Source organism: Amia ocellicauda, chromosome 12, assembly GCF_036373705.1.
Source record: "Amia ocellicauda isolate fAmiCal2 chromosome 12, fAmiCal2.hap1, whole genome shotgun sequence".
Classification (NCBI taxonomy): domain Eukaryota; kingdom Metazoa; phylum Chordata; class Actinopteri; order Amiiformes; family Amiidae; genus Amia; species Amia ocellicauda.
In genome coordinates, this window is record NC_089861.1 from 3,734,402 (window position 1) to 3,790,273 (window position 55,872).

Here is a 55,872-nt window from a genome sequence, read left to right on the forward strand (position 1 = left end):
GTATTTCAGTTATTGATACATCTTGCAGGTATATGTCAATGTAATTGTTGAAGCAGAGAGCATGTGAAGCTTTTCAGGAAACAACTCACACATACAAACAAGACTTGAATGGCCTGACAGAGAGGCCTACATGTTCCTAACTGATCTCCCAAATTAATGGAGAGAGTTTTAAAATTCAGCATATTTTTAACACGGGAACCATAATGACATGTTCAAGTTTCTGTGACTTTGCCTCACATCCATTAAATTTGACCTAAAACTGTAAGTGCCTGTTGAGTTATTTAATAACTGTGCATTTGACAGAAGGTGAAGACTTTGTTCAGCACTTTTTTGCAAAAAATAAGTAAATGATTTGCGTCAAAGAGGGTTACATATAAAATTACTGGTGTATTCTGCCTTATAGTTCTCTATAGATATTTAAATTTAACATTTAATGAAGGAAATGTTATGTCTTTGTATGTGTTATTTTTGTATGCAGTAGTGTTAAATAAATCAATTGTGCTTTTAAAGTGTGGGAAATAGCTTATGAAGATATAATACAATATTTTGTGACCTGTGGAACACAACTGATTATATGTAATACAGGTTTATTTAAAATGTAGAGCTGCCACCAGGGGAGTGAGAGGGGGTGATAGGCCTCATGTTAAAAAAAAAGCAGTGCTGCTTCCAGAAAAGGACTGGTGCATCATTTAGAAAACATCTGACAGAATTAAAAATGTTGTGCCAGAAAATACTGGGTTTGCTGTCAAATCCATGCTGTTTTGATAAGGTAGCTTCACTCATACATAAAGTCTATTAATTGTTCGTATATATGCAAATACAGGCACAATAAGCAAAAAACAAAGTTCAGTAGGACAGTTGTCACGGGCTGTCATGGCTGTAGAGCTCGGGTGCACAGTGTAGCAGAGGACCCAGGTGTGGGGTGAGGAGAAGAGCTCAGAAACAGACTGGGGTGAATGTACTGGCAACACAGGGCAAACGAAGATAAGGCAAAAGGCGTGGTCGAGGTACATGGGCAAAGGTTCAGAATATCAGGCAGATAGGTGTTTCAAAGGCAAATCCAGCAGTCGAGGTAACAAAGAACAAAAGGAGGTTGTAGGAACAGGAGATCATAAACAAGGAAACTCCTCAGAGTTGTTGCTAACAGCAAAACAAAACTTTGCAAATAGTAAGGGCCAGGGAGTGGTTTAAATAGGGAAGCAGAGGAACTGGATAATGGGAATAACTGGATAGTGCATGGTAAGTAAACTGGGTGATTGCTGTAATGATTGAATGCTTGTATGTGGGGAACTGGGAGAGGAGACTTGCAAGGAAGAGGCAATGGCGACCTCTGGTTGGAAACAGTGAAGGTGCTAGACAGAGACCGTAACAACAGTCAGGAAAACATTCAGAAATTCTGTTTAATCTTAGGATATGAACAGCACAGATATAGACAAGGTGGCAGTCCAGAGCGTACACATCCCCCGTCGTAACTGAGTCTAGTCCACTGCAATCTTTACTGTGTCTCCAGGCAGAATCAGTGTTCAATAAACTCAGAGCATCGTCAATAAAAGTTTTTATTAAATGGATGAATGTTAAGTCAGATGAAGGGTGAGGATACTTTTGCCCACAATTGTCTTCATTCCCAAATACATCTATTGTGTTTCAGTGCTTATGTGATTCCAACTTCCTATGTTGGCGTTGTCTTTAGTGCCACCCAGTGACAGAAATCTGCTCAACCAGTTTAAAGGACAGTTTTTGTTGCTTTAAGCTGTTGGAAACTCATTTTACAATGCCAGGTGCATCCTGTTTAGCAGAGAACATGCACATTCAAATATGTTAATTGAACTGGTGTATTTCTGTCCAGGAGATGGATGAGAATGTGCTGAATTGATTGATGTTTTCCCTTACATATGTCCTATATGAGCAGTTCATTTTGAATGTGTTTGACATTAAATTAAAGAAAATTAGTCAGTTGCCTTCAACCATGCTTTTCAAACACATTTTATTAAACAATGCATCATACACTGAAACAATCCTGTAAATCCTGTAAAACTGGCACAGGATCTGCAGTCAACAGCCTGTTCACACGATCCCGCATGTGAGCAACAGGAGAGTTTCTACTTTGAAATGGTAAAAGCAAAACAGTACAAAAGTACATTGAAATAGTTTCATATTTTCTTTGTGTTTTTGATCACATTAAAGAAAGCTAAACAGATATAAATTAATGCATCCCTATGCTGTTAAAATATATTGTACAAAGTAATAATAATAATAATAATAATACTAATAATAATAATAATAATAATAATTTTATTATACTAAGTAATCTATTCTGTTTGTGTACTTTTACTTTACATGTTAATTTAGGGTTTAATACACTATCTGGTGATACCTTTGACCTATATTGTTTTGCTCAATACTTGATAAAACCAGCCGGGCCAACACACTTTCATAATTCTCCAATGAACACCTGCATGTTGAGCAGTGCAGGGTAACTGAGTGAAAAGGGGTCTTTCGCTGTCATGGAGAGTGTGTCTGTTGAGGAGTGACACCACAGGTCATCATCCAGACGCAAACTGCTGAAGATGTTCACAGCGTCGGGCTCTTAGATAAAATCCCCCCTCAGGGACACTGCAGGTCCCCGTGGTGTTGCGGCTCTGGGCTGCACTGAACCTGTGTGGGGGCCGCTTTGCGTCGTCGAGCCCTGGTTTTCAGGGACGTGAAGCTTGTTTTTGAAGCCTTCTGGGATGGCTTGAACTGTGGCAGCTGGCTCTTCAAAGATGGCCGTATCTGTGGGTGAAGCAATCCTGCTGTATTCAGTTGGGTTGGCTCCTTCCCCGGCACACGGCACATACCCAGTACCACTCCCTGCCTGTGTCTGTGTCTGTGTCTGTGTCTGCTGCTGGACCCCAGCTGGAGCAGAGCTTGCTGGGTAACCGCTTTCAGGGACTGGGCTGTTTCCTCCATGGATAACAGCCCCTTCCACTGGGTGACTGGTCCCTTGGGGAGCCGGATCTCCGCCCAGGGGAGCCGTGACGTCCGGAAATGTGGGTGTCCCTGGGTTGGGTAGAATTCCCCTGGGATTGAGAAGTTCAACACCCCCGTTAAAACTCTGTGTGACGGCCGTCCTCTCTGCTGCAGGGATTACTGACAATAAGTAGAGAATCTGCATTGGAGGATAGATACATGGGGTTATTGTATGCTAATATTGATATTATTTCTTTCTGTGTGTTTAGTCTGCACTGTAATCCACTATGTCAAACCACCGAATAAAACTACAGATCTTTCCAGTATTACAGTCTCATGAATATTTGACATTTCGAGGACATGGTGTAAGTGTCTTGCTTATTTTATGGTAACTGACTGAATGAACCCCCTCTTCAGTTTTCATTGGCATTACTTACAGACTGCTGCTGAGGTTCCTCTGAGCTGACTGACCCAGCCTAGAAAAGAGACTCAAGGTGAGATTACACCCCAGAAACATAAACCAAGAAGCATCCGAAACCAAATAATTTTTTAGGTTTTGTTAGATACATTTGAGAAACCATGGCAAATCATAATGTTTGTTGATTTTGATTACTGAGAAAATCTATTGTCCTTAACGACCTCTGTATAGGATTTTGTTCATGGAATTCAAACTTGATTAGATTTAGCACATAAAACTGATAGACAAATCCTGTACAAGACTGCCAATTGTAGTCACCTCAAAACTTAGACCCAGCTGCCTATTGCAAATTAAATTCAGCAGTGGACAGCAGTGGACCCTAGTGGACAACCTGGTTGTTTTAGGTATCCAGGAGGACTCTCCATCAACACAATCCTGTCATTGATTTTTGGAATTGGAATTTGAGGGTGTCAATGTTTTCATGTGGTCTGGGCATAAGGAATATGCTGTACTGCTCATTTTAGGTTGCTGTTGCCTCTGAAACTGCCTGACTCAGTTTTTTTCTGAGAACAGCATAAATACATGGAAGTAGTTCATTTTGGGGAGTGAATATTTACAGGTGACAAAGTGATAATTAAGGAGGACAATAAAATCAGACAAAAGCACTCACCATTACTGGTTGTTGAATAATGACTGTATAGATCTGTGCAAGGAAAAAGTAAGTTATTTGATTTGTAATTTTAAATAGAGAATTATTTTAATAATATCACATGCAACAGACCAGCCCCACACATTCCACTTCTATATAATAATTGTACTAACAAAAAACTAAAAAAGTGAACTGACAATTAATAATAATATATATGCCTATACACACCCTGCGTATGCATATGCCCTGCACACCACTCAGTTTGTACTGTTCTGGAAGCCAGTTATAATCATCAATAATAATCTACAGGATTTACACAGTACAGTAAAGCATTCACGAGGTATAAGACTAGTACAGGACTACAGACGATTGTGCGCCAGTCATAATGAGTCTTACTTGTGGCTGAAAGTCAGTGTCGGCGAGAGGACTTATGAGTTGTGTTGCTGGGAGGTAGGTGGGTCCTCCAGACTGTTATTGTAAAAGGAGAAAAACATCAGTGGTATTGGCAACCTTTTTGTCAGCAGTGTCAGTGCGGTATGATACAGACTGATCAATTCACAATCAGACATCGATAAATCGAGGGATTATAGTTAATGACACAAGGCATGGTGACCTGTAATGACAGTGTAGTGCAGAGCCTGCCATTTGTTCGGTTGTCAACTATGAACTGTTAAAAGCATAACAAGTAACATACCAGGCCTGGTTGTTGCTGGAAAGGCGGATAGTTCAATCCTGGGAAAATCTAATATTAAATAATATATAAAAAAAAAAAGATAAGATTAACAACGCTGAAACAGTGCAGTTTTTCACTTCAGTGTAGATCACAGTAGTGGACAAACCTGTTGCTGGAGAGCTCAATTTCTGCAGGTATTAGAAGTCAGTCACACTTTACAAACAATGGGCACCAATTCTTAATGAATTGATGTATGAATACCAGTTCTGCTGTTAATCACATGTATTACAAGATGAGGGTCGGGGTTAGGGCTAGGGTGACAGACCAGGTTTGAGGGTTATAGGCTTATAGGCTTATACATGTGATCAACATCAGAACTCAGTGGAAGTGCATGAGATTTGATTGCCCTGGGAATTAATTAATTCATTGAGAATCAGTATTGTAAAGTGTTACCTATAAGTCTCTCTAAATCATCATTCATTGAATACCTTTCACATGTGCCTTTTTTTTTTTTTTTTTTTTTTTACTAATTGAGCCCAGTAATTGAACCAGTTAAGTAGTTAAAATTTGGATAATTCTAAAACTACAAGATACGGTGGCTGTCCAGGACCAAGGTTGGCCAAGCCTGCTCCATGTGGAACCTTGATGAAAAATACAGGAAGGCAAGGAAAGGAGGAAAGAAACAGAAATTCTGTAATCGATCTCTGCTCTGATCCTACCTGAGGCTGCTGACCTGACACTGTTGGGAGTTCTGTTTCCTGTGGCATCAGTGGGACATTTCCATAGGTAAGATCAACATTGAAAAACTGGAAAGGTTGTAAAGGAAAGAATGAATTAAACAGTTTCACCCTTTTACAGATGAGTGCAATGACTACAATATACAGATTGGAATAGAATTGACAAAGAAGCTGCTAAAAGCTGGTTCATTGTGCAACCATCCTTCCAAGAAATATGAAGCCCTCTGACTGAAGACTTACTGGTGGCTGGGGTATGGGAGGTGAAAATGTCTGGGGCATCTGCTCTTGAAATCCCTTTGGCGGAACTACAGAGGGACCTGCTACCATGTCTAGGGCTTTCACACTCCTCATCTACAGAAAGAGCGGAAACAGGCAAAATTACACATGGAGGTCATTAGAAAATACAGGACATGTTTTGGTTAGGCAAAGTGTTACTCCTGCGGTGATCATACATACATTTATTAGGGATCTGCAGCCAGTATTTTAACATGTGACCCCCTTTTTTTGCTTTGACTGACAGTTTTTTTTCAGGTTTAACAAATTACTGTAACTACATATAGGATCTCTCTCTCCGTTATACACATTGCTAATACATTATTTACCTGAAATAGAACTCTAAAATACAGTTGCTGATATTCATAAGACCGTGATTTACCTGCTTTATCTGAGGTGTGTTCATTACGTTGTTGTAGCCATACTGAGAGGTTAACACAAACAAACATACAGATTACATGGGGAACTCAGAAAAGTAGAGAAAAATAGAGAGCTCAAAGTAATTCACTCCTCATGGAGAAACAGAATACAAATCCTTTCTACAATACTATACTTTATAGTATTATTGTGTTCTGTTGAATTGTAGCAGCTACACATGTACACCTTGTGTCATAAAAAGACCTCCGGCTTTGATAAATACAGTACAAACCCCTACCTCTGCTGTAACTGTACAATTCCAACATACAATATATGAATATTTTAATAGTAAGTAAATGTATTATGCCGCTGAGGGTGACAATAATGTCTCCTATCATACTTCCATTGAGCATCAACTTTTAGAGGAAATACAATTTGACATGTTGTCTACATTAATTTACATGTAATTTTTGTATGTGTGCATTGCAAATGTTACATTGTTATTGTATGAGAGAATTAAGCAGTGTACTTACAGGTCTTCCGACAGAGCTTCCCACAAGACACAGTAAGACAAACACAGCTTTCATGGTTTATTCTGAAGTCTGTAACAAAAATTGTTGAATATTTCAAACTTAAAAAATAATTCAGATGAAAGTAACAACACACAATCCAAAGAATACTGCAGTGGGCTCAGGGATGTCTGAGTGTGCTTAAATGTTTCCAGCTTTCTAGGGGAATTTAAACTATGCTTCTGCTGAAAAGTAACCAATCAGGCCAAAGTAAAAGAAAATTGTGTCACGTCTTGGGAATCTCTCACAGTTTCATTATCCAGTATATATTGACATGTGTTATTACATTGCCTAGACGCAAGCATATATCATTACAGCTCCACAACACATCATTACGTCAAGCTTTTCAGACTGGGCTGTTCATACTACACATGTAAAATAATGGCCCTGGGAAATCATCGGATTTCATTGGGAAGGATACTTTTATCATCATGAATAAGAACAATGCCTTATTTCCTATTCTTGAACCTGTTTTAAGCATTGCCAAGGCTTTGAGAGCAGATCTGAAAAGACTGCAGTGTGCCTTCTACTGGGCGGAGAGAAGTTGAATCATTTTTATACACTGGAATCTAAAAACACAAGCAAACTGTTACCTCTTGATGATTTAATATTAGATTAACAATGCAGATAAAGTAACTATCTTTCACCCCACTTATATCTTATCATGGATGTTATTGGTGCAGTTGGATATTTTTTAAGAAAACTCAGACACTGTGTCTGATGTGCTTAATCCTGTGTGAACAACATGCTTAAAGCAAATCATTATGCTGTCTAGTGGAGAACCATGAGGAACCAGACAGTGCTTTTTCTGCATAAAATATGCAATATCAGTGTTCTGCAGCGAGGGAGACATGTTGTCTTCTTATGAAACTCTATTCCAGACACAACACCCACTAATAGAGGATACGCCCACCAGAGATATGCCACTGCATGACTCCATGAGTCCTTTATCCCCCAGTGATTAGTGGATTTAACTTTTATAGTGAATTCATCATTGTTAGTAATCTGTAATACAAAGACAAAAATCTATATCTTAAATGACATTGTAAAATGGAAACATACATTGAAAAATGTACAGAAATGTACAGGTTTTAAACTCACATGTAGGTCACCCAAAAAATATAGGTACTTTATACGTTTATTTTCCAGACAAAACATCTTAAAAGAAAACCAAAAACAAAACTATGCCTTTAAGTCTATTTTCCAGTTACTTAAAATCCATAAACAAATTACAGGACAGATTACATGCTCTAGTTTTATTGTTTCTGTAGAGTACCAGCATATCAGAAGATTGATATCATATCAGAGTTTATGTATATGCAATGTTACATAAGGGCTATCTTCATTAACATTGGATTAATATTAACAATGAATGGATCTTGTGCAGTAGTATATGGCCCAATATAATAAAAATCAATCAAAGCCTCATTCATGCTAGATATTCTGTTTTAGTGCACTTGGTTTAATTTGATGAGTCTTTTCTTAATCAGATTAAGCCTTCACCTCTTTTCATTTTCTACAAGGTCAACCATGTAGTCAGATTAGTTGACTGTGCAGGAATCAAAACCAAAGACATTGCCAAACCATGTCACACAAACCTTAATGCCCGAATTGATACATGCAGGCCATCCAGTGTCTGTCAGCTCTGGTCATCTGAATAAACAGGTGTCTAATGCTCGTATGGACAATAATAGATAGACTGACACTTTCTGCCTTTCATTTAACAAGCTAGGCTCAGCTGCTCTTTGGTGGATCTTTTGGTTGCACATTGCAAGGAACCAATCACGTTTCAATCAATCAATCTATCAATTAATTTGAATTTAATATAGCACCCTTCGCAGGGTAGCCACAGAGTGCTTTACATGATGAAAACAAATAAATACATAAATAAATAAACCACAAACAACAAATACAATTAAAATACAAGCATATGACAAGCATTTCAAAAATCAGAAAGTGACAGTGGGATTGTAATGTGTCGGACACTACCGGGGTGGATTCAAGTGCGTACTCAACCAGAGGGAAGGCAAAAGCAAAAGTACAAAGGAGAGATCCAAAAATCATAGTCAAGGACAGTCCAGAGAAAGATCGATTGGGCAGATCAACAAGGAGATCAAAAGGGGAGGTCATGAGAAGAAAGCAAAAGGTCAGGAACACTAATAGACAGGCAATATGGGAATGCTTAGAAGTGACACTGAGAAGAAGACAAGACTTAGCAGTGACTGAAGGACAAATAGGGGTTTGTGCAGGGCAGAGTAGAGTGAGTGGGGCTGGTAGGGAGAGGGAGAACCAAAGCGTGCAGAGGGTTATTGGGACAAACGCACATGGTGATGTGGAATGTTAATTGGATGATTGCTAATTTGGAGAGGGAGACTGGCAAGTATTCAGATGATGAGGATGACCTCAAGTGGTGGATGGGGGAAGTGCAGAGAGCAGGGATTTACATGCTGTAGAAAGTGCACTACTTTAATACCATCCATACTGATTCCCCCTCTCTCACACACTCACTTACTTACTTAGTAACATCACTTAAATTGACCAGCTATAAAACTGTTAACAATTGCCACCCATGTGTAACTCAGACATCAGCCTCTGTCTCCATTGCTATACTGGTTGTATGGGTGAACATGAGATGGCAATAAATGGAAAAAAGTAGTAACTGCTACATGTCACGTTCACTGACCGAAGGCTGAAGTTTCTACAGATATTAAAGACTTCACTTTTTAGTAAAATTAGACTCTAATAATTACAGTCATTTTAAGATATGTACAGCTCAGTCTCTCAAACCGACTGCAAAAGGTCACCATAAATGAACTTAATTTGAAGAAAATGTAGAAATCCAAATCATCTGAATTCAGGCTGCTGGTCTTTATCCTGAGTAAATTGTTCACCAGCTTTGGAAAACCAGGCCCTGGGTGTTAGACATTTCAGATCACAGCCAAACAAAAATGCAAAACAAGGAGGAGACCTCCACCTGGAGGCACCTCGTTTGCAGTACAGTTCATGTAGTTTGGCCACAACTGGCATGATTTCCCCACATTCAGGCATCTATGGCAAGCCATTGTGGGATTTAAACCATAATTACTGATAATTATGGATTTGATGTCACAACAGCCAGCCTTGTCAGCTCAACACAAACAACATTGAATCAAGTATCAAAATTACGTTCATTTCAGTGGCAAAACTTTATAATGTATGTATAATACATTATGATACAAAATATTGTATAGTATTTATGTCTAAATGTTTTTCTTATATTACGTTGGAGTAGTTTTATTATTATTTAATTAGTTTCAGTCGCGCAATTCACTATTATGTTTGTGTGTAAACTGCAATGGAATTTGCTGTTTTCGGGTGATTTATGCGTGGGATGGCAATTTATTTAAATTAGATTTTATATATATTGGTCCATTTTACCTGTTGTTGTTTCTACTATGTAACCTAGTTTGAAATGTTTCTAGTGTTAAACCACCCCTGCACAAGTTATAGACATACATTTCTGAATGAAAAGACAAACAAAAAACTACTAACTAAATGTATGCTGTAAAAATAAATGATATTCTAGGTTAGCAATGGCGAACCTATGCCAGCCCGCCCCTCAGTAAAGAAGTTTAAAACCAGTGCTTTAGGTCGCGATGTTGTAGCGCAGATTCCCGCAGTTCTGCGCAGACAGTAGAATCCCAGCGATCCCATTGGTGGAGCCGCGCAGACCCGCATTGCTGCGCAAATCTGCGCTACATGAGGGACACCTTCATGTTACGATTGTTGGATGCATCTGTGCTGCACTGTGGGACCGGGATGCAGATGACAAACGCAGGAAGTCTGTCCTATTGGGAATAATTGTGGTCAGTAATGCACGTCTCTTGAAAACGCAGCAAAGAAGCATTTTGATGTATTTTCCAATCTGTCCTGTATTAAACGTAGAATGGCCACAATCATCCATATGTAACACTACGATACGATTTAAAAACTTCATGCAAAAGTGTGCAAAAAAACCCCAAAAGTACATTTGTGCATACTCATTTATTTCACGGTAGTTTGATGGGCTACTTATTTTATTTAAAAAGTGCCATACAAAGTATATTAATCTACTACCAGTTATGGTTATATTATATTATATAAGGTTATACAAATAAGCGGTAGATATATTTAAGTAAATACAAGTTGATAAAACGAAGGTACACTGGTAATGGTTGAGTGCAGGTGCGAACAAAAAACAATAAGGAAGCTATACTAATGCAGGCAAATGAACAAACGTCTACTTATTGTATTGTAACGGGAGGGCAATATTGGGGATTTCATTGCGAATGTATTGCAGTAAATTTGAATCTACAGTCCAGAGCAAATCTCCAAATCCGCTTCTGTGACGTCAGGGTCCATCTCCTCTTGGGGGGGTAGTGGGAGTTGTAGGAGTGGTGACTGGAGGAGGAGAAGGCGCTGTTGGGGGAGGAGGTATGTGCAAAAATTGCCAAAAGGGAAAATTTAACAGCTTGAGGAAAAAGTTGTGCTGCAAGAGAAAAAAAGACATCACAAAAGTAACATCTTAACATCTTATTATATCAACACATGTATTGAATGTATATAGTGAAAAGCTTTCACCCTCCCTTGTCTCCACTTCATTTAACCCTTAATTTTACAAACAAGTTATTTGGTGATTTGTTTAGTTTGATAAGTATTGTTTTTGAACTAGACATCAGTGATGTCTTTTCAGTGTTCGATAAACACTGCTTCAGTCTATAAACTGAAAAAAATAGTGGAGACAAGGGAGGGTGAAAGATTTTCACTGCAATACCAATCATATATATATATATATATATATATATATATATATATATATATATATGTGGGAGAGAGAGAAAGAGAGATTACTGAAGTGTCTACGGGAGATTGACTTACTTCAGCACTTTCTGAACTGCTGCTGCTGCTGCCCATCTGGATATCAGAGAGAGATACAAGATGTTGTTTGCGTTGGTATTTTTGTGAATCTCCAGAGGTCAGATAATAAAAATGACATATGACCCCACCTCTTTAAAACGTTTTGCCTTGTTGAAACCAAAAAAGTAGTAGGTGACCTGCCCCTACAGTAGTGTTAACATGTAGACTACACCTCAATATTTGCCCTTTCCTGGGTTTTTAAACATGTGCAAGTCATTTATGTACAAGATGGACTAAAACACTAAATTATGTATCAAAATACATACAGTACAATCTAATTTATTGAGCTGCAATTTCTGGCATGCCCCTACGTTTTGTCATTTTGTAGCTCTGGATTGCTTTTCTCCTAATGTTTTAATTTAACTTAATGAACTTCAATACAAGAAGATCTATACCTTTTTCCAGGGCTTTAATTTACATTGGGTTGATTGAACATGTACAACAGAATAGAACTGAACAACCTAGGCTACTCTATAGTATTGTAGAAATGTGTAGAAGTTATACTCACAGCTCCAGGAAAAATCGCGGAAAGAAATAATACAGTCAAGGCAGCACTCATTGTGCATCTGCTGAATAATCTGCAACACCTAAAAAACAACACAGTGTAAAATCTGAGTGACAGAGAACATTAGCCTATGAGTTCTACTCTAAAGACCAGCACAGCTTTTTGTTTTATAGGTTATAGAGATAACAGCTGCAACTTCACATGCATTTCTGCGGCGAGAACATTGTTGCTTGAGTTTCCGTTTCAGTGCTGTCGTGCTTCATTTAAACATTTCACGACCAATAGCAACCCACAAGTGAAGAGGAAGGATTAAGTATACCATAAAAACAGTTTCAGCTGATACTGGTGATAAAAAGAACAAAAATATTAATTAATTGTACAGGACAGAAATGATCAAGCCTCTTGCACAATTGTGCCCCGGTGGCTCATAATCCAGCTCTGTAGATATTGAGCAATGGCGATTGCAATGTGTGTGGGTAGTTTCTGCAGAGGTGCACTACATTGTACTGAATGTTATAACTTGCTGTCTATATAAGAAGTCTATGTATGCATATTTATATATAAATACATGTATACACACATATCTAGTCCTTCAGGGCCACTGACCTGCATGATTTATAGTTTTACAAACATGTCTTTATTTTTTATTTAGGTAGCAACTTGCTTAATCTTTCAATTAGTGTTTCGAGGTGGACCTCAGAGACCAGGCTCCCATGCATGAACAGACAGGCTTGTGAAATCCCAGCATCCCGCAAGTTGTTACAAAACAGTGGGGAAGAATGACTCGTCTCTTGTCACCGTTCTGTTTTCAAACAACGCGGTAAAAACATGACTTCAGGCCAGCCACTGACCATATTGCAAACACAACAATATAAGAATTGCAATACATTATATTTGTCAACATAATTAATTCAGTTAGTGCCTACAGACAGTTTTGTGGCAGACTCTAAATGGGGAACAGGAAATGTTCTGTTGTACTGTGCGATTGATGGGGGGGTCATAATTTTGATTAATCCTTGACAAGAGCACAGGTACAGTAGGGGGTGTATTATATGAGTACCTGTGTATTTCTTTACCTATGATTCACCACATTCAGAAACTGAGTTGGGAGCTGTTCCATCCAATTTCAAGAGGGTGTCTTGTGTGTACAATGTCAGGCATTTCACATGAATGTAGTTAGTTTAGTTATCTTTGTTCTGTCCTGTTTGGATATTTTCCCTGATTGGATATATTTTGTTTGTAATTCCATTTATTTTGCTGTGTGCATTTCCGATTTATATTTTGCATGTTAGCAAGAAGGAGCCTTCCTTGAACCTTTTTTTTTTTTTTAAATAAAATACATAATCTCTGTGTGCCAACATTGTGTTTTTAAATGGATGTATTAACCACTGGGGCTTCATCTGTGAGGCCTGACAAACAAGGATGGTGCACAGGCATGAAAGTTAATTGTGTTTTTTTTTTTCTTTACACAATTAGTCTCTCAACCACTGAGTGTGAGGCACATACTAATCTGCTCTGTTTTTATTATTGTGAGAGTTGGTCTTGCACCATTAATCAGATGTGATGTGTTTGCTTGTTTTGCAATGTATTTACAAACAAGAAAGCTCCCCATATTAGAGAGATCTCTGAAAATGATGCCAGCGCGTGTGTGTGGCAACACTACTAATCTGTTTTCTAGGAGTGCAATAGTTCACTTTCAGTGCTCCTGGTAGATATACGCTATTCAAATGTGAAGGAGCCAGAAGTCAGATACTGCAGGTTTGATTTTAAATAAAGATACAATTATTTTCTACAGAATCTGCTTTGCCTATGAAGCTGGGATGCAATACCTGTTTGCAGTACAACAGGTATCATATAAAGGAGATCCGCATGGTATCTTGCCTGCCTGGTGCTCAGGTTGCAGATCTCCCTAAACTAGTAGACGGGCTACTGGCCAAAGCTGGGGGGGGAATCCACTAGTCATGGTCCACATTGGAACCAATGACATAGGAAAGGGTAGGCAAGAGGATCTGCAAGACAAATTTAAAGAGTTAGGTAAGAAACTAATGAGCAGAATCTCCACTGTAATTTTCTCTGAAATACTACCAGTACCACGTGTCAGTCCTATGTCTGAAGCTTCCTGCAGCATATCTTCGACTATTTCGTGGTTGCTGGTACAGTGTGTATGCATGTATGTATGTATTGCCATTCTCTCACAACAAAAAAAGCCTGTTAGGAACTTGTTCTGGTGCAGCAAACATACAACCATTGTTGACTGTGTGCTGTAATTTCTCTGTCCAGAAGCTGTCCCCTGAATTAGTGTTGTGCTCGGAGTTAACGCCATGCTTTTCAATGTGTTATTTTGCGCGTCGCGAACCAGTTTTCTGCTCGGTGCAGCTACGAATATAGCAGGAATCATGCATAATTTCAGCCACTACTCCCATTTTGCGCCTTGCATACAATTAAAGGGTGAACAGTGCAGAATGGATTGTGCCACGCAAAACAGTGCATGCACGCTCTCTGGTTGAGGAGGAGGTACTAAAGGGATTAGCAGAATTAAAAACAAACAAATCACCTGGGCCAGATGGTATAGTTCTAACAGTACTTAAAGAAATGAGGGAAATTATTTATAGGTCGCTAACTCAATTATTCCAAAAGACACTTAGAACAGGGGATGTGCCCACTGACTGGAAGACAGCAAATGTCATACCAATCCACAAGAAAGAGGACAAAACTGAGCCAGGAAATTACAGACCAATCAGTCTCACCAAAATTACTTATATAATGTTGAAAAAAATGATTAGACAGAAAATAGAGGAGCATCTTAATGAAAACCATATTCTTGGAGATAGTCAACATGGAAACTGCCGCTGTAGATCATGTGAAAGCATATGATATGATATACTGCGATTTTCAAAAAGCTTTTGATAAGGTTCCACACCAAATACTGATCCTCAAATTGGAAACTGTAGGTATTCAGGGTATTATTATTATTATTATTATTATTATTATTATTATTATTATTATTATTAATTTATTAGCAGGTGCCCTTATCCAGGGTGACTTACAGAATATAAGAGCATTACAAGAATGCAATACAGTGTAAAATTACAGATCAAAACATAATACAATTTCACGTTCAACAATACATAAGTGCATGAGAAAATATACAGTTAATATAAGTTGAAGGATTATGGTTGAACTGGTTGATGTACAGGAAACAGAGGGTGTCGATTAGAGGAGTTGCCTCTAACTGGAGTGAGGTTGTTAGTGGAGTTCCACAGGGATCAGTACTAGGGCCTTTGCTTTTTCTAATCTATATTAATGATCTGGAATCTGGGATAGTTGGCAAACTTGTCAAATTTGCAGATGATACTAAAATAGGTGACTCAGCAGATACAATCTCAGCAGCACAGGCTATTCAAAGGGACTTAGATAATATTCAGTTGTGGGCAACACCTGGCAGATGAAATTCAATGTGGACAAGTGCAAGGTAATACATGCAGGGAACAAAAATGTCCACTATAATTACACTATGGGAGGAATAGAACTAGATGAAGTAACGCATGAGAAAGACCTAGGAGTCTATGTGGACTCCTCACTTTCTCCATCCAAACAATGTGGGGAAGCAATAAATAAGGCAAACAGGATGTTAGGGTATATTATCAAAAGTGTAGAATTGAGAACAAGGACAGTAATGTTCAGACTGTACAATGCACTAGTTAGAGCTCATCTGTGTACTGAAGAAAGATATCGCTGCTCTAGAGGCAGTTCAGAGGAGAGCAACCAGACTTATTCCAGGTCTGAAGGGAATGTCCTACTGAGAGACTGAGGAACTGAACCTTTTCACCCTGGAACAGAGGAGACTACGTGGGGACTTGATCCAGGTCTTCAAAATCATGAAAGGCATCGATCACATCAAACCAGAGGAGCTTTTCCAGATCAGCAGGGACACACGCACCCGGGACACAAATGGAAATTGGGCTTCAAGGCATTCAAGACAGAAAACAGGAGACACTTCTTCACACAGAGAGGCGTCACAATCTGAACAAACTCCCCAGCGATGTGGCTGAAGAGACAATTTGGGAACATTCAAAAACAGACTGGATAGGATCCTTGGATCACTTAGTTACTTAGTTAGATCACGAGTATTAGATAGATCTCTCTCTTCTAATATTATCCACCTTGCTTTTCCCTGTCCTTTCTTGGTAGTTATATGTTGTCCATTTACATTATTTACAAACCTATATACTGAAAATCCTTAAGGTGAATTAATGCAGATCAATTTCAGTGCTAATCTGAGTTTGTATTAGTAAAGTTGTAATGATAAATTAAAGGCAGTATTTCCATTGCAACTTTTTTGCTGCATCATAGCATCAGCATCCTTCGCTCATCCTTTTGAAAAATTGACTTTATTTGTACAGCTATTGAAATTACAGCATACCCTTTCTGGGTACATTCTGTTGTTCACATTCAACTTCAAGAGATGTTAAAAAGCATATACTGTTATAGCTGATTACAAGGTCTGCTATATTTGTGTGTGTGTGTGTGTGTGTGAATGCCAGCAGATTTTTATTTTGCTTGTTGTGCCATTGAGGTCTTAACATATTTCTTCATGTGTTATTGTGTCACTGTACATTGCGATACAATATTGCACAGGTGAAACTTCTTCGCTGGTCCTGAAGTGGGTGTTAATAATCCATGCTGCTCTCCCATAGTCACGGAAAGCCTACATTTCAAACATTTGTTTAGAAATATGTCCTCACACAAAACAACAATATTTACATTATTTAGTTAATGCGATACGATTGGCCATTGGCTTTCTGAAATTCCTTTAAATAGGACCATGTTAGAATATGTTTAAACCAGCCTGACACAGGGAATCATTCGACTCGAACTATTTCTCCTCCTGCATTGAACACGTAACGTTATAACTTTACTGAATTACTTTTTTGGAAATTAATCTTCGATAATCAGAAAATTATGTGCACAGGATTTGTTTCATGTTATTAAATAATTGTTAATAATAAGATGTTACAGTTCTTTTAAAATGGTCATAAAATATGTATGCATTCTATATGTGATTAAAGTGTGATTTTGAACGGCTTATGGCATTGACATTTTATTCATTCCATGCCTTTCTGCAGCGTCCAAGACAATCATGAAGACTGTGTTTCTCGTCCTGTGCCTCATAGCACTGAGCATTGCTCTCCCGGTAAGTGTTCATATCAGTTTGAAGATACAGATCCAGGGATTGGATACATAAATGTTCCGAAAGATGTTGGATGTAAATATGTGATTGTTTTAAGTTTCAGACCCATAATTGCTTTTAATTCTGCCAAAGCAAAATATTAAAAACCTCTCTTTGCCCTCTGCTTGACATGACTATCACTTGTTCAGTTGTAACATCATTGTCTTCAATGAAATATGAGGAAGGTTCATTCTACTTTAAACAGACTTTTGTGCATCAGATCATTTGATGTTATTTTCCCAGAGAACTTTGCCACTTGGCATCAATGAATATATTTCTGTACAATTATCAGTCCTTGAAATGATGTTAATCTTGGTGATGTGTGTCTTTTCAGGTTGATGAAGAACTGGAGCGTGTGGCACGGTCCTCTGAAGTATGTTCCTGAACTTTTATTACTGTAATGACAAAAAACCCTCAATGTCTTGTATCTGGCAGATACTTGAAAATTATGTTGTCCTTCAAATGATCAAACTTTAAATTAGGATATTTATTTTGACCTCAATTTGATTACATGGGTTAACATCTTATAACTTTTCTAAATGTTTAGTGTCTTTGTATGACATATCTATTATTCTATATGGATCCATACACACCACACCCACATTTCCAGAATAACTACTATTCCATATACATATCCATTAACTTCGTAGTAATATTAGTAATTAAAATTGTGTATGAGGAATAAGTGAATGTCATGTTTTTAAGAGTTCTTGAATAACGTTTTAGTAATGGCTCTAGGTTCCGTGAGAATTTACACTCCTGTTTGGATGAACCTGAATTCAAATATTAAAGTGTTTTTCTCACTCTTTAGAAGACGGCTGCAACCTCTCCTGTGGCTGGATTGGACATCCAGATGGTTTTGAATCTTATTAAACAACTTATGCCAGTACTAGGATTGGGAAAATAAAATGGTCAGTATATTTTCCTAATAAATATCCTTAAGCTTCTCTTCTACTACTGCTTATTCCTCTTTTTCTTCTGTGCTTTCCTGTTCTTGTGAGCCCTTCCATCCACATCCATGAAATAGGGAGATTTATTTCAGTTAGATTTTTTCCAACCACTGTCAACTAACAGTTCTTCACAATATGAAGACGCCCTACTGGCTTACTGTATTCTGCCTGCTTTTAGAGGAGGACTTGTTTAGGAGAAGTGTTTAGGAGTTACCCAAGGAGGAATTGAAAAGGGTAGAACAAATTTGAAGTATCTTAGAAAACAAACAAGAAGTGGCAGATGTTCTAAATTAGTATTTTACAGTGGTGTTTACTAAAGAAAAAACAGATAACATGCCACAGATCAGGATAAATGAGTAGGAGGTACTAAAAGGATTTGCAGAATTAAAAACAAACAAATCACCTGGACCATATGGTATTTTTCCAACAGTGCTTAAAGAAATGAGGAACATTATTTAGACATTGAAGAACATTGTTAACTAAACGATTCCAAATGACACTTAGAACAGGGGATGTGCCAACTGACTGGAAAACTGCTAATGTCATACCAATCCACAAGAAAGGGAACAAAACTTTGGAAAACATTTTGGAAAAACATATTAGACAAAAATAGAGGAGCATCTTAATGAAAACCATATTCTTGGAGATAGTCAAATTGGGTTTAGACGAGGCAGATCATGTTTTACTAATTCATTAGAATTTTTTGAACAAGCAACTGCAGCTGTAGATCACGTGAAAGCATATGATATGATATACTTAGATTTTCAAAAAGCTTTTGATAAGGTTCCACACCAAAGACTGATCCTCAGATTGGAAGCTGTAGACATTCAAGGTAATGTAAGTACAGTGGAGACCGCTTATAGTGGTCACGTCCGTCCGGGTCAAATTGATCACTTTAAGCGGATGATCGTTATAACCATTTAAAAAAAATATATATATTTCTCATGCAGATTACCATTTAATTAACATTTATATATTTGTTACATGAATATAATGTAATGAAACGGACAGCTTCACTATTACCTGAATTTTATTGACTTTCAAAATACGTCGGTAGTGCAAATAGGTAGGCTATAAGCCACAGCTTGCCGGTGGTTTCAGTGCATTTCAAATAAAATAAATAAACTGTAGACTATCAATGCCGAATGCCAATGGTAGCAGAGTTTGAAAACAAACGTAATCATAAAATATTCTGATCTTAGTCAAAAAATAAAAACTGCATCACAATAACTAGCCTACAAAAAAATGAGGCTACCTCTGTTTTGTGTGTCGGCTCTGTGCTGCCTGGACAAGTCATTTCACAAACTTGTCCATTGATGCCTGGATCATGGGTTTGTCCAAAACCAAGTTAACTGTTTACTAACTTGCATGAGATTAGTTGAGCTATCAAATTAAGACTAATCTGTGTTTAGACTTTTTTAGTACATTGGAGACCGCTTATAGCGATCACGTCAGTCATTTTATTTATTTGTTGAAATGTATGAAAAGACCCAAAATGAACACTATAAGCGGACTACTTGATCACTATAAGCTAATTATTTAAACAGCATTTGTATAGGAACGATTCCGTCCCAAGCTTTTTGATCCATATAAGTGGTTGATCGCTATAAACGTGATTGCTATAAGCGGTCTCCACTGTAGATGGATTATGAACTGGTTGATGTATAGGAAACAGAGGGTGTCGATTAGAGGAGTCGCTTCTAACTGGAGTGAGGTTGTTAGTGGAGTTCCACAGGGATCAGTACTAGGGCCTGTGCTTTTTCTAATATATATTAATGATCTGGACTCTGGGATAGTTAGCAAATTTAGCAGCACAGGTTAGTCAAACATGCAAGTAACAAAAATGTCCACTATAATTACACTATGGGAGGAATAGAACTAGATGAAGTAACGCATGAGAAAGACCTAGGAGTCTATGTGGACTCCTCACTTTCTCCATCCAAACAATGTGGGGAAGCAATAAAAAAGGCAAACAGAGTGTTAGGGTATATTGTCAAAAGTGTAGAATTGAGAACAAGGGCAGTGATGTTCAGACGGTACAATGCACTAGTTAGAGCTCATCTGGATACTGTGGGCAGTTCTGGTCTCCACAATTCACGAAAGATATCGCTGCTCTAGAGGCAGTTCAGAGGAGAGCAACCAGACTTATTCCAGGTCTGAAGGGAAAGTCCTACTGAGAGACTGAGGACCTGAACCTTTTCACCCTGGAACAGAGGAGACTACGTGGGGACTTGATCCAAGTCTTCAAAATCATGAAAGGCATCGACCACATCAAACCAGAGGAGCTTTTCCAGATCAGCAGGGACACACGCACCCGGGGACACAAATGGAAATTGGGCTTCAAGGCATTCAAGACAGAAAACAGGAGACACTTCTTCACACAGAGAGGCGTCACAATCTGAACAAACTCCCCAGCGATGTGGCTGAAGAGACAATTTGGGAACATTCAAAAACAGACTGGATAGGATCCTTGGATCACTTAGTTATTAATGGACACCAAACGAGCATGATGGGTCGAATGGCCTCTCGATTGTAAACTTTGTTATGTTCTTTTTATGAAATATAAATTAGCCAATATCAAGCATATGTTTTGATTGGAAAAGATGCACTGAATACAGTCCTTCTTAAATATCTTCAGCAGAGATATGGTGTTAAAATTCTCTTTTATCTCCTGCAGGAAAAACATGTGACTTCAGGATTTCTAACACAATCTCCAAACCTGCTCAATCTCCTGCAGCATGTTCCCCACACCCACAGAACATCTTTTCATCTTTCTCTAGGCTGTATGATTTAATCTCAGCTTTAAACACAACATGTACTATTTTAAAGGGCTACATTTTAAATTAAATCTTTGTTCTCTTTCCTGTTTATGTTACAACACAGTAGACTGACTGCTTTCAATGTAGACATCTAATAAACTTGTTAAAGCAAACCTCATATTTACGTTTCATTACTTTACTTTGAGTTTATTTGTACCCTTTTATTCTGTATTTCTATACCACAACTATAGAATGGCACTATGATGTGCAAGTGTGTGTGTGTGTGTGTGTGTATATATCTCCCTCTCCATCTCCTGTCTTTAGTCAGCTCGCGATGACAGACGCAGTGTAGAGTGTAGAGTGTAAATGTGTGTGTCAGTGATTGTGTGTGTGTATATTTCCTTCTCCCTCTCTGCTCTCAACTCTTTTATCTGCACTTGACAACACACAGTCCTGTCCTCTTGCAGGATTATTTATTCATATTATTGTGATCCTGGCGGGTGTCTGTGGGTAGGCTGTGTGTATGTGTGTGCCAGTAGAGCAGTCTAAGGGATGTAAAAGTGTATATGGACGGTGGGCAGGTCAGTTCAGGGACCCTGTCTGTGTGTGTGTGTGTGACTGTGAGTGAGTATTCAATTTCATATGTGTGTGTGCACAAAAAGTTTCAATGATGTCCTAAACGGCCCCTCCTACACAATACTGTCCATAGGCATTTTTATTAGTGTAATCGTATAGTTTGAAAACACATTTTTTAAGTGTAATCTGGTCCAATGCCTGCTGACATTACTTTTTATGACCTCATCAATGAGGTGCAGAAACAACTCGTCATATTTATTCTTAGTGCAGACGCAGGTCTCAGGGGCTGAACACCCTGTATCCCCCATCCCTACACTCCTCACCCCGAAAATAAAATCAATGTGATCGTCACGTGACGAACCTTTGAAGGTCTGGAGACCGAACGAACCTTCAAAGACAGCCCTCACTTCAAATGTCAAGGCCCTGTACCAAGATCAATAAATCCACCTCCACCCCCAGGAGCACAAAGTCTAAGTGCTCCAGAATTATTCTCCTGCGGTGTTCATATGAGGGGATTGTATTCAGAATGGACTTGATTCGGATTGTTAACGGAGTATCACAGACATTATAATATGCATCTGGCCATCCCTGGAAGTTAGTCTTCCGCTTTCACCGATACTCAGGACTCCTGAAATGGAGGGGATGTGGTGAGGATTCATATTGTGCATCTTCATATCACTTGAATTGGTTTATGGTGCACCTTGACAATGCACTCAAGAAAGGCAGGACAGGAGATGTTTTTGCTCTGAATTGGGCTTTTTCTGGATTCTTCTGTCGGTCCTATATCATCCTTATTACTGTAACACTGTCAAACTACGTCACCCTGTTGAGTTGATTAAAGGGTCAGGGTCCCCTAAATTCACTTCTGTAATACCATCCCCAGGATGCTATCAGTGAAGTGGGCACAGAAATGTAAGATGTAAGTCCTGATTTTCACATAAAACAATATATTTAAAAGAGGCAGATGTTCCCAATTCCACATTGCAGATAGAAATGAACTGTATATGGATATCAAAATTTTAAAATCTCTGTTCAGAGGAACTGCATTTTTTTGTACTGCATTTGCTGTGCTTTTTCATTTCCCTGTGCAGACTGTGCACTGTTTATAATAAAGACTTTCAGCGCACTTGATCTACTGAGCTTCTGAACTGCTTCTATTCATCCACCTTGACCCCAGATCACACAACCCTTTCTTGTCACAAACACAACATTTAATCATGTGTGGGAAGTGATAATGCAACTTTTGTGTTTACAGCAATTATAATGCAATCTCTATATTCAGAACATTGTACACAATGTGGAAGTGTTGGTATATGTGGTCTACACATCAATACAGTAGAAAAATATATATTACTAGTGAGCTGCAGTCCTAATTGAGTGTAAGAGACCACAAACACAATGTCATTGTATTATATGTAGCTCAGTCCAGTGTGGATGAAAAATAAATCCTTCTCTGCCTCTGTGACCCTGGGATTCTCTAACAGTGACTTTTAATGGCCGGCGTTCTTTCTGTTCAACTTGTGTTCCTTGTCAATGACTTTCTCTTTGCTATCAGTGTAGGAGCCATTCGTCTTGTGTGTATGTATATTGAGTGTGTCTGTGTATGTGTGTGTTTTGTTCCGCCTCTATGCCTATGTCAATATGTAGATATGTCGATATGTCTATGCCTATGTCGATCAGTGCGCTGAGCGGCCGTTCCCTCTCTGCAGTGGATATTATCAGCGTCATTAACCCTCCAGTGACTGTTCGAGTCTCTGTGTCTTCCTCACTGACATCCTCTCGACATCCTACTGCTGGAGAGCTAAAGACGGTGATAATATCCACTGCAGAGAGTGAGCGGCCGCTCAGCGCACTGATCCACACCCTGACAGATCTCAGAAACTCGTTGTTGATGGAAAACACATCCAAGTTTGTAGAAACTGTCTGTCCCCGACATTTCACACGGGACAGCGATCTCAATCTCGGCCGGGAAAATTGTCGGCAACTTGAGACTGAGAAGCAAATCAGCCGTTAAGGCCGGCCAGAAACCCGTCTGGGACCCGCTGGCATGATTTAAAGTGAGAGCAATGATGAGAACACAATATTGCGTGCTGTTTTACAGTTATACGAAGTTAAAATATGAAATGACGAGCGCTCTTCATTCTCAGAGGGAACTGGGTTGTTGGACCCCCTCAGCAGCTCGCTGCCCCCTCCAGTGCGATGCCCTGGTCCAACAGTGACCCCTCCCCGGGGCAGCGCTTCCCACTGGAAACACAGTGACAGGTTGTGGACGCAGTCCCGGTCACCTGAGAGAGGAAGCTCTGCTCAGGGGTCACAAGGTCACACCGGGGTCCGGTCTCCCGACAAACAGGAAGTCCCTGTGTGTGTCACATTATATACAAACAGGAAACAGGAAGGGGCTGTTTGAGTGACACACACAGGGGCCTATAGGCAGCTTGGAGAGAAAGAGGTTTCCATGAGGCTGCTATGGTAGCGAGCTAAACCCCTTCTTAGACAGAGCTGGACAGATCACCTCGTGTGACTCCTCTCCCACACCGGTGAAGCGGACTGAATAGTTCTGCCACCAGCGGCAGCAGAGTCGGATGCCTGCAAGACAGAAACAAACCACCGCAGGTTACAGACCACATATCATTGTATACCACCTTCTCTGCAATGTGATTGAACAGTATGTTACATGTAATCAGTGACTTTAACAGCAGATAACACATGAGCTTATTCTGGGCCGTTCAGACACCAGTCTGGGGTGAAGAAAGTCTCTGCTATATCAGACAGTCTTCTGAATCGATTCTTTCAGCAAAGGGAGCCGCGTATTCAAAGGAAATCCAGCCTAAAGCACAGTCACCTCATCGATGGTCGGGAGGCGCCCCCGTGTCCCCAGTGCCAGGCCTCAGCGCTGGGGGAAGTCGGCCTGGACTTCGGCTGCCTTCCTCCGGACCCGTGGATCACAATCCTTCAGGAGGGCGGAGAGACCTTGGAGGAGAGAAACACGGATAAATGAGAGGGTCTCCAATCAGAAACTTCTCACAGCAGGGTCACCAGGGCATATCTGGCTTCATTGGGGACTATTTCATTATTTTATTGGCCCATCGTTTCATCACACAACTGGGCCGACAGCAGGAGACACAGATGATTGTCACACAGTTCCTCATTGTCATTCTTTCACATTATGTAAGCGTGGAAACTTCTGGCATCACAGCAAGCAAGAGCGCGGCCCTCGAAGCCATGGGCGTTCTGGTACCTGTTTTGAGTTTCCTCGAGGCGCAGAAGCTCCAGATGGTCTTCTCCATGTTCTCGAGAAGGTCCCCTGACATGGAAAAACAACACGTGTGAAGCCGTGCGAGATGCAGCAGGACAGCGGCACAGAACACATTTAATCTCGCCAATGAAAACAGCAGCATTGAGGACCAAGCCATCTGGCTCTCTTACCAATGAACACAGCAGCGCCGACGCGAAGCTGAGGGAAGCTGCTCTTGGAGAGGTGCAGGGCACAGCGCCGATACACGGCCGTCGCGCCGGGGAGCCATGCTCGCTGCGGGGACAATAACTGGGTTCAGCAGGAGATACCAGAGGCAGTGTACAGACAGCGAGGTAGGAATGCTTCGGCACGCACAAGGAGCGAAACCAAACCAGGAATCCACAGTGACTCACCAGCGCAGCGGCCACGTCCCTCACGAAGGACGGGAAGTCCAATGTCTCCTGGCTCAGGTGCCCCTCGATCAGCTCGGTGAGAGTCAGGCAACCCAGCGCAGGAGCGCACTGCCGCAGGGTCCGCTGGCATGCCTGGGGATGACACCACACCACAACGTTCATTCAGGCCAGGGAAAGGGTTAGCACTTTGAGGAATACCACTTTGAGTTGGGTTTCCTTCGTTCTGAGCTCGTCAGTCGGCATGTTCCGTCTTCATATTCAATCTCCACACGGTGCCGTCCACAGAGAAAGCACTCGTCACCGTTCTGAGATCAAGTTGCCCATCTTTTCACAGTTTACGCAGCAGAGATGAAGACCCTTTCCTTACGCTTTCTTTCACTCCACACAGTTACGTTTGTGAACCTGTCAAGCTGATGACCCCACGGTTTGCCCGGGAGCACGATTTTGAAGAATGATTAGCTACCAAAGCTTCCACAGAGGTAAAGACACATCGTGGCTCTCCGCGGCCCGGTGTACTTACCTGGGAGATGGCCGGGCGCGGGTCCTGCAGGTGCAGCAGCAGCATGGCCAGTGAGCCGTAGCACTGCTTCTGGAGAGCTCTGTTCACAGAAGCCGCCTTCACCAGCTGCCCCAGCAGCAGCAAGGTGGCCCCGCGGATCTCCGAGTCCGGCTGCAACACAAGCACAGACCTGTCAATCTCGACGGCAGAAAGCTTGGGATTCGATTCGCTCCAGTGATGGAAACGCTGTATAACATCCTCTTCTTTAATTGAGGATGCCGCATGAGTATATATTATAAATAGGAACGTCTTTCACATGGGACAGGACTGCAGTGTTCAATCCTGGAAATATTCCATTCTGTTTCACAAAGCTTGAGCTATTAACAAATATATGTGTTAGATAAACACAATTGAATGAGTGAATTCATTTATTTGACAGTTGTTTTTACAAAAACACAATAAAACATATATATCCTCAAAGATAAAACTATATTGTACATATATATTCAAACTATTGTCCAGGATTAAAACAAAGTCAAAGGATTTATTTCCATTCTGCTCCTCAAGAAAGCAGCTGACACACATGGCTGCTAAACTGCTGAATCAGCACAAGTGAGTGACTGCAGACTCAACGCAGGCAGATCACAACCAGTGTTTCTGAGACAGAGGATCTTCTGCACTAATGGAACCGAGGAAACGAAGGACAGCGAATCAGTCCAACACTTACATGCTCCAGGCACTCCTTGGCCGTGTGGTACAGCTTGGGAATGATCCTCTGGGCCGTGCTGTCCTCACAGAAGCGCAGGATGGTGCCCAGACTGGAGACGGCCCTCAGGATGACCGGCTTCCCTTCCACGACCCACTGGGACAGGGCGCCGCTCAGCAGCTTCAGCTGCTCCGTGGCGTATCTGTGCATCTGAGCAGAGACAATGTAAGAGCACGGTGAAAGAGTGCATTAACAGCATCGATGTAAACACAGCACTGAGGCGGGAAGGCCACACACCCAGACAAAACCACATGGACACCAACAGGACAAGAATGAGCCTAGAAGCACGTCGAGAGGATGAACGTCTTGCAGCTTCACCTCCTCTTGCACACAGATATGATCCCCAGAGAGAGGAGCCATTGCTGGGCCTTTTCTCTTTACCTCCGTGGCCTCGGCCTTCAGCCCCTGTATGGCCAGAAGGCGGACGTCCTGCAGGGGCTCCTCGCACATCTGCAACGTCAGGTTCCTGACTGCGGTCAGCAGTCAGCGGTTGGTCAGGTGCGGCGGCCACAGAAGCTGTGAAAGGGGCAGAAGAGAGAAAGGTGAGTCTGGAGACACTCTGGAGACGACGGGATATTCACTGGACACACGCATGACAGGATCACATGATGGTTCCGGGCGTGACACTCACTGCGGCGAAGAAGGCAGCGATGCAGATCTTCTGGCCTCGGTCTGCGCTGCCGTATCGCTGCCAGAGAGGCCGCACCACCTCCGGCAGGACGGGGGCAGCAAATGTCTTCAGAGCCCTGTGGATCAACAGCACGAGGATCAGGATCAGTCATTGATTTTGCACAGTTTTTTTCTCTAAAGATCAATGTCTCGGTGCAGGGGGTTGATTATAATGGTGTCTATGCACAGTTATACTCCGTATTAATCTCGCATTAATGAACGCCTGTGAAGAAGGTTGTGGATCTGCTCTGGGCCTGACGCTCGGGCCCGGCTCGTCTTACCTGGTCAGCCGGAAGATGAGCTCGGGCTGCTGGCCTGGTTCCCGGATCAGGACCCAGTCCTGAGCCGCCTCGCCCAGCTGTGCTCTGGACAGCAGGACCTTCAGCGACTCCACGACGAAGCTGGAGAGAGGGGGGAACAGCGTCAGCGGAGATAAAGGGAGACACGTTACACGGGGAGCGGTTCTGTTCTGGTGCAATGCTCAGGGCAACCCCTGGCTCCCCACACACGCTCTTACCCCTGGACAGCGAAGCCTCCATCTGAATCCTTGGCACCCAGGAGAGGCAGCAGGGCAGCGAAGACCTCGAAAAACGTGACCGCCTCCAGTCTGAGCACGGCCACCACGTCCTGTACAGCACAGGCCTGACGATGGCAAAGACAAGCAGATTGAGTCGAAGTCTGGAGGGAGAGCGCTGTGCGTGTCCTCGTTATGAGCGGTTTTCTGGACACTTACCACCAAGGCCTGACTTGTGGTCGCCGACTGAAGCTTCTTCACCAGCGCCCTGAACGTCCAGGGGCCCAGACTGCTGCCCCCGATGGCCCCCCACAGCTCCCAGCACCACTGCTGGTACCGAATGGTGCTGGAAAACACAAGCAGACACTCAGTGTGCGCCGACCCGCACCGCGACTGACCGCCTCTCACTCTCAAGAGGCCGACACTCGATAGAATCGTGGACATTGTGTGGACACGTGTGGATATCGGACACATACTGAAGGCACGATCAAACTCCAAACATGTCTGCTCCCTTAGAGAATCATATCCCTGCTCTTCACAGGACGGTTAGGATGATGTTTTAAATGCTCACTGGTCAGCGGGGCACGGGTGGCTGACGAGGGACTCGATGGCTGCGGCTCTGTCGTGGAACACCAGCTGGAGGACGCCGTCCTTCGCGATCTGCCGCACACTGTCCTCTGCACCGTACAGCTCCAGAAATGCGTGCAGCACCTGAGGGACCTGGAGACACGCACACAGAACACTAAATACAGAACACACGCTTTTCTCTGGGTAACAGACTGACATCTAACACTGGGCATCGATTGGTTTACATTATGAATCATACAGATCTCTTCTTCCCCAACAGGGAGGCCGGAGCTGAGCTTCCTGTCCAGAAGCCCGAACACTTGCTATAGAGCCGCTCAGAGCCGCAACAGATGCTCTAACTCACCAGTCCGGTGAGCTCATCGGGGTGAGAGCTCAAGAGCTGGCACAGGAGTGCACAGCATGCCTGGGCAGAGATGGGCTGGGGGTCCTGCAGTCCGATAAGCAGACCCTGAACCACAGTCTGCTTCTGACAGGGACAGAGACAGTTGCTGACGATCTGAAACACAGAGATACAGTTAGCCCTCGGCCATCGACACGGCTCCTCTGCTCTCCCTCTCCATGGATCAGGTGCGGGAGAGGGAAAGCAAGACTAAAGGATTCAATATGGCCTGGGGTTGGGCAACAATACGAGTATGACACCGACGCCCCTCAGCGTGTGACTCCGGGCTCTGTGGGAGGAAGACCGTGGTCCCGCTGTGGAGACGACAGGGGACAATTGAGCCATTAATGCAATTATCTAACCAACCAATCACATGGCAGTTGCTTCAATGCATTTAGGGGTGTGGTCCTGGTCAAGACAATCTCCTGAACTCCAAACTGAATGTCTGAATGGGAAAGAAAGGTGATTTAAGCAATTTTGAGCGTGGCATGGTTGTTGGTGCCAGATGGGCCGGTCTGAGTATTTCACAATCTGCTCAGTTACTGGGATTTTCACGCACAACCATTTCTAGGGTTTACAAAGAATGGTGTGAAAAGGGAAAAACATCCAGTATGCGGCAGTCCTGTGGGCGAAAATGCCTTGTTGATGCTAGAGGTCAGAGGAGAATGGGCCGACTGATTCAAGCTGATAGAAGAGCAACTTTGACTGAAATAAGCATTCGTTACAACCGAGGTATGCAGCAAAACATTTGTGAAGCCACAACACGTACAACCTTGAGGCGGATGGGCTACAACAGCAGAAGACCCCACCGGGTACCACTCATCTCCACTACAAATAGGAAAAAGAGGCTACCATTTGCACAAGCTCACCAAAATTGGACAGTTGAAGACTGGAAAAATGTTGCCTGGTCTGTTGAGTCTCGATTTCTGTTGAGACATTCAGATGGTAGAGTCAGAATTTGGCGTAAACAGAATGAGAACATAGATCCATCATGCCTTGTTACCACTGTGCAGGCTGGTGGTGGTGGTGTAATGGTGTGGGGGATGTTTTCTTGGCACACTTTAGGCCCCTTAGTGCCAATTGGGCATCGTTTAAATGCCACGGCCTACCTGAGCATTGTTTCTGACCATGTCCATCCCTTTATGACCACCATGTACCCATCCTCTGATGGCTACTTCCAGCAGGATAATGCACCATGTCACAAAGGTCCAATCATTTCAAATTGGTTTCTTGAACATGACAATGAGTTCACTGTACTAAACTGGCCCCCACAGTCACCAGATCTCAACCCAATAGAGCATCTTTGGGATGTGGTGGAACGGGAGCTTCGTGCCCTGGATGTGCATCCCACAAATCTCCATCGACTGCAAGATGCTATCCTATCAATATGGGCCAACATTTCTAAAGAATGCTTTCAGCACCTTGTTGAATCAATGCCACATAGAATTAAGGCAGTTCTGAAGGCGAAAGGGGGTCAAACACAGTATTAGTATGGTGTTCCTAATAATCCTTTAGGTGAGTGTATATGGAGTTGCGTTGGAAAGGCCATGATTGACAAAATGGTCAATATCTGTGGCACAAATGTAATCTGAAACAGTAGCTCTTTGTATTCCCTTTTGAGCTATTCCACCTCCACACATCTGATCCCCTCTTCCTTTATGGGCAGGTCTACCTCTCCTTTGTCCTTGCCCTTGTGCATGTCCTTGTCCTTGCCCTCACCCTCGCCCTCAGCCTCTTACTTGGTCCATCCTTGCAAACATTTCAAATGTGAGCTGTTTTATGCATGAATAGGGACTGCTTGCAGAAACAATTGTGCAAAGAAGTTTTGCACACGTGCAGAAGAGGTTCACATTCATGGCAGTAATTTATAGTAGATGTGACCAAATGTTTTAATTTTGTTTGACATGATTTACTCAACTGAATTTTCTGTCTTTTGTAGAGAGTTGTGTTTACAGTTTTGTAAAACTATGCTTAACATTTGCATTACGTGTGAAGTTGACCCCAGTTTCATTAAAGTACCTTAGCAATCGAGAAAAACTGCAATCTGGGTGTAAAATAACCGATTTGATTTTCTAGTTTGATCGGGATCCAAAATTATCGTCATGCAATTTAAAATGTTCCAGTGCGGATTTAAATGACATCCCATTATTTCTCCCCAGAAGCATCTTATTCCATTATACACTAATGTATATGTGTGAGTGCATGTGTGTCTGCGTGTGCGTGTGTGTTGGGGGGGTACATTTCTGTGATTTCCTTCACAAATTCTAGATAAGTAATAGAAGAAAAATCCTAGTGTATATATTATCTGAATACATTTTAGTGAAGGAAAATAATGTAATCGTATTACTACTCTTACTACTATTTAAAAGTAAATAATAAGACATAAAGGTTTTAGTCTAGTTTCACAATGGTTCACTGATGCGGGGGTGTTTGTATACTAATTTGTAAATATCCCATACACTTTGAATTGCATTTCTTGCAAATCTGTCTGTCTCTGAATTTCGTCTGACACAACCTGATAAGGCAGGCCGGCTTGGCACTGAAGTTTCACAGGCTACGAAAACAAATAGGGAGCAGGGGTGGCATTTCAAGGTTTCTCTCTCAGTCAATCCAGGTCAGCCCAAACTGATATGTACATTTGCAATGTATTTTTCTATGCCAATTTTAAACTGACATTCTGAGTCAATTAGATTGATTTTGTTAAAGTGTGTTTATAATTTTGTGATGGATCTTGTCTCACAAATGTGTATGTAGCTGAGTGAGAGCTGTGTCACAGCCTATATAAGTAGCATCGAGCTTAAACAATCAGTTCAGATAATTTAACAAGAGTGTGTTCTTGTCAATCAAAAATAATGCAAACAGTATCAAGCTGTCTCTCATTTAAAAAAACTCTCTGAGATCAATCCATGTCCCAGGAGAGACTGGTCGCTCTGGCTTTGTTTTCTATTGACTACAGTAAAGCAAGACAAGAAGATTTCATTTTGCCACAATTTTCCACTACTTAAGTTTGATCCACTAGTTTTTGATATGGTAAGACACACACTCATGACTCATGACTTTGATTGTAATGATTCAATTTAGGCAGACTCATGTAAACATTTGCTTTGATTGTTAAGAGCGTTATCACATCTTTACGTGACGTATTGCATCATATCAGCATGTTGTTCAGGGGTGATGCATTTAACATTTTTGCCCACTATTAGTGCCAGTGTCATGTAAAATGTGTGTATCCAGCCTCTGGAATTAAAGGGGAGTATCCCATTCTCTGCAGGATAGAACTTGCATTTTAAACCTTTTGAATCTTTAAGCTACAAAAGAGTAACACTGCAAATTTCCATTAATCTTTTGGCCTGGAAAATGACACCTTTATGAAACCAACAGTTTTTAAAACAATGTGTCACCATGTTTTTCAACATCATATCTCAAATCCATTGCCATTTGTAAAGTTAAAGTTATCACCAAACATGCTACAAAGTTATTAAACATTTAATGGATCATTTTTAAACCATTACATCATAATGACAACACTGCATATAGTTATTTCTGTTTGTAACTTTCAATTGATAAAAAATATGTACAGCCAGACCAGTCAAGGTTTTGAGACGGGTCTAAAATCTGTCGTCTTGATAGGAATACAGACATGAGAGAGGACAGTGAAAGTTAATAAAGTCTGAATGGAAGGCCTCTTGTTTTTTCCTTCCTCCAGAGTAATATTGTATGAAATGTTGATTACATTAACAGCTTCTGTAATCGGATTACATTTGTAGACATAAGTAACAGAAATTGACTCCCAAGGTCACTTGTGTAATATTTGTTTGTTTAACACCATGTCTTGTAATGTGTTACCTTCTAACACTATAGGTATATGTCTGTTGTTTTTCACCTTAACTTTTCATAAAATTGAGTACCATTGCTTGACTTTACCCTCTTAACATATATGCGGCTACCTGTGAGTTTAGAAGTAAATTATCAGTCTTTACTTCCTGCTTATTTTTATATCTCCAAAGACCCCCCATCAAAATAAACAAATAAATAATAGCATATCACATTGCAGTAATAAATATCTGAAATCCCCTCAATAGGTATTGGTTTATTTGTCCCTTGGCTTCATGGTTCTAATCATAAAGTTGAAAAATATCTACACACGTGCACACACACACACACACACACATTCACACCCACCGACACACACACACAGACACCTTATAGTGCCATTCTATAGTTTTCTATACAATTGTACAAATATAGTAATTAAACAAATATGAGAAGTTTGCTTTAACAAGTTTATTAGATATCTACATCGAAAGCAGTCAGTGTACTGTGTTGTAATGTAAACAGGGAAGAGAACAAAGATTGTATTTTAAATTAAGCACTTACAAATACTACATTTTGTGTTTATATATCAGACTGTATCATACAGCCTATTGAGACATGAGAAAAATATGTGCCGGTGGTGAGGGGGAAGCTGTTACTGGTGGAGCAGATTTGAAGGTTGTGTCAGGAATCCTGAAGTCACATGTTTTTCCTGGAGGAGACAAAAGAGCATTTTAACACCATATCTCTGATAACGATATTTAAGCAGGACTGTATTCAGGGCATCTTTTCCAATTAGAATGTTCATTTATATTTCTTTGCCATGAAAGTCCTCTTCTAAAAGATGGCAGGACAGAGTAAACCATATTGATATTGAGCAGAAATAAAAAGGCAATTTATTATGATGCCACTGATCAGGAACAGATTAAAGATACTCAGCATGTTGAGTTAATGCTATGACGTAATTTAGTGTAGCGTTTTGTCAGTGGTTGGAAAAATATTCAAACTGAAATACATCTCCCTACTTTATGGACGTATGTTGGTGAGCATGTGGATGCAAGGGCTCACAAAAAGAGGAAGACACAGAAGATTAAAAAGAGTAATAAGTAGAAGGAAAAGAAAAGGTGGCCAGGATATTTATTAGGAAAATATACTGACCGATTTATTGCCCCACTCCTAGCAGAGTCAGCACTTTCTTTATAATGTCCAAAATCATGTTGATGCTCAACCCAGCCAAAGGAGAGGTTGCAGCCGCCTTCTAAAGAGGGAGCAAAACACTAATACTTTAATTCAGATTCATCCAAACAGGAGAAGAAAAATACTCAAGGAACCTAATGCCATTAGGACAACTTTATTCAAGAACTCTCAAAAACATTCCAATATTAAATTCACTTATTCCTCATACCAAATCTTAAATACTAATATTACTACCAATAAAATAAGTATATGAAATGTTTTTATTCTGGAAATGTGGGTGTGGTGGATTTGGATTCCTACAGAATGATAGATATGTCAAAATTTGAAAAACAAACTTTAGAAAATATATAGGATGTACACCAGTGTAATGAAACTGAGGTCAAAATAAATATCCTAATTTAAAGGACAAAATCCTTTACAAGTCTCTGCCAGATATAAGGCATTCAGTTGTTTTTTTTGTCACTACAGTAATAAAAGATGAGGGACTTACTGAAGAGGACCGTGCCACACGCTCAAGTTCTTCATCAACCTGAAAAGACACACATCACCAAAATGTACACCATTTCAAGGACTGATAATTATACTGAAATATATTTATTGATGCCAAGTGGCAAAGATCTCTGAGAAATTAACAATGTCAACTGATCTGACGCCTGTAAAGAATGTGCCTTCCTCATATTTCATTGAAGACAATGACATATTACATTTAAATATGAAAAGTGATCATGTCAAGCAGAGGGTTGAGACAGGTCTTTGAAATGTTGTAGTTTGATAGAATTAAATGCAATTATGGACATGTAATTTAGAACAATCACATTCTTACATCCAACATCTTTCAGAGCATTTATGTATCCAATCCCTGGATCTGTATCTTCAAACTGATACGAACACTTACCGGGAGAGCAATGCTCAGTGCTATGAGGCACAGGACGAGAAACACAGTCTTCATGATTGTCTTGGACGCTGCAGAAAGGCATGGAATGAATAATCTGTCAATGCCATAAACCATTCAACATCACACTTTAATCACATATAGAATGCATACATAAAGCATTGTAACATCTCAGATCATGTAATAACATGAAAGAAATCCTGGGCGCATCATTTTCAGATTATCATAGATTAATTTCCAAAAAAGTAATTCAGTAAAGTTCAAACATTACGTGTTCAATGCGGAAGGGGAAATAGTTCGAGTCGAATGATTCCCTGTGTCAGGCTGATTTAAACACATTCTAATAAGGTCCTATTTAAAGGAATTTCAGAAAGCCAATGGCCAATCATATCACATTAAATAAACCATGTAAATAATGTGGTTCTGTCGGAGGATATATTTCCTAATAAACTTATGAAATACAGGCTTGCCATGACTATGGGAGAGACATGCTCAGTTGCATGGTTTATTAACACCCACTTTAGGACCAGTGAAGATGTTTCACCTGTGCAATAATTATATCGCAATGTTCAGTGACACAATAACACTTTAAGAAAGGCATTAAGACATTAATGACAGAACATGCAAGTTTAAAATTAGCTTACATACACACACAGAGACAGACATAGCAGTCCTTTCAATAAGTTGGATAAATAATAGAAAACTAGTCTATGTATTATCTGAATACATTTTCGTGAAGGAAGAAAATAAAATCTTAGTACTACTAAGTCTTCAAAATCATGAAAGGCATCGACCACATCAATCCAGAGGAGCTTTTCCAGATCAGCAGGGACACACAAACCCGGGGACACAAATGGAAATTGGGCTTCAAGGCATTCAAAACGGAAAACAGGAGACACTTCTTCACACAGAGAGGCGTCACAATCTGAACAAACTCCCCAGCGATGAGGCCGAAGAGACAATGTGGGAACATTCAAAAACAGACTGGATAGGATCCTTGATCACTTAGTTATTATAAACTAGCATGATGAGTCGAGTAAAATACATAAAAGTGGGGTGTCATCATTTTTCTTACATTAATGGGTGTGCCTACACTTTCTATGTACCCTTACCACTTCTCATGAGTCACATTTATCTTTAATTTACAGACCATGTTGCGGGCCGTTTATAAATTATTAGCTATTGAAATGACAGCATATCTGCTTTCTGGCAGTGTTAATTTCGTCAACGAAAACTATGAAAATATTCGTCAACAACCTATTTTCAGTGACGATAATGAGATAAAATACTTTGAAAATAAATAAATAAATAAATAACAGTAAATACCTGCTAATTTTAGTTGATTAAAATGTGACCAAATTAAAATGCAACACAAGACTAATGGACATAAATTACACTATTTTACGAGGCGGCCGATCAGGGAGCAGTTTCATGGTCCAATCAGAATGATGTATTCCTTGACTCGGTCATCGCGTTCGTGTAGCGCAGATTATCGCAGTTCTGCGCAGATCTGCGTTGCTCCACCAATGGGATCGTGGGATTCTTCAACTCTGCGCAGAAACGCGGAAATCTGCATAACAGAGTGTGAAGTTAAACGCCTGTCCTTATGTATATAGGACTGGTAGGTGCGAGTTTTGTAATTAGTAAAGTTAGGATCTAATTGGTTAACTAATTGGTTAATTATAAGTACACTGTACAAGTACAGTAAACCAAGTTAAGCGCTTACAGCATGAAGCGCAATTCGCACTTGGCTTCAGTAGTGCTTAACAATATGCTTATGCTTTTCATATCACTTTAAACATGCAATCTTTTGTGTATCATGTGTCTTTGAAAATGAAATGTTAATGGCAATCTATTTGACATTTTAATATTGTCAGCGAATGTGCATACAGGAATATAAAAAGACAAATGGGATGATTGTATTTGCATGTTGACCCAAATAACGCGTGCATAAATGGAAAATGAAAATGCAATTGTGGGATTACATTTGCATTTGAATGAAGTCCACTGTCTGCTTCCATGCTGTTCTTGTAACTATATTCGTATTACACACAATTTCAAGACAGACTTGAAACTTTAAAAAATGTAAATTACAATACTTTGTGACCATGAAGATTACAATAGCTGTTTGTTCGATTTCAAATCAATATGTTTATGTTTTGCATCCACCCACTAAATGTGACTAAAATTACCTTGACTAAAACTAGACTAAAATGACAGGAGTTTTTGTCGACTAATATTAACTAAAACAAATTAAAGATTAAATTACTAAAATGTGACTAAAACTGATAAGCATTTTAGTCAAAAGAGTGAGACAAACTAAATCTAAAATAGTTGTGAAGATTAACACTGCTTTCTGGGTACATTATGTTTTTAAATTAAAAGAGTTGCACAGCATAATGTTATGTAGAACTTGTGGAGGCGGGACACAGAAGCTAAGCTCTCCCTCAACACACACACACACACACACACACGCACACGCACACGCACATGCACACACACACATTATAGTGCCATTCTACAGTTGTGGTGTAGAAAGACAGAGTGAAACAGTACAAATAAAGTCTAAGTAAAGTAACGAAATGTAAATATGTGAAGTTTGCTTTAACAAGTTTATTAGACATCTACATTGAAAGCAGTCAGTTACTGTGTTGCAATGTAAATAGAAAAGAGAACAAAGATTGTATTTTAAGTTTAGCACTTTTAAAATAGTACATTTCGTGTTTAAAGATCAGACTAAATCATGCAGCCTATTGAAAGATGAGGAAAATAAGTGCTGGGAGTGTGGGGAAGATGCTGCAGGAGATGGAGCAGATTTGGAGGTTCTGTCAGGAATCCTGAAGTCACATGTTTTTCCTGGAGGAGACAAAAGAGCATTTTAACACCAATTTAAGCAGGACTGTATTCCGGGCAACTTTTCCAACAGAACGTTTGTTATATAGGAAACTGATATTGGTTGATTTACATTTCTTTGACATGAAAGCCCTCCTATATAAGCAGACAGGATAGAGTAAGTCAGCGATATATATATATATATATATTTTTATTATTATTATTTATTTATTTTATTTATTAGGATGCCCTGATCAGGAATAGATTCAAATTAATTAGCATGTCGAGTGAATCCAATCTACTTCGTAGATGTAATTTAGTGCAGCTTTTTACAGTGCTGTTGACAGCGGTTGGAAACAATCGAACTGAAATACATCTCCCTACGTCATGGATGTATGTTGGCGAGCATGTGGACGCAAGGGCTCACAAGAAGAGGAAGACACAAAAGAAGAGGAAGAAGAGGAAGATGCAGAAGAAGAAAAAGAAGAGGTGGTTAAGGATGTTTATATACTGACCGTCTTATTTTCCCGCTTTTATTATAGACAGAATTTGGTTTATAACGTCCATAATCATCTTCATGTCAATTCCAGCTAAAGGAGAGGTTGCAGCCGCCTTCTAAAGAGGGAGCAAAACACTTTAGTTCAGGTTCATCCGAACAGGAGTGGAAATTCTCACAGAACCTAGAGCCATTAATAAAAATGTATTCAAGAACTCTTAAAAACATTCTAACATGACATTCACTTATTCCTCATACAACATCTAAAATACTGCTATTTCTACCAGTTCAATAAGTATATGGAATAGTATAATTATTGTGGAAATATGGGTGTGGTGGGTTTGGATCCATATAGAATGATAGATATGTCATACAAAGACACTCAACATTTAGAATATGATGTAAACCAGTGTAATCATATTGAGGTCAAAATAAATATCCTAATTTAAATCATTTGAAAGACAAATCAGTTTATAAGTCTCTGCCAGATATAAGGCATTCAGTTGTTTTTTTTGTCATTACAGTAATAAAAGTTGAGGGACTTACTGAAGAGGACCGTGCTACACGCTCAAGTTCGTCATCAACCTGAAAACACACACATCACCAAGATTAACACCATTTCAAGGACTGCTAATTGTACTGAAATATATTCACTGATGCCAAGTGGCAAAGTTCTCTGGGAAAATAACATCAAATGATCTGAAGCACAACCGTCTCTTTAAAGTAGAATGTACCTTCCTCATGTTTCATTGAAGACGATGATATATTATGTTTAAACTGGACAAGTGATAGTCATGTCAAATAGAGGACTAATACAGGTCTTTGAAATGTTTTGGTTTGATCGAATTAGAAAAGCAATTGTGGGCATGAAACTTGAAACTATCTTACATATACATCCAGCATCTTTCAGAGCATTTATGTATCCAATCCCTGGATCTGTATCTTCAAACTGATACGAACACTTACCGGGAGAGCAATGCTCAGTGCTATGAGGCACAGGACGAGAAACACAGTCTTCATGATTGTCTTGGATGCTGCAGAAAGGCATGGAATGAATAAAATGTCAATGCCATAAGCCGTTCAAAATCACACTTTAATCACATATAGAATGCATACATATTTTATGACCAAAAGCACTGTAATATCTCAGATAATGTAATAACAATGAAGAAATCCTGGACACATCATTTACTGATTAGCTAAGGCTAATTTACTGAAAAAGAAATGTAAAGTTCAAACGTTACGTGTTCAATGCAGGAGGAGCAATAGTCCGAGTTGAATGATTCCCTGTGTCAGGCTGGTTTAAATGCAACCTAATATGGCCCCATTTAAAGGAATTTCATAAAGCCAATGGCCAATCATATCACAATAAATAAGCCAGGAAAATAATGATGTGTTCTGGGAGGACATATTTCCAAACAAACTTATGAAATACAGGGTTGCCATGACTGTGGGAGAGACATACTGAGCAGCATGGATTATTAACACCCACTTGAGGACCAGCGAAGATGTTTCACCTGTGCAATATTGTATTGCAATGTACAGTGACACAATAACACTTTAAGAAATGTGTTGAGACCTCAATGACACAGCATGCAAGTTTAAACGACAGGGTTGTTTCTGGTGAGCCACCTATTTTAGTATCATCTGCAAATTTGACAAGTTTGCTAACTATCACAGAGTCCAGATCATTAATATTGATGAGAAAAAGCACAGGCCCTAGTACTGATCCCTGTGGATCTCCACTAACAACCTCACTCCAGTTAGAAGCAACTCCTCTAATCGACACCCTCTGTTTCCTATACATCAACCAGTTCAACCATAATCCTTCTACTTATTTTCTCATGCACTTATGTAATGTTGAACTTGAAATCTGTAATTTTACACTGTATTGCACTTTTGTAATGCTCTTATATTCTGTAAGTCACCCTAGATAAGGGCAACTGCTAATAAATAAATAAATACATAAATAAATAAATAAATAAATAAATAAATAAATAAAATAATAATAATATTACCCTGAATACCTACAGCTTCCACTTTTAGTATCAGTCCTTGGTGCGGAACCTTATAGTAACCTTAAAGTAAAGAACATTTGCCACATCTTGTTCGTCTTCCAAGATACTTCCATTTTTAGCTTTTATCTGTTTCACTACCTCCTTTATTGACCTCTAGCTGTTGTAGTATTGAAAAAAGCTCTTTGCATTAGCTTTACCTCCACGAGCTATGTTTCTTTCTATTTCCCTCTTTGCTTTCCTAATCCCTCTCTTAACATCTGTTTGCAGTTCTATATATTCTTCGTATTTTAATTAATCTCTCTCTTTTATGTATGCGCTATATAACATTTTCTTTCTCTTGATATTTTTTGCATACCTCTATTACTCCATTTTGGCCAATGTTTTTTGGTCCTCAGTTTGCTAAGTTTTGGTTCAAATTTCTCCTGAGCCTCTAGTAGTATATTCTTGAAATATAGCCATTTTTTTCAACTGAATCTGTATCCAGTGTGCTCCATCTAACTCTTCTAAGTGCTGCCTCATACCTTCAAGATTTGCTTTTATAAATGTGTAGACCATTGTTTTAGACTTGGTACAAATATTTCAGGACTTTCCTACTAACAGTTTCCCTTTGTTTTCTTTCCTTAGTAGATCATCTACCATTGCCAGAGCTCCCTGCCCCCCCAGCATACTGCTGATGGGGATGGAGTACACAATCCATCAGCCTTTGAAAGGTGTCTGAGACTCCATGCAGACAAAAAGGCATAGTACAAAATTGGTATAAACCTCGAGGAGTGGAGAAAGCAGTTTCTCTTGGGATGTTGGACTTTGCCAATATCCCTTATTTAAGTTCAGTGTCGTAAAAAAGTGAACACCGCCCAGCTAGTCCAGCAACGTGTCCATGTGGGGCATCGGATAGGCATCAAACCTAGGTACTGTATTAGAACATAAGAACATAAGAAACAAGAGGAGACATACTGAGTAGCATGGATTATTAACACCCACTTCAGGACTAGCAAAGATGTTTCACCTATGCAATATTGTATTGCAATGTACAGTGACACAATAACACATTAAGAAATGTGTTCAAACCTCAATGACACAGTGAGGGACCCTGAATAATGTTTTACATAAACTGTGGTAACGTTTTATATTAATAATAATATGCAGACTGAGCAAATTAGATTTATCAAGCTAGCGACAGGCAGTTCAGGGCATAACATCTAGACATTGTTCTCTCCACTTTGACTTCTGTTCATTATGATAAGAGGAACCACCCAAACAGATAAACAGCCAACAGAAACCAGTTTGCTTAGTGTTTGTTTGTGGTTTCCTGTTCTTCTCTCAAGGCTGAAGATGCTACTTTATAGTGATTGATTACCTCATTGTCCATCGTTAAAGAAAACTGTGAGATTGGGCAGTTTGTATGCCAGAACAGGAAAACACCTGCTTCCATGATGACCCCCCTCCTCAGGATGACAACCACGAACATTACAAGGGTCAGGGACCTGACCTCAAGACAACACTTTGGGAAACCTGTGACTGACCCTGCCTAAAGAACCACATGGCATGCATTGTATAAAAAGCTGTTCACTTCTACTGTTCAGAGAGACCCTGCTGAGGTGCAGAGCTTCCTTGTCGGGCCCTTCCAGGCCTGCCATGTAAAATAAATAAATGTATCATCTGTGCATCAAAACTGGGTTCTTCACAAAGCGTGCAAGTTTAAAATCAGCTTGTATTCACACCCTCAGACAAACATTGCAGACCTTTCAATCAGCTAAATAAGTAATAGAAAATTAGTCTAAGAACATAACAACATAAGAAAGTGTTCAATCGAGAGTAGGCCATTCAAATCATCATTCTCATTTGGTGTCCATCAATAACTAAGTGATCCAAGGATCAAGTCCAGTCTATTTTTGAATGTTACCAAGTTTCCAGCTTCAGCCACATCGCTGGGGAGTTTGTTTAGATTGTGATGCTTCTCTGTGTGAAGAAGTGTCTCCTGTCTTGAATGCCTTGAAGCCCAATTTCCATTTGTGGAAATTTCTCCTATAGTTTGATGTGATCAATGCCTTTTATGATTTTGAAGACTTGAATCAAGTCCCCACGTAGTCTCCTCTGTTCCAGGGTGAAAAGGTTCAGGTCCTCAGTCTCTCAGTAGGACATTCCCTTCAGACCTGGAAAAAGTCTGGTTGCTCTCCTCTGAACTGCCTCTAGAGCAGCGATATCTTTCTTGAAGTGTGGAGCCCAGAACTGTCCACAGTATCCAGATGAGCTCTAACTAGTGCATTGTACAGTCTGAACATGACTTCCATGGTTTTAAATTCATTGAGCTCCCTATAATCATCGCAGAACCTAGTGCTGCCATCAGGCTTTGGCACTAACAGTATAGGGCTGTACCACTCTGACTATGATTTCTCTATAACTCCCAACTCCAGCATCTTTGTAACTTCATTGTTAATGGCCTGTTTCTTATGATAGGGTGTGTAATATGGTTTTATACACACACATATGTCGGGTGCTGTGTGGATATGGTGCTTGAAGAGATTAGTCCGTCCGGGTCAATCAGAAAAGACATGCTGGAAGCACCCTAGTAAGGATTGGATTTGTTGCTTTTGGGTGTTATTATTATATATTATTGTAGAACCGTCTCAGAAATAAGTGGAGAAGTCGCGGAGATAAAGCAAATAGAACTTTAATCAAGCCGGTTCGGAAGCGCCACGTCAGGAATAATTCCTTCAGTGAGGACTTAATGTTTACAAACATGAGTGCAGCTTTATAGGAAAATGACGTAACATCTTATGGCCATTCATCCAATCAGAAGATACAGGTCCGGGTCCGTTTACAATCTGTCCTCCCGTGAAGAGGTGATGCATACAAAAAGCAGATGTCTGTCTTTGATGTGCACTAGGAAGATGCGATCCCACGGTCGTCATTTACCTAGTGTCAATCGCTCATTAACAGAAACAATTCCTGCCTATCTGGAGAAACGATTAAGTCATAAACAAATTCACAGCAGACATCTGTAGGCTATTTCGGCACTGTGTAATCTTTCATTACTGACAGGAGTTTCTAACAAACCAACCTTGTTGACCTTTTGCTTGTCCTGCTAAATCTAATCTGCTCAGTCTGTATACAAACTACTTCTAATGCTAGTATTAAAATAAAACATTATATAATTATCACAAAACACTTTCTTCAACTTTCTATACAGAGTCTTCAATTATTATTATTATTATTATTATTATTATTATTATTATTATTATTATTATTATTTATTATTTTTTTTTTTTTTATATATTTCATAGCAGACGCCCTTATCTAGTCATAGTTAAGAGCGAAGGGAAAGGGGGCATAAAAAAAACTATATAAACAACACAAGTATTAGTAATGCAAAAGCAAGAAGTATGACAAAATATATAGGTACAGTCTGAAAAGATGTGTCTTGAGTAATGGCCGGAAAGAGGTCAGGGTCTAAACTGTCTTGACATCAATTGGAAGGTCGTTCCACCACTCAGGGTCCAGGGATGAAAAGGAGCGTGCTCCAGAGGAAGGGTAGTGGAGAAGAGGCAAAGTTAGTCTTCTGGCACAGGAAGACTGGAGCGGTCTGGAGGGGATGTATAGAGAGATGAGTGTCTGAAGGTAGCTCATTCTTGTCAAGACAGCAGTGTGATGTAATGTCATGTACATGAAGGGAGTGCCCTGATCTGTCAAGGTTTCTTTTGGAATCCCCACTCATAGTGAAGATATGTTTAACAGCTCCTCTGCGATCCTAGTCGCTGACATTTTACTCAATTAAAAGTAAAAGTACTGGTATAAAAAACTAAAAAGTAAAAAAGTAAAAGTAAAAAGTAGCTAATTTAAAAAGTACTCGGAGTACAAGCTACATAGTTACTTTTAACAAAGCCTTGTCACATGATCTCCAAGCAAACACTGACACTATTTATTTATTTATTTATTTATTTATTTATTTATTTTCCACAATCATGACCGGAGTGCAGAGATGTGTAACAATAAAGTAAGTTATATTGATTTAAATGTTTATGTTATTATTATTATTATTATTATTATTATTATTATTATTATTATTATTATTATTATTATTATTATTATTATTTCTAATTGGCTGTAGCTGATATTTAAATAAATACATACAAATAAAATCACAATACCAACTTACCTAGAACACAAATAAATGTTGATATAACTTTATTGTTAGTTTATTGTGGTCAGGACAGGAGGCCGTATTTGGGACAGACTAAAACGAATGACAAAACGGAATATCCATTGACTATAATGGGGAGTGGACTGCCCATAGCCTGCAATGGGGAAAACAGAATGGTGGCCTATATCTCCAAATCACACACAGCAATCCTAAAATCCTGAATACACTTTCCTTAAAATAACCTCATATAAAACATAAAAGTGGAAAGACAGTCCTGGAATATCGAAAACACACTAAAAACATAGCACAAATAGGTTTGACTGCCTATATATATATATATATATAAGTTCAACCTTATCTGCAAAAATAAACTGTGTAAATGGGCAACTGTATGTAAAATAATTCGATATCTTGAAACAACTGTAAATCACCCTTGTCTGCATAGAAATATTAATAATAAAGAATATTAATAAGCAATTAACAGCAATAAAGATATAGACAACATTATGATGAATTATATTATATTGTTAATGCATTTCTTCACAGTAATTAACATTCAATAAGTAATTTCTATTTTATTCCATTTTAATATTAAAGCAATAGGTTTTATGACATCAAATATGAAGTATTGTGCATTTGTTTGTTGCAGATAAGGTTTGTTTAGCTCTGAAAGTAAATTAACCAATCATGAGAAAGGGCATGGTTCTTGGTTGTCAATGCAGGGAGTGGTACCATGGAGCTTGCCTTTCAACAAACCATACAACTTCCAAAGTATTTCATTTGTGAGACCTGCTTGTAAATAAATATGTGTGTGTGTGTGTGTGTGTGTGCGTGCGTGTGTGTTTGTGTGTGTGTCAGTGTTAGTGTGTTTATGTCAATGTTAGTGTGTTTCTGTGTCATTGTTAGTGTTTGTGTCAGTGTTAATGTGTGTGTATGATTTTTAGTGTGTGTGTGTGTCAGTGTGTATATATATCAGTGCATGTATATATCTCCCTCTCCATCTCCTCTCTCAAAACTCTTTAGTCAGCTTACGATGACAGACGTAAGGGTGACTGCTCTGGGTCTGACTGTCGAACAGGTTGCCCATGGCAGACAGCGCAGTCTTTTTTCTTGCATCTGGTTGTTTTACCACATCAGCGCGCTCAGCTTTTGACTCCTCCATTCTAGTCATCAACTTGGACAATATTTTCATTTGTCTGTTGAAAATGCCTCTGTGGCGATCTTGAAAGGTTGAAGAACATTCTTAAGCTTTAAATACAGTCTGATTTTTTAATTAACAAATTATTTAATTAACAAACATTTAGCTACAACCTCTTGTCTTGATGTTCATTCTTAGCAGGTTTATTATAGTTAAAAACTAAAAACATAAAAAAATTAAACCAAAATAAAATACAAAAAAATTACTATAACTAAAATTAAAATGAAAACGGCATGAAAAATAAAAACTATTTCTAAATATCAGGAAAAACTATAATAGTCTCTCAATGACACTAAAATTACATTGATTCTTACCATTTCCATCAGAACCCATTCACTTGTAGTCAACTCCAGATGAGACAGCTTCTTTTCAAAGATTACAGCGGCCACAGGTGCTTGCTGCTCCAAGGCTCGAGCGATCGTGTCGTATGTGCTGTTCCATCGGGTCGAGCAGTCATTGATAAGCTTGTCTGATTTAACTTCGAGTAGTTTTTGTTTCTTCTCGAGCAGGTAGCTGTCAACAGCTGACTTGCTGAAATGGGCAGTGGTCAGCTTTACTAATCGCCATTTCGATTGCTCGAACACCGTGAAGCCCCTTACATACAGCCAGATTTAGCATGTGCGCCAAACATGGAATGTTCACTCGTCTCATATGGCTCTCAGCTGCCTTCACATAATTCCCCGCCTTATCCGTAGTCACTGATATCATAGACTCCAGTTTGACATCAAATGCCCCAAGTATCTGCACAATGCATTCACTCACATTTTCGGCAGTATGACTTTCTCTCAGCTCCTCTGTTTTCAGCACATAGTTTTTGATTTCCCAGTCATCTGATATAAAATGTGCAGTAACTGTGACATATGTATCAGTATGTAGAGAAGTCCATCCATCTGTTGTCAAAGCCATGGATCAATTGTTCAGTGAGACTTTCACACTCTTGGCAATGTTATCATAAAGCTTAGCAATGCGATTGCTCACTGTACCCCGGGAAGAGAAATTATACCATGGATTGAGTGCTCGAACAAAGTTTTGAAAGCCTTCTCCATCCACGTTACTTATCGGGCACATATCTTTTCAGATGAATTTGGTCAATTTTGAGTGATTTCTTCCTGTTTTGCAGTAGGTAGCAGCTGTGTGGTATTCGTGGTGTAAAACGAAGTTACCCTGGACTGTTTTAATGCTGGCCCCTCGTCATGACATTCTCGAGAAACTCTTCGGGATGAGAAGACTACGTGTGTGTTGTCAAGTTAGAAGTTGTGGAGTGATATAGCAGCAGTTTCTTACACAATTTACAAATGACGTTGGTTTTGTCAACAATTTCGCCTTCGATACTCCAGAAACTGAAGAAGCGCCAGACAGCACTTTTAAGATGTTTTGGTGTAAGTAAGATCCTCTCAGACTCCGAGTCCTCACTCTCTTTTTCTGCCATTTTTCAAATTAACAATGCAGCCGTGCAGCATCTATTGGGTTGAATTGGATAGGCTATCAAAAAACAAACCACGTCAGCTATCATCATGTCTCATGCCCCTCCTGACACACCTAAAATTCGAATGCACGGTTTTTGCATTCGATTGTGCCTTTTTGTTTTTAATTCGACGAAAATTCAAAATTCGAATTTTAATTTCACAGCCCTACAGAGAGTCCTGGACTTTAATGCAGCTGCACAGCCTCACGAGTTCATTTTCATTGATGAAGCTGGATTCAATCTAGCTAAAACCAGGTGTCGGGGCCGAAATTATAGGATAAGAAGCCATTGTGAATGTCCCTGGGCAGCACGGGGGAAATATCACCTTGTGTGCTGCCATTAGTCTGCAAAGAGTTCTCCCTCACCATGCCACCCTAGGTCCCTACAATACTGCACACAATCACATTTCTGGATGCACTACATAATGCAGTTGTACAGGACGGACCAGAGCAGCCCAGGTTTCTTGCTATCTGGGATAATGTTAGTTTCCACCGGGCTGCTCTGGTCAAGGATTGGTTCATCAACCACAATATCTTCACAGTTGTAAATTTGCCCCCTTACTCCCAATTTCTCAATCTGATTGAGGAATTATTGACGAGTCAGCTGAGGACATGGCTGCAGCAACCAAGCAACTGAGCAGCGTGCATCAGCACAACCAGTCCTGTCACAGTGGGGTGTCATACATTTTTTTTTATATTAATGGGTGTGTCTGTACTTTTATAAACATGTCCTGAAAGTTTGATTCAAATCTGTTGGTTATAACATTCACTGGTGTAAACAGCTGGCGTTCAATGGCAGATGACAGTGAAAGCGATGTTACTGGCTCGGATGTATCGTGTGAAAGTTTTGTTGTCGACGACAATTCACCCCCCCAGTCCCCGACATCAGATACAGGAGAGCAGGATAACATACACATTTTATTTTATTAATATGTGCTGTGGCAGTGTTGTAATCTCAGGGCACTTTGAGACACACTCCTTAACTGAGAGAAATGAACCTGATAATTAGCTCCAACACCTATGCTCAAATTAAAAATGGTGCTTAATTATCATGCATGGCAATCAACTGTATAATTAGAATAATAATAATGGACACAATATATTACTTTTCATGTATTTCATTATTATTAATCCTAATGATATTTCCTTTGTTCATATGCAGACACCAATACATTAAAGTAATTTACTTTTTGATTTGTTTGATAATACAAAATACAAAGTGCAAGACTACAGTTCAGTACAATGCATCAAACATTACAAATTAAAATTGACAAAATACAGTGCAATTCAAAGCTTAATACATTTCACAAATTCCAATTTACATAAGTAAATACAATGAGTGAGGTCATACATCCTGGAAAGTAAAAACTAAGTGCAGCCAAGATGTTAGGTCACACAGTCAAGGGCTATGGGAAAGGGAGCAAGGGGGAAATCAATAATAAGTATTAACGCAAGAGCATGATAAAGTGTTGTAAATTGCTAGGAGGGTAAAGGACTAATATTCCATGTACTGTCTGAAAAGATGTGTCTTGAGTAAGATCCGGAAGGAGGTCAAAGACTCTGCTGTTTTGACTTGGTGGGCAGGTCGTTCCACCATTTAGGGCTCAGGGATGAGAAGGAGCGGTTCTGAGGAAGGGGAGTGGAGAGGAGGTAGAGTTAGTCTTCTGGCCCCGGAAGAGCGCAGTGGATGAATGGAGAGACGAGTGACTGAAGGTAGCTTGGTGCAGTGTGGTCGAGACAGCGGTAGGTGAGGGTCAAAGTCTTGAACTGAATGCGTGCCGGTATCGGGAGCCAGTGGAGGGAGTTGCAGTAGTCCAGGTGGGAGAGGACCAGTGACTGGACCAGCAGCTGAGTCGAGTAGTCGGTGAAGAAGGGACGGATTTGGCGTATGTTGCTCAGGAAGAATCTACAGGTGCGTGTCAATGTGGAGATATGCTGAGTGTAGGAGAGCGCAGGATCAAGGGTGACTCCTAGATTTTTAGAGGAAGAAGAAGGAGAGAGTGTGGTGGATTCCAAGGGGATTGAGATGGAGAGATCAGCAGAAGGTGACGAAGAGGGGTAAAAACCATGAGATCCGATTTGGAGAGGTTGAGCTTGAGGTGGTGTGAGTGCATCCACACAGAGATAGCAGACAAACAGGAAGAGATGTGCGAGGGAATGAGAGGGTCAGAAGTGGGAAAAGACAGGATGATCTGGGCATCATCAGCATAGAAGTGGTAAGAGAAACCATGGGATGCAATGAGGGGGCCCAGGGAGCGAGTGTAGAGAGAGAACATTAGGGGGCCCAGGATGGAGCTTTGGGGAATGCCTGTGAGGAGAGGCTGGGGGGTGGATGAGGAGAGGGAGGCTGCCCGAGCACAGCTGAGGAAGTCAGTGACTGCCAGGAGATCCGTCTCAGTGGCGTGAGCTATGCGGAAGCTGGATTGCAGAGGATTCAGGAGTGAGTGATGGGAAAAAGGCAGAGAGCTGACGGTGGACCGCTTGCTCGAGAGTCTTTGAGAGGAAGGGGAGTAGGGAGACAGGGCGGTAGTTCTGAGGAGAGGTGGGGTCAAGGGTTGGTTTCTTGAGGAGTGGGATGACAGCAGTTTGTTTAAATGCAGAGGCGAAACAGCCAGAGAGGAGTGAGGAGTTGAGGAGGGAGGAAATGAAGGGGAGAAGATCAGGAGCGGTCGCTTGGAGGAGGCGAGAAGGGAGAGGGTCCAGGGCACACGTTGTAGGTTTGTGTAGGAGAGAGGAAACTTCAGAGTCCAATAGAGGTGAGAATGAAGAAAAGGAAGCTTGGTCGTTGGGAGGCTTGGCTGTGATGGGAGAGGAGGGGGGTCTGTTGCAGAGCTTGCAGATGTCTGTGATCTTGGAGGAGAAGAAGGAGGTAAAATCAGCAGCAGCTAGAGATGAGGGAGGAGGAGGGGGAGGGGGGCAAAGAGGGAGGAGAAGGTGGAGTAGAGTTTGCGGGGGTTGTTGACAGTGGATTCAAAGAGTGATTGGAAGTAAGACTTCTTGGCTGAGGTGAGTGAGGAGAATGTGGACAGTAGAGAGCGGTAGACTTCGAGGGCAGCTGGGAGTTTGGTCCTTTTCCACTTCTGTTCAGCGGCACGCAGATTAGTTCGGGGTGATCAGAGAACGTAAGAGATCCAAGGTTGAGGAGGGGATGCTCAGACAGGACGAGACATGAGAGGACAGAGAGAGTCAAGGGAGGAGGTGAGGGAGGAGAATAAAGAGGAGTTAGCACAGTTGACAGATAGATGGGAAGGAAAGGGCCTTAGTGCCTTAATAATGCAGAGATGCTGTTGTTACACTGGATGCAATCATATATTTATGCACATATTTACCATAGTGCCTCTCCACTGGGGGCGTTGTTATTATTTTTTGATAACGGGTTTTGCAGCAAAACAGCTTGAGAGACGATGAACTTGTCCTGGTGTGATGCCACACATAACTTAACCACAACTTCAGGTGAGCTGGACTTTTCACAGAGGTGTCAACTTCAGACTTGTTTTCGATACACTTAGTTTTAAAACCTCCACATAAAAACTGCACAGATAGTTGTCTTACCAACAGTGAATTCTGAATAAAGTGAAAAATGATGACATCCCAACTTTAAAGGTTTTAATCTAGTTATGGGGTGTCCAAACTTTTTTCTCAAAGGGCCAGATGTGAAAGTTTTTTCAGGGGCCACATACATATAAAAAAAATGTACTTGTGATATTAATATACAATCACTTGAATATAATGTAAATAAAACATTTTACTTACAAAACCTGATCACAGATACATTAACATCATACGGTGTATCTGAAGTTGAATGAACTGCCTATTAAATCATAGAACATAATGAGTATGGGTAGGCCTACATAAAAAAAGTTGTTTCCATATTGGTATGCCAGATCACTAACCTTACCGCTTATGGAGGAAAAGTCTCACGTGGGCCACATTTAACTTTAATTAACAGACCATGTTGCGGAGCGTTTATCAATTATTAGCTATTGAAATGACAGCATATCTCCTTTCTGGGTACATTATGTTTTTAAATTAAAAGAGTTGCACAGCATAATGTTATGTAGAACTTGTGGAGGCGGGACACAGAAGCTAAGCTCTCCCTCAACACACACACACACACACACACGCCCACACACACACACACACACACACACACACACACACACACACACACACATTATAGTGCCATTCTACAGTTGTGGTGTAGAAAGACAGAGTGAAACAGTACAAGTAAAGTCTAAGTAAAGTAATGAAACGTAAATATGTGAAGTTTGCTTTAACAAGTTTATTAGACATCTACATTGGAAGCAGTCAGTTACTGTGTTGCAATGTAAACAGAAAAGAGAACAGACTGTATTTTAAATTGAGCACTTTAAAAATAGTACATTTTGTGTTTAAAGATCAGACTAAATCATGCAGCCTATTGAAAGATGAGGAAAATAAGTGCTGGGAGTGTGGGGAAGTGTCAGGAATCCTGAAGTCACATGTTTTTCCTGCAGGAGACAAAAGAGCAGTTTAACACCATATCTCGATTTCAGCAGCACTGTATTCAGGGTGTCTTCTCCAATCAGAACGTTTGTCTGATATTGGTTAATTTATATTTCTTTGCCATGAAAGTCTAAAAGCAGGCAGGATAGAGTAAGTCAGCAGGGCTTCTTCACATTGAGTATATATATATATATATATATATATATATATATATATTTTTTTTTATTAGGATGCCCCTGATCAGGAATAGATTCAAATTAATTAGCATGTCGAGTGAATGCAATCCACTGCAGCTTTTTACAGTGCTGTTGACAGTGGTTGGAAACAATCGAACTGAAATACATCTCCCTACATCATGGATGTATGTTGGCGAGCATGTGGACGCAAGGGCTCATAAGAAAAGGAAGACATAGAAGAAGAGAAAGAAGAGGAAGATGCAGAAGAAGAAAAAGAAAAGGTGGTTAAGGATGTATATTAGGAAAATATACTGACCGTCTTATTTTCCCGCTTTTATTATAGACAGAATTTGGTTTATAACGTCCATAATCATCTTCATGTCAATTCCAGCTAAAGGAGAGGTTGCAGCCGCCTTCTAAAGAGGGAGCAAAACACTTTAGTTCAGGTTCATCCGAACAGGAGTGGAAATTCTCACAGAACCTAGAGCCATTAATAAAAATGTATTCAAGAACTCTTAAAAACATTCTAACATGACATTCACTTATTCCTCATACAACATCTAAAATACTGCTATTTCTACCAGTTCAATAAGTATATGGAATAGTATAATTATTGTGGAAATATGGGTGTGGTGGGTTTGGATCCATATAGAATGATAGATATGTCATACAAAGACACTCAACATTTAGAATATGATGTAAACCAGTGTAATCATATTGAGGTCAAAATAAATATCCTAATTTAAATCATTTGAAAGACAAATCAGTTTATAAGTCTCTGCCAGATATAAGGCATTCAGTTGTTTTTTTTGTCATTACAGTAATAAAAGTTGAGGGACTTACTGAAGAGGACCGTGCTACACGCTCAAGTTCGTCATCAACCTGAAAACACACACATCACCAAGATTAACACCATTTCAAGGACTGCTAATTGTACTGAAATATATTCACTGATGCCAAGTGGCAAAGTTCTCTGGGAAAATAACATCAAATGATCTGAAGCACAACCGTCTCTTTAAAGTAGAATGTACCTTCCTCATGTTTCATTGAAGACGATGATATATTATGTTTAAACTGGACAAGTGATAGTCATGTCAAATAGAGGACTAATACAGGTCTTTGAAATGTTTTGGTTTGATCGAATTAGAAAAGCAATTGTGGGCATGAAACTATCTTACATATACAACCAGCATCTTTCAGAGCATTTATGTATCCAATCCCTGGATCTGTATCTTCAAACTGATACGAACACTTACCGGGAGAGCAATGCTCAGTGCTATGAGGCACAGGACGAGAAACACAGTCTTCATGATTGTCTTGGATGCTGCAGAAAGGCATGGAATGAATAAAATGTCAATGCCATAAGCCGTTCAAAATCACACTTTAATCACATATAGAATGCATACATATTTTTATGACCAAAAGCACTGTAATATCTCAGATAATTTAATAACAATGAAGAAATCCTGGGCACATCATTTACTGATTAGCTAAGGCTAATTTACTGAAAAAGAAATGTAAAGTTCAAACGTTACGTGTTCAATGCAGGAGGAGCAATAGTCCGAGTTGAATGATTCCCTGTGTCAGGCTGGTTTAAATGCAACCTAACATGGTCCCATTTAAAGGAATTTCATAAAGCCAATGGCCAATCATATCACAATAAATAAGCCAGGAAAATAATGATGTGTTCTGGGAGGACATATTTCCAAACAAACTTATGAAATACAGGGTTGCCATGACTGTGGGAGAGACATACTGAGCAGCATGGATTATTAACACCCACTTGAGGACCAGCGAAGATGTTTCACCTGTGCAATATTGTATTGCAATGTACAGTGACACAATAACACTTTAAGAAATGTGTTGAGACCTCAATGACACAGCATGCAAGTTTAAAATCAGCTTGCATACACACACGCTTTCAATAAGTTGGATAAGTAATACAAAAAATATATTATCTATATATTATCTGAATACAATTGTTTACTAGTTTCACTAAGAGTCTCTTAAAGTTAGTTTCAAATTAAACACAGTTAATAGTATACTTTGACAGTCAACATTAAAAAAGCAATACAAAGATAGTGTAGCTCAGATTCAAACTGCCATCTCAGGTCCCCATTCGAGCACCCTGCTCTGTACAGCTCCACCGGCCAAGCGACAAGTCCGCTACGCCCAAATCCGCTCTGGTCCGCTGATGCTGGGGGGGATTACACTGTACTTTGTAACTATCCCATTCACTTTTAGCCCCATTTGTTGTACATTAGAAATCTGTCCTTCTCTCTGCATTTGATCTGACTCAACCACATCCCTCGTGATAAGGCAGGACAGGCTTTGCAATTAAGTCTTACGTGCTACTAAATAATCAGGGAGCAAGGGTAGCATTTCAAGGTGTGCTACTTTCTCTCTCAATCAATCCAGGGCACTCCAAATAAATGTATTTATTTTCAGTGTATTTTTCTATTTGGATTTTAAACATGTATTCTAACTCAATTAGGTCATCTTTGTTAAAATGTGGTTATGATATTGTGTAACTGTAGATTACATTAGAAGAATGCACATGTGAAATATTTTAGCCGGTCATCCCTAAGGTTTCAAAGTGGGCGTGCACTTAATCCTGGCAATTGAGTATGCCACTAATGTAGCCATTGCAAACAAAAGCTTATTGGGAAATTAGGTCTTAGAAACTAGTGCAAATCTAGTGAAAATGCAGTGCAGGATATAACAACAAACTTTCTCACGGTACAAAATAATTGGTGAGCATTGTATATATTTCAATGTGCATTTCTTTTTCGCTTGAAAAATGCAGGTCAAATCAAGATGAAATGTACAATGTTATTTCAAGAAGATTGTAGAACGAAGGGAAGCTGACACCTCCAAGGAAGTCATGCATTCTTTTTGTAATATACTTTGTAACATATCAAAGCATTTTTAAAATTTTATTTCACATGGAAATGTAAGGTTCTCAGGTGACATCTTGTTTGCATGTTTCTTTATTACTTCATCAGATTAACACTTCATTTTTACTGTAAGTGTTTCTTAAGTCTGCAGCCCATACGTCTCACATAGTATACACTGAGAAAAAGTTTCAGTTGTATCTTGTTTTTTTAGGGCTTTCTAATGCTGATTTCAAAACAGTGATGGTGCTTTGTGACAGTGCACTTGAATCACATAATTCTGTACAATTAAACTGCAGCTACATTTTGGAGCAATCCTACACTATGAAAAATGTGCTGTGTTCAATAGCATATCTAGAATATGGGCAGAAAAAGAAGTTTTGATTGTCTTCATTATACGATCGACTTTTGTTTCCCAGTCATTTCTGCATTCTTGTCAGTGTATAGAGATATGTTTAGGGTGTGTGCTTTAGTCTTTGTAAATTCTGTCATGTCCTGCAGACACTTGGTCTTAATTAGTACCTGCACAAAATGTTAGAATGATAAACTATTAATTAATGAAGTGTCATTGGTGGTAGTGACCCTTAGGCCCTCATTACCCTGACTACACCACCCCAGAAGTTCATTGTTGGGAGCCTCAACACCACCCCTGTACTCCCCAGGCAGGTTAGATTCAGACCTCACCGCACCCAACCACGGACACAGGTACGTCATATTTCTGTATTTCTTTCCTTCATATTACAATTAAAATGTCTGCTCTCCAGTAATACAGAGGGGAAGCTCAACTCAAACTCAAACTCAAAATCGCCTATTAATTACTGGGGGGGGAACATTTCAATCACAAATCTAATGAAAAAACAACAAAGCAGGGAAACAATAAGAAAATTTGATGCTTTTCACTCTCTTTCTCTTCACAGGCTAGTCCTCGAGTCCGCTTGTTTCAGGCAGTGTCTCAGGTAAGTCATGCTTTTTTCCTGGGTCTTCTCTTCTACTCCCCCCCAGCTGGTGCATTTCCTGAGGCCGAATGTTTTCCTTCCTGCTGTCCAGCTGGCCCAGTATCAAATAATCACAAAAAAACTTAGATAGAGAGCGCACAGGCAGTTGTGGCAGAAAGCACAATGAATAGCTGTCTTAAATTAAGTATATCACTTTGAATTCACACAACATCTCGTCTGCTATTCACAATCCTATCTCCCCCCCAGGTGAGTGCTCTGGAGACATGCTAGAAACAGGAATTCTCTGGGGTCTGGCTGCCAGGAGGGGTTACACCACCCAGGACACAGCAGGTGAGTCAAGAAGAATTAATTGTCTACTAATCTTTTACATTTCCTTTCACAGGATTTTGGCTTTGATGCTTTGAGGAGAGATCAGGCCTTCAAGTCTGGTGCAGTGCTTCCCCTGGGGAACCAGAAATGAGATCTACAGAGAAGGAAGAGAGAACAGAAAGTGTGTTTTGACCAATTAGGCAGGAAAATAGCTTTAAGATGCCAAAGAGTAGAATGTGGACGGCTCAGTGGAGATGCTTTTCCTTGTGGAGGTGGTGCCAGTGGGGTTGGGGAGAGTGAGCACCACCAGTCACCAAGCAGAGGAGACCAAGGAGAAAAGGAGAAACTAAACAAAGAG

At 40.0% G+C, this 55,872-nt stretch overlaps 1 protein-coding gene and 5 long non-coding RNA genes across 7 annotated transcripts; 1 reads left to right on the forward strand and 5 right to left on the reverse strand.

Annotated features, from left to right (window-relative positions):
• Positions 1-1,978: 1,978 nt before the first annotated feature.
• LOC136764242 (uncharacterized) lies at positions 1,979-9,854 on the reverse strand. Of its 2 annotated transcripts, XM_066718112.1 has the most exons (9): positions 8,224-9,854; positions 6,590-6,658; positions 5,667-5,777; positions 5,409-5,495; positions 4,711-4,758; positions 4,413-4,484; positions 4,038-4,070; positions 3,387-3,425; positions 1,979-3,148 (listed from the first exon to the last, which is right to left on the reverse strand). In XM_066718112.1, exons 2-9 carry the CDS (start codon positions 6,641-6,643, stop codon positions 2,588-2,590), a joined length of 1,005 nt encoding a protein of 334 aa, XP_066574209.1. In that variant the 5' UTR covers positions 6,644-6,658; positions 8,224-9,854; the 3' UTR covers positions 1,979-2,587. The 2 variants fall into 2 exon arrangements, with proteins under 2 accessions (XP_066574209.1, XP_066574210.1); XM_066718113.1 differs by lacking the exon at positions 8,224-9,854 and having other exon boundaries at positions 6,590-6,745.
• Positions 9,855-9,857: 3 nt separating this feature from the next.
• On the reverse strand, positions 9,858-12,278 carry LOC136764243 (uncharacterized). The gene is made up of 3 exons (XR_010821167.1): positions 12,069-12,278; positions 11,522-11,557; positions 9,858-11,132 (listed from the first exon to the last, which is right to left on the reverse strand). It is a non-coding gene; the product is annotated as an uncharacterized LOC136764243 (long non-coding RNA).
• A 4,634-nt stretch (positions 12,279-16,912) lies between these two features.
• Positions 16,913-21,182, forward strand: LOC136764244 (uncharacterized). The gene is made up of 5 exons (XR_010821168.1): positions 16,913-16,966; positions 17,192-17,259; positions 17,630-17,668; positions 18,107-18,206; positions 20,923-21,182. It is a non-coding gene; the product is annotated as an uncharacterized LOC136764244 (long non-coding RNA).
• An 11,736-nt stretch (positions 21,183-32,918) lies between these two features.
• On the reverse strand, positions 32,919-34,862 carry LOC136763978 (uncharacterized). Its single transcript, XR_010821125.1, has 5 exons — positions 34,817-34,862; positions 34,549-34,616; positions 34,144-34,182; positions 33,615-33,714; positions 32,919-33,168 (listed from the first exon to the last, which is right to left on the reverse strand). It is a non-coding gene; the product is annotated as an uncharacterized LOC136763978 (long non-coding RNA).
• Positions 34,863-37,138: 2,276 nt separating this feature from the next.
• Positions 37,139-39,180, reverse strand: LOC136763979 (uncharacterized). The gene is made up of 5 exons (XR_010821126.1): positions 39,118-39,180; positions 38,840-38,907; positions 38,420-38,458; positions 37,893-37,992; positions 37,139-37,401 (listed from the first exon to the last, which is right to left on the reverse strand). It is a non-coding gene; the product is annotated as an uncharacterized LOC136763979 (long non-coding RNA).
• An 11,776-nt stretch (positions 39,181-50,956) lies between these two features.
• On the reverse strand, positions 50,957-52,965 carry LOC136763980 (uncharacterized). The gene is made up of 5 exons (XR_010821127.1): positions 52,891-52,965; positions 52,612-52,679; positions 52,199-52,237; positions 51,672-51,771; positions 50,957-51,184 (listed from the first exon to the last, which is right to left on the reverse strand). It is a non-coding gene; the product is annotated as an uncharacterized LOC136763980 (long non-coding RNA).
• Positions 52,966-55,872: the final 2,907 nt, after the last annotated feature.

Coding starts and splice junctions, on each gene's coding strand:
- LOC136764242 (XM_066718112.1), bottom strand. CDS start 6,643: ATGAAAGCTGTGTTTGTCTTACTGTGTCTTGTGGGAAGCTCTGTCGGA. Junction 4,759..5,408: donor TGTCAGGTCAGCAGCCTCAG/GTAGGATCAGAG, acceptor ATTTAATATTAG/ATTTTCCCAGGATTGAACTA. Junction 4,485..4,710: donor TCCAGCAACAACCAGGCCTG/GTATGTTACTTG, acceptor TTACAATAACAG/TCTGGAGGACCCACCTACCT.